Consider the following 70359-nt stretch of genomic DNA (forward strand, 5'->3'; position numbering starts at 1 on the left):
GGAGGCCGCCCATGCATGGGGCGAGGGCAGGGAGCCCCCCGCGCGGCAGGGCGCCGGGAGGCCGCCCACGCAGGGTGAGGGCGCGGAGCCCCCCGCGCGGCAGGGCGCCGGGAGGCCGCCCACGCGGGGCGAGGGCAGGGAGCCCCCCGCGCGGCAGGGCGCCGGGAGGCCGCCCACGCAGGGTGAGGGCGCTGGGAGGCTGCCCATGTGCGGGGCGAAGGCATGGAGCCCCTCGCGCGGCAGGGCGCCGTGGGGCAGCCGCGAGGCCGCCCGCGTGGCCTCCTGGCCCTTCAGCTGTTGTTATGATCCGTTGCTACCGATGCCAGTGCTCCAAGCAGGGTGAACTTCACGCCTGTTTGAAGCGGGATAGAGTACGGCGTTGAGAATAAGGCGTGTGGACTGCTCGTATCCCCCCGCTGCTGGAGCCGCGGGGCAGCGCGGAGCCACGCCGGCCTGTGCTGCCGTATCGCGAGACCCAGCACGACCGCACCAGCTCTGGCGCTTAAAGCACGTGAGGCTTTTTGCCTGGTAAGTCTGTGCCATATGCAACAACGAACTTGCATTTGATGCCCGCAAAAAGGGGATGCGGAAAAGGGGGAGAGGGGATGGAGAAAATTTCAGCAGTCACCCTGCTGGGTTTGGAAGATGGTAGTGGTGGCTGTTTGACAAAGCTTGGAGGCTCCCTGCGTGCTAGGAGAGGTGGCAGGATCAGTAGTATTCTGGTGGCCCCTTTGGGTGGTACAGGCTGGTCGTATTTGACTACTACCTTTGCCGTAGTCACTCAGGAACCATTTCCTCTTGCAGACCTTCAGGCCTTCTTCCACACTCTGGAAAGTTGTTTCTTAGCTGCATGTTCAAGTGATGGGTGGTTCATGCGTTCAAAAAGCAATAAAAGTCTTGTTGTTTGGTGCTTGAAAGGCTTTCTATGGCTAAGTGAGTAAAGGACATTAAATGCTGGGAAGGGTATTAAATGCTAGTGAGAACATGCTAGTTTGTCTTGTACCTTTTGTCTTGTTTTCAGAAAAAAACATGAAGGCCTGGTGGTGCTCTGGAAGCTGTGGGTGTTTTGCGTGGGCCAGGTCTCAGCCAGCTGGTTTTCTCTCTGTGTCAGTATGTTACAGGCCAAACCACTGTGAGGTGAATATTATGAATATAGAACAATATGTTTGGTGAGTGATACTGCCGTGTCAATACTGCAGACTTTGTGCTGGCAGCACCCTGTTAGTAGAGTGATAGGCAACTGTGGTCTCCACGCAGTGCAGTTAGACTGGTAGAAACCAGAAGAAACAACTGCTCTGCGTCTTCTGACCAAACCTGGTGGCCCAGACCTTGTGACTGGCACTCCCTCAGTTGGCTTGTATTTGAATTCCTTACAGCTGGGCTTGTGCCACTGCATTCATCTGTTAGTGATATTGGGGCTTGTTTTCCCTGATGCAACATGCCAATTTAAACTGAGCTAATGAGCTATGGGAGAGAAATCATGGTGTACCATGGCAGCTGATAGTGTGAGGGAATTAGAAGAACATCTTCTACCAGCATGATATGTAGGAACAGTGCTTGGTATGTGCACAAACACATCAGGACAGAGAGTGCTCTATCATTTATGTGAGCAGTTGCAACTGGAAGTTGGGGGTTGCATCATTTCCTCTGTTTATTTCAATTCAGTCTTCCTTCTGAACAAGGTCAGAGTCAGCATGCAGTTTTAGAGTGGAACAAGTTCTAGTACTGTCAAGATCCTAAAGAGAGTATGGGAAGAAGGATGAGGTAAGCCAGTGGGCTAAAAAGCATGGGAAGGGGAAGATGTCAAGAGGAGCAGATGATGGTAAACATCTAGAAAGTCTAGAAAGGTGAGAAAGGAGTAAAGGCCCTGAGCCCTATCCAGAGATTATTTAAGGCACTAGTAAGACTAACTTCAGCTGAGTGGAAAGGAATAATAGGAGGGCTCAGAGCTGGAGGAGAGAGTAAGTGTCTTGATTGTAGACTTAGCTCAGTGAGTTCAGAGGAAAAAAAACTATAGCAGTGATTAGGGACAGATTTTAGAGGTCAATGTGGACCCCTTTCCCCTCTGGAGGAGGGGAGACTACTTAAAGCTTGGCATTCCCTGATATTGTTGGTATTGCAAGTATTCAAAAGCTGTTTTAAGTTGCAGGAGTGCATCATAAAAAACTAATAGTGACACTCCCTGCACTCCCGACCAAGACACAGGTTTGCAAGACTTGAAATTATTTGGACCTGTCTAGCTGGGAAGCATGGGAGATCCTGTACCTAAGCAAGCTCATCAGCCTGGTGTGTTATGCAAGGAAGGAGGGAACGTGGAGAGGTGTCATGTTTTACTTCTCAGAAATTTTAGGTCTCAACTGCCTTTAGCAGTGCAATAAACTGAAGCCTTAGCTCCACAACTATCTTCTCTGTCTTATCTTCACCATGATGCCTGCTTGCAAACTTCACCAGCTCGAGTCAAGACAGACTTTTAAAGCACCTCACTTAACAGGCAGCACCACAATGAGATACTGACGTCTTCTAAGATGAACATCAAAATCTATCAACCCTGAATATAAACCATGAAGTCAAGGAAAAACAGATCTTATTTACCCGAGCACTGAAAGTATGCATCATTGCACACATTCCCCTCCACAGTTCAATCAATCAGAGTAATTTCTTGATAAAAGAGGTTTGCTGGAATGTGCAGTGCTAATGCTAGCTGTGTTTTGCAGCAGGCAGTGAAGTGTATGGGATAATAAATGCAACATTTTCACAAGTCTTGCTGAGATCCTAAACAGGCTTTCTATCTTTAGCATATAGGCCAGGTTAGCTTCATTTTTTAAATAGCCTATTCAGGAACTGCAGAACAGGGCATCTGCTTTTTTTGGTGCATCAGGAAGCTATAGGAAAGCAGTGGAACAAATGATTGAAGGTCTCCCAACAAACTTGGACTACTAGCCTTTATGAAAGTGGCTTTTGAGCTCCAGCTGTTATCCCGGAAGGGGTTGCCTAACCTCTCCTGAAGATAGTGTTACGCGTCTGGGACAGAATGAAAGTTAAGGCAGTAGGAACATCAGAATTAATGACATCTTGAAGACTGAATATGGTAGGTTATTCCCCCCCTCCCCCCCAAAAAAAAAATCTGGTCATGTGCGCTTCTGCTGTTCTAGGTGGTTGTCTTTTCTGTGCTGCTGTTGCAGTAGACAGAAACAGCTCAATAGTGGCTTTTCTTGTGGCCCCTTCCTTTCATAGTCAATCAAAACCCTATCTAGGCAGAGACCTTGTTCTTTATACTTAAAACAGTGAGTCTTCCTTATTGTGAACATGATGGACCTGTGGGAAAGTGATCTGTTTGGCTGAAGTTCAGTTATTGATAAAAAAAACAGGAACAAGAACAAAAAAACTTAAGGTGGCAGTTTGCATTTCAGCAGCACCTTTAATTCATGGCTCTCCAAATGCTCTACAGACATTGATTAACGTAGCCTCACAACACCCCTGTGAGGTAGGTGAGTATGATTATCCCCATCTCTGTGGGGACCCTGAGGCACCAAGAATAAAAGGCTGAGCAACTGTGCTTTGATGTGACCCAGCACTTGGGCAGTAGGTCCTGTTACGCCTTCAGCTTCAGATCATGCTTTTAAATGCATGAGTTTAGCTCAATCAGGAGCTGTATTGGTCAGTTGTGTGGCAAGCCTGTGACTGTCTGGCACAGACTCTAAGGGCCGTTAGTCAAGGGCAGCAGTTTATCGGCCAAGTGGTAGTTCCTTGGTGCTTCTTGCTGTTGGAATAATCTAGGAGTTTGAATGCATATCAAAAATACGGTTAGATATCAACCATTGAGGGTGGCAGGCAGTAGCTAGAGCAAGCCCTTAGACCCAAGATGGGGAAGCTATGTGGGATGATACAGTAAATGTATTGATCAGAAAGGGCAGAATAACTTATATATATTAAAAAAGAAAAGCCCACCACTGCTCCTTCCCCAAAGGAAAACAAGAACCTAGAAAGTCACTACTGGGTGTCAAATGTCAGCTTCTAGCTCTGGGTCATTATCTTCATAGCACCTACAAAATGAAAAAAAAAACATGATACTTCAGTAGCCTGTTTGGGCTGGCAAAAGAAATTAAGCGAAGTGTTCCCTCAAACAAAATCAAATTTTTAATTTAGCTTTCAAACAACAAAGTGATGTGAACTACTTTTTTGGAATGGATCTTAGAGTACTGACAAGAATGTACTGCAACATCACTAACAACTCTACAGAACACAGGGAGCTTCGACTATAAAATGAGACCCTGACTTTAGAAATCTAGCTTATTTATCTGTTAATTTAATAACAAACCACCCTAGCACTGACTAGCCCTGGATAACGGCACCTATGTACATGAGGTATGCTGGACACGTCAGAGTTTACGCAGCTTGGATAAACTTCCTGGGCAACCAAATTTTCACCAGATTCACTGGAACCAGTTTGGATCTCTATGACTTTGATGGTGTTTAGCACTTTTAACACTTTTCTGAAGGAATAAGAGAGAAAAGGGAATACCTCAAAGGCAAGCAAGAGAAGTAATCCACAGCTAACTATAAAAAGCAAGACTTAAAAGGAAAACCTTTTCTGATGGTGGATAACTTATGCTGTTGTTCATGTTGATGTTCTTCATGGAAATCAGAGTGATGCTATTATCCTTCTCGCTTGTGCCTGCGGAGCAGCTGTCAACAAGAGAAAGGTATTAAGAGACCTGCAAAATGAGAGAAGGAAGTCTCTTTGCACACAGTTGCAGACAAAGAGGGAAGGCTGAGGCACATTGGACCTGGGTAGATTGGGAGCTTCCCATCTCCAGGTGACTGGCTCAGGTGCAGCCCATGAATGGAGACGGGTCCATCCAAGGCCTGGAATTGTCTGGCATTGTCTCTAGCTCTGGATTCATGGTCCTGATGGCACCCCTTGAGACTGAAAGTGTGGATCTGCTCTTTGATCTTTTGCCATAATTCAGGCACGTTCCTAGTAGATAAATTCCCCATGCCGTGTCTGTGTCCAGAGGGCTCTGGAGAAAGAAGTGGTGCATTCAGACGAATTCTGATACACAGCTGGTTTACCTAATGGAAAACACCACTGATGGGATTCCCCTTTCTCGCTAGCCTAAGGGCTGGGATTTTCTTTTAGTGCCAATGGAGAGTGGAAGATCTTGGGGATTAGGGTGCCTCTGGGCACAGTTCTCTGGTGATATGTCGTGCCTGAGTGGTTGAAAGTCACTTGGGTCATGATCGTTGAGAGTGTTTAGGAACCATGAATGTCACTGCGAATTTAGCACCTACGGTGCTAAATTCCTTGTGTCCCTTCACCCTTTCTAAAGCTGGATTGCTACCTTAGTAGGAAATTATCAGATAGAAAAGCAGGCGCAAGAGCTTTTGGAACTCAGTTACTCTTTCTCCTCATATTAGTTTCCTTCCAGCTTCTGTTCCTTTTGCTTTCCCTCCTGCAGCCTCTCCTCCTGGATAGTGGTGATGGGCTGTGAGGTTCAGGCAGACCATCCTCCACTTGATGTTTCTTTTCCAAAGCCCTCTGGAGTGGCGTCGCCCTTCTCCCACTCTTGCTGATAACTGGAATAGGGATCTTGGAAGTTATTTTTTGGGACCTGATCTCCTCTTACTGGCAGTACTTTGAGATTTGGAAGCCCAATTTTGGACTTCAAGTCTGTATCTAGGTGATGAACCCTCACAGTTATCAGTGCAGTTCTGAAATTAGACCTCTGAATAAGTGACCAAACTTCTAACTTTGACTCCATCAGGTACAAGACAAGGCTGTTGGCACTATTTTTTTTATCCATTCTTTAAGTTCTGAAACACCTCCTTCCACCTGAAATAACCAAAGCCGCCTCCTCTTGTTAAAATTAGTTCTGGAATAAAATACATGCTTTCAATAGGATGTGTGTAAGTGAGGTCACTGGACAGTCTTACCTCTCTGATACCACGGAGCTCCCTGGCTTCTGCTTATCTGGAGGGGGAGAAAAGTAGTTGATATGTAGGTGAGAACATCGCAGCTAAGCAATAAAATAAGTCAGCTATATTCAGAATTGCATTGTAAAGGATTATAAATGACGTCCAAATGAGATTAGATACTTGAGAGTTGGTTAGAGAAACTGCTTCAGCTAACCTTGCATTTTTACAGACAGACTGAATGTTTTGCTGCTTATGTAATTGCTGAATTCCTTCGGGCTCTTGGTGGTTCTCTGTCTTGCCATAGAGCAACCTTGCCCTCTAGTGGGTAGTGCTCAATGAGAATTGGGATTCTGGAGAAAATGAGTACCAAACTCCAGAACTGTTTTGCTGAAGGCGCCAGGAATGTGCGGAAATCTGCAGTTCTTAACTGCAGCAAGCACAGCAACCTTCCTTCTGCCTCCTTATGCAGATGGGTCTGGACTGAGACACCAAAGAGCTGGTTGCACATTCCTAATTGATTACTCTGTATTCCAGTTCGGCTTTAAAYCTGTCTCCCTTCCCTCTCTCCCTCCAGCAACACGTTTCATGAGCTTTTAAAAAGGAATCCTTTCATCTTTAAATAATTGCCAAATCAACATAGAAGCTGGTAACTTGTTGACTATGAAAGAAAAGACAGGCACAGGATATACCCAAGCATGAAAAGCTCTGATTCAGGCATAATTCTGATATATAAGTTATTTTTGTAYATTTTAAGCCTAGCTTCGGCTGAAAAGAGGCGCATGAAGCAGTGAAGTCTACTACCTCCTAAACGAATGGCACAAGGAGGTACCTGAAATTCCTAAAACCCCAAATGGGCAGGCAAATACCTTCTGAGTCCTTTGAACGGTTGCACTTGAACCTCAGGCTGACCACGCTGACAAGGATGATCACAACCACTATCAGGATGACTATGAAGCTGATGACACCTGGGGATGGAGGAAAGAATCGTCTGCCATTGATATGGTGGTAGTGTGCCTGCCCTTGGCTGCTCGGGYTGTGGAGGGACTTTGCCTCAATGAAAAATTTGAGTCTGAAAGCAATGCATCATTCATCTCTAAAATGAACAGGGCATGTAACATCCAGAGAAGTAAATAATGACTGGAGTGAATGGCTTTATCTCAAGTTTTAGCATCAAAGGCCTTTTGATGAATGGGTACAGTGCCAAGAGGGCAGAAGTCAACTGGATTACACGAGGGGTTGATTTGGGTCATTATATCTCTTAGTTGAGAAATCTTATCTTAAACATTTGTAAAGTCAGATAAAAACATAATGTAAAGGGGAGAGAGAAGCTAGAGATTGTGAAAAAATTGTTACCGGTTTCATAAACCAATGGCCAAACACAGGTTTGATTCTGATATTTAGCCTCTATAAATCAAACTGTTCTTTGCACAAGGATCTTGCTTCAAGACTCCTTTTGGCTGCCCTTGGAGGATATAAACCAATGATACTTATGAATTTAACACTTTTTTGGTAAAAGCTTCTGAAATATGGTTTTCCTGTAGTGCAGTGAAAATGTGCAAATTGTTTTTGTTCTTTGGGGAGGCAGTAGAGCCCAGGGAAGAGTGGGTGCCTTAAGCCTAACCCATGCCTATCTTCAAAGCTATTGACAGATTAAGGTATGGCATCTCTTGCTCCATCCTTACACAATCTCTGAAGGATGCAGAGGACTTGATTGCTCCCTGCCAAGCGAGACATAAAATGTATGGGTGAAAGCAGTAAGGCAGGGCTGGGAATGCAACCCCAGCAGGTTAGCAGGGGAGAAAAAGAAGGTTGTCTAAGCTTCTGGGCAGGTAGCATATTTATTCTACACCCTGTTAGGGAAACCAGGGCATGGCATGGGATAATTTGTGCCTCTTGCTTTAACACAGAGCTGGAATGTAGCTGGGACAAATACGGGTGAAAACAAGATCCCAAGTTCAGGTATGCTGCGCTGGACTTTCAAAATACCTGTTTGTGGTATTTTAGGCATGAATGGGAGTAACTGTTACTTAGATTCTTTACTACCTGATGACAAATCTTTTTCTTTCTTTGTTTCTTTTTTCTTTTCTTTCTTTTTTTTTTTTTTTTTNTTTTTTTTTTTTTTTTTTTTTTGGAGGGTTTTCCCTTGCACTCAGACTTCAAAATTGGGCATACTGAAGAGGAAAACGGAGTTGTTCCCCAGGGAAGCCTAACTGCTGAAGCTAGCTCTCCAAAATTGACTGTCTTGGCAAAACAGAACTCCCCTTGTTTACCCAGATCAAAAAAGACCTTACCAAAAGCTGCCACTGTCAGTGGTGATTTACCATCTGTAGGAGTCGGCGTGGGCAGGTAGCCAGAGGACTCTGGTGTTGGAGTAACTGTTTGTAAGATGCCTGTGAGAGGGATGGAAAATTTAGCTTTATATAAAGGTTTTCTTCCAAGGTGAGAAGACAATTCCTAGCAAAGTTACAGGGCTTATCACTTCACCTTATTGAAGAGAATAACAGTGGATCCTGGACCAGCTCCATCAATATTAACAGCAAAGTGACCAAGACCTAAGCAGGCATCAGAGATTGCCTTAGTGAGGCCCCTTTTATCAGCAATCTCTGTCAGCAAGTGATATTCTCACGCTTAGTATCTTCTGCTGGGGTAGCAATGAGAAAGCTGAGCATGATAGGTAGAGGGATTGATCTGGTGGTGTGTTTGAGGATGGAGTCTGTTCTGTCTCCCTCCTTTTATGAACTCTAACTCTCATACTAGCACCTTTCCTGCCTTGACTAGCCACCAGTCTTCTCAGGTTGAGCAGATTGCCCAAAAGAAGAGCTGTTTCTGTGCAGCTTTACAGATTTTTCGAGGACTAGATGGAAGAACCAGTAGCCCTCAGGTGCTCTGGTTAGCTCTTCACCATGCTGCCTTGAAGATAGCAGTATGATGGCGTTGTTGGCTGTGAGAAGGACTGTAAAACATCCAGTGTTACTTATTTCTCTGTGCAAGGAGAAAGCACCTTGAACTGCTGAGGTTGTAGTAATCTTGCTTCTCTTGGGCTCTTGACCTGGACAGAGGAAACATAGAGCATGAGACTTGTACCTGAAGACAGTGTAACAACCAAAAGAATTAATGGAAGTGCTAGAGAAAAGAATAGATTCACAGTAACGATGGGGATGTCAAAGAAAATAGAGTATTCATTTTCAGAGTGAAACCTTCTCACCAAATATACTTTGTACTATTTGCCATATCTAAAGAAAACTCAGGGGAACTGTTCAGATTCAGTTTCTGCAATCCCAACAGTTTTCAGGCAGATACAACAATTAAATACTGGAGCAGTGGACTGAGAAGGTTACAGATTTGCCCTTGCTCACAAATTTTAGATCAGACTGTGTTTTCTCTAATCAGATTGTATTTTTAGAACGTCTGCAGAATATGGGTGTGGGTTGACCGGTTGACATACCTTGGACTTGGAATTACTGGATATGTTATCTGGAAATATGTAAGCTACGCTGAGGTGAGCTGATTTGAGTATCTTCTGCTGGGATAGCAATGAGAAAGCTGAGCATGGTAGGTAGAGGGATTGATCTGGTGGTGTATTTGAGGATGGAGTCTGTCCCGTCTCCCTCCTTTTATGAACTCTAACTCTCATACTAGCACCTTTCCTGCCTTGACTAGCCACCAGTCTTCTCGGGTTGAGCAGATTGCCCAAAAGAAGAGCTGTTTCTGTGCAGACCGTATGTAGTCTAGCTGTGGCAGTGTAGAGGCTTGTTCAGCCAAGGACTCCAGTTCTCGGTGGGATGAACTGGCTTATATGAAGCTCTTTGGTTTGTGACAGCTGCTTCCAATGCTTATGTAGGCAATTTTAAAGCCAGCCTATGTATTTCACTTGTACAGTGATACGTCCCTTGATTTTTTGATTGGTATGTTGAAAAGCCAGAACTAATTATCTGCCTTGACCTTATTAAACAGCTACAAGCATTGTCAGGATGTTAAAATTGATACTTCAGGACTTCAGAAGATCATTTGTAGGTCAAGTAGGATCTCCTTTCTTCCTTTCCCATCCTCTCCCTCCTCCCAAGAAATTGGCCACAGCTACGTGCTACCTGAAAACTGTAAAACAGCTACTGTTGTTCTGAAGAGGAGTACAGCTGTCCTATGGGCTCCCACAGAAACTGGATTCCCATCTTGCAGAAAATATCAATGTTTTAAAGTATCATTTTGTACAAAGTCAGAAGAAAGAGTGGAAATATGAAACCAAGATGTGGAAGAGAACTACTTGCAAATATAGGAATAAAGCCTTCCAGCACGTTAAAGTAAAATATGGATTCAAATTGACTTCACTTTAGATATGAAGAAGAAAAATTTTTGCGGTTAATGAAGAATCTTGGCATAGATGAAGCATGTCCTCAAACAAAACTCTTTTTTTCTGAAAGAACAAATTTAACTTGTTCAGAAACCAGTAACTGCATGGAGCAGAATAGTCCTGAAAAATGGTGTGCTTCTGTATAATTTTTTTAATGGCTATCAAACCCTTTGTTTCATTCTGAAATTATTCTTTTAGCTACAGCGAGTAGAGAGAAACTGCGGTTTGAGCCTGGCCTGGATACCCATTTCTTGGGAAATATTGGGTCCCACACAACAGGAGGCTTCTGCTGATACTTCTGGAAGTATCAGCAGCATTTCTGTAGTCAAAGATATATTGCGTTTTTCTGATAAAGCAGCATTATAACTAGTATTAATCTGCTTTAATTAAAGGATTCTTGGCTTAGCTGGGCCCAGACATGCTGGTTGGACATCTGTGCAGGCAGAGCTGACCCCAGGATTTTAACCTTACATGAGTGAAATTTGGGGAAGCTTTGGGAGGTAGGCAGAGAAGCAGTGGAGTTTCTCATTCTTGATCAGTGCAAATTCTTGGGTCTGAATCTTTAAAATGAAGAATCAATGCAGTTATTAGATTTAAGTCTTCTCACTGACTTTCCTGGATTCCTGCTGTTATTCTGAGAAAAGTCTTACTGAATTCTCTACTTTTTGCTTATAAGCAGGGTTAAACAAACTGTCAAAACAAAAGAGGGATTTTCTTTTGAGGGTGTTAAAAGGACCACCTTATTTCTAAATGTAGATTAATCTTTCAGCTGTTGAAGTTATCAGTCAGAGGATGTTAAGTGAATTTGGTCTTCTGTTTTACTGACTGGTTGTAAGGATACTAGAGATGATTTGGGGTATTACTGATGGCTCAACCCCAAGATAAAGACTAATGCTTAAATAACCTGCACCATGTAAATGAAGGAAGTTAATTGCAGTGAAACATTGTCTAAATTTATCAATCCTCTGTAATAAAAACAGAATACCTTGAGTTGATGAGGTTGCTGTTTTTCTGCTTCCATTAGACTTTTCATCTGGATAAAGAAAACATAGGAAAGGAGACTTAGCATAATTAATAACAGTTTCAAGAGTTCTGGAGAGCTGTTGGGTTCCTTGGCAAAGAACTTTGTTTCTAGGCATGAAACTTCCCCTCCAAGCATAAATAAAGCCATCCGGCTCGCAAGCCATGTCTAGCTCACGCAATCATTGGAAAGAGCGTGCCTAAGATGTGAGCTTTGGGAGAGCTGTACTAGGAAGACTGTGGGTGCCTGTAACTCCTTCTGAGAGCATCACCTGGTACAGAATGCCACCTGGCTTTCCTGGCGTGGACTTGCTCCAGATCATGGCTGAGTTCAGCCCTGTGCTTTTGGGGAGCTGGAACGAGCGACTTCCATCAGCAAGATGGTGAGACCGCTTCAAAAGAGTGCTAGCACTGAGCAATTCATGTGGTATGAAGTAGCCCAGACTTTCTGATGCCCTCAAAATCTCTTGCAAAAGGGAGGGTTCACAAACAGGAGCACTGATCCTGCACAAGCAATAATTTATTGGTTTTCCATAGTTATATGAAGGCAGTTGCAGGCACTTACCCGGCACGGATGATGTTAATGTTGTTGTAGAAGTGGTAGAGCTTTTGGTTGTATTAACCAGGCCCAAAGTGGTGATATTCAAGTGAGCTGTTGTTGCTGACTTTACTGAAGTTGAAGGCTCTGTAGAGTAAGCTCAGGGTTAATTGAAATAGCTCTATGTACTACGGGTTCTGTTCGGAAATGTTCGGTATATTTTTTTGAAGTGAAATCTCAGGCCCCTTGGAGATTATGGAAAACCTACTAGACGAAACATTGAGCAGCGCAGACAAAAAAAATCCTTAGTTCTACTCAAGCTTTGGTGCTTTGGCATTAACTTTTGCCTTTCTGGCAAGGCCAGTCGGGTATAAAGAGGTGCTGAGCTGACAACTCAAGAGGTGCATGGCAAAAGTTCAGTCTAGTTTTGCTACCACTTTTTTTTTTCACTTTTAAAATAAATATTTTCATCACATTAACTAGCTAGAGCTTCCGGGCACCAACATGCCGGCTTACTTGTTTTGACACACTAGCTTTTATGTTTCATTTCACTGGGAGTCCCTAAACAGCACAAATAGTTCAATTCTTGCAATGGACTGAAGGCTTTGGCATTTTTTTTTTCAACTTGATGTTCAAAGCAATGTAGTGAGAACATGAACCTCATGCATCTAGAACGACATGGCAGGAGGGAAAAGGCTTTCCATAAACCTCCTGCAAGGAAGAGTGGATCACCAAGTTTGATTTTATAGGCAAGTTATTTGTCTCAACTTCTCAGGGATTTACAGTAAAGATGAAAAAGGAGCAAAACCAGTTTTAAGTTTTTGACTTTTTAGGTTTTTTCCTCTTTTTTCAACAAAATGTTTCATGAGAATATTTATGTTTAGGAGTAAGTTTCTTTTTTTGCAATGCATAGGAACAGAATCTCAAACATGTTGAGTGCTGGGCACATTTTGGGGAATTTGACTTTTTCTTTTAAATTTGGGGGTTTCTTTGAAGGGTGCGTTATGTTTAGAACAGAAATTTTCAGACAGAGTAGGAATTAGATCTCCAGAGATCTCTCAGTGGAAGAACAGATAAGAGTCTGGAGCTGAAGAGATCCCATTGCATGTTATTTGGGTTTGGTGTATTTGCAGACTGAAACATGTAACGCTTTGCTAACAACTCACTGTTCCTACTTCCAGGGCTCCTATATGACCATGACACATGGGGCTGTCCTGAAGCCAGCTGCAGCAGGAAAAATGAGAATAAAGTAAGGGAACTCTGCAGAGGTTCATACTATTTAAATATCATCTGCCATTGAGAGTGATTTGATTGCTGATTCTGTGGAGATAGATAACAAAGCAAAACAGTCATCTTTAACGACTAGGTTAAACCTAAGGCAATGTTCTGACCTTGTACTGTCACAAACATCGTGCTGTTTAGGGYAAGCCTCTTTGTGCCTCCCTTTTCCTCTTAGGGGAATGGGGAGCACATTAGCCTGCTTTGTATGTGAGGTGCTGAGGGTGTGCAAAACACTGGAAATTGGTAGTTATTTAAAAAAAGTGTAGTCAGACTTATCAAGAAATCAATAACAATAAACAAGAAGTAAATGTAATATGGGGAAACTCATAACAATGGCTTTATTACTGCTACTTCCGTTACAACAGTGCTCAAGAACCAAGGCCAGACCTGATCCGTGAGGGGCTGTACATGCACATACTACACTCAGACCGAACAGTCCTTGCACTAGACGGCCTCTTAGCAAAGTGTGTGTGATGACAGGACACAGTGAYGCAGATGCAGCCCAACCTGCCGCCTTGGCTGGGTTTGGGGGCGTGCATCCCTTGCACGCACGCGAAGTAGTAGCTCCAAACCCAGGGTTTACCCCTCTCCATGAGGATCCTATCTGTGTTGTGACCCTGCTTCTCCCCACTCAGTTTGGTGATTTTCCCCATTCTTACCCTTATCCCTTGATCMTTTTGGGGTAACCTGGCTGGATCACAAGCCCTTAATGCCACAAAATCCTCTTCTTCCTTCGTATGACAAAATCTTCTTCCTCCCCACCACTATACTCYTTTAACCTGCTTCTGGACAGCCTAAAAGGACTGATGTACATACAGAGCATTTACAAGCCTCCCAGGATGCCCTCAGGGTCCCAAAGCAATGTAGCTGCACTCTCAGCTCTTCAGAAGAGCTCTGATAGTCACCATCCACTGACATGGGGTGTCCGTAACAACCCTTGGAGGGGGGAAGGGGGAGGCACAAAGTACTTCTCCTTTGGTATGCATTACCTGAGGTATGGTTCTTTAGTTCAGGGCTGTGCGTCGTTGTTTGAGACTGACCTGTAACACAAGCAGAGAGTCATGGAGGAGACATCTTCTACACAGGTGCTCCTTGTTGATGGGATCCCCTTAAGGAAGTTTAAAGGATGGAACAGAAAGAGGCTGTTATACCTGATAAAGCTGAGGAGTGGCAGGAGAAAGAAGTGCCAAGGAGAGCATTTGTYATTGATGTGGGTGTAGAAGGCATGGGCAAAGGAAGGCCTGTTACCAGAGAATAGCTAGGAAACAGCTGAGAAGAAAGGGGCAACCTTACCTTCCGTCCTTCACTCCCTCTGCTTTTGAGATGCCTCGTGAAATGGGGTACCCCTCTCATCCAGACAAGGCTGGGCAGAGAGAGCAGAAAATAGGGAGCTGCCAGGGTCACGTATCTGGGGTTAGGTGTCTTCTCTACAGGCCTTGGAGAGTGAGGGGAATTGGTTATAAATGTGGCATGCAGAACTGGGCAGTGCAGGGTCCCGTGAAAAGGCACTTTAGCAGATGGGAGGGGTTTGAATCGGGTTCCCATTTGTGATCTCTCCATCTGCATCCACACGTGGCAATGCACACACACATCCAAATGGACTTCTAAAACAAGATTAAAATCCAAGTGGTACCTGCTACAGTGTGGGCAGACGGTTCTGTGGAGGTTGCAGTACCTGAAATGAAACAGCAACAGTTTTAATGATGCTAATGTGTGACAATCTGGCACACACCAATGTATCAATGTTCTTGCTAGTTGTGTGGTTTGGGTTTTCCCCATTTTTTGTAGGGACTGATTTTCAAATACATCAATTTTCCCAAAAGCATTAGCTAGGAAGTAGGTAACAAACAGTTTGAGAAGTAAAAGTATTTGGTTAAATATGGAATATTAAGTTTATTCTGAGCAAATTACTACTGGAGTATATTCAGCCAGGATGAATACTCTTCTGTGCCCATCCCATCCCCAGAATGAAGCAGGGTGAGAAAAATCCACCTGAGAGCCAGGCTAGCTGGACATGGGRAGAGGGGCTGAGGGTGCGCAGATGAAGTCAAACCCATTAGGGAACCTTCATTTGCTCTTACGTGAAAATGCCAGGCAATATAAGCGGAGTCATTCCCCAGCCTCTAGCTCTTTCTTGGCAGAGAAAAAACGTTTGAATTGGTTTCTGAAGCTGCTTAAAGAGTTAAGACGCCCTGGAATGCTTTGTTTCATTGAGGCCTTGATGGATGAGATTTGTAAAGGTCTCTAGACTGTTTTTCTTCCTGTCTCCTACCTTCTGTCTCTGGCATTTGCCTGCTGGGGAGCTGGCTGAAGCCTTGTGGCTGTGTTAGTTCTGACCTGGTGAACTGGTGGGAGGCTGCAGCTTGTGGACTGACTCAGAGGTGCCTTCCTTAGTGGGTAGAGTTAGGATGGTTGCGGACAGAGTTAGGTTGGTGCTGGAGGAGTGTGTTGCACTGACTTCACTATCACAGCACTGTAGGTGTTGCAGAGAGTCTCTAGTTTTAGTTTCTCAGCTGAAAGGTTTTTCTTTTTGTTTTTGAATGTATGCCAAGGCATCCCTGCACCAATCCTCCATGTTGTCAACTCTTAGGATGTCTAAGACTTTTCTTTAAGCCTTAGCACCTGGAATCCTATGATAAGCTGAGATGCCATTTCAAAATGTTGCCATTTAAAAAGGGAACAGAAGTGTCCAGTTCACATAGTTGGGGACAAAAACTAGAAAATGTGAGCAAAATATACTTTAAGTGCTAAGAAATCAAAACCAACTGGTTTAATTTTGAAAATGTGACTTTGAATTTATTTTTTTAATGCAAATGCTAATCAGCATTTTAGTAATTATTGCTGGTGATACTCATGCTGCCAAAAGATTCTTCAAAGAAACTATATTAGAGCTAAAGAAATCAACTGAACTGATCCCCACCGGTGACCCATGTGAGCTGACRGGTCCTAAAGGGTTCAAACAAAAAGGGAGAGCAAGAAACACTGAATCCTTCCGGCTCGCGGCCCCCCTCGTAATGCCGCATAGTGCTGTGTGTTTGGAACAGCGGGCTGATCAGGTGTAGTGCCCTCGCGGGAGACGCGGGGGTGACAGAGGCAGAGAGCCGGCAGAGCACCACCAGCCACGGCGACCGGCGGGACTCCGCTGCCCGGAGCGGTGCTTGCCCTCCTGTTGTTTTACAGCCCAATTCTGCAGTCTCTCCATGCAAGATTCATAACAGCTACTGCTATACCTCTGTCGTGAGCAGGCCTGCAAGAGAGCTAATCTTTAGGCTGCCTTTCTCCTCAAAGAGAGGATCACACGCTTCTAAAACCCTATTGATCTGATCTATTTTGGACTTCTGCCTTACAGTGAAAGGAGCCACAGCCTGCAACATCCTGTTTCTCACCCGGGGCTRTAGAGGTAGTGTAAATAAGCATAGTGGTAGGCGCCTACATTGTATTGTGGATGTCTGAAAAAGGTCGGGCGAATCCCACCCGCCCTGACGGCGGCATAGATCTGGAATGAGAGACTGCTGCTGCTGTGAGTTGAGACTTGTTCACCAGTGCAGGCAAAAGCAGGCTGTGGCTGGAGGAGCTGTCGAACGCGGGGCTAGTTTTGCCCCTGTAGCSCATGCGAGGGAGCAGTAGAAATCTTTAGCACACAGTGTGTGCCCGTTATTGCAGCTTGGCTCGGAGCCCACCCCTCGGGGGACTGTCTGGGTCTAGTGAACTCCTGACTGATGTCATCTTTCTCATGTAACTATCTTGGAGCCCTAACTGTTTTTTCCTCTAAGCCTTTATGAAAAGGATCCCAGCCCAACCGGAATGAAAACAGTATGTAAACCACAATGAATGCATAATAAAACAATCTTTCCAGACAGGATTTGCCTGGAAAAATCATGCTTGAAAACTCTTCTGTACTTTTCTGATCTAGCTTACTGGGCAGCAAGCTAGCAAAATCTGCTTGCATAGCAGCACTCGTACTGGGAAATATCCTTTCTGTGGATCTCCAGGGCCATGCTCTAGATAGCTTTCACTCAGACACCTGCAGAGAAGAAAGTGAAAGGATGGGGCTTGCTCAGCTCATAGGTAAGACTGAGAGGAGACATGATGGCAGTCTTTAGTAATCTAGAGAGGAAGGGGCTAATCAGTTCTCAACATCCACTGTGAAAAGGCCAAGAGAAAGGTCAGCTCAACCTGCAGCAAGAGAAAGGGAGGTTGGACAGTAGGAAATTTTAACACAGGGATCGTGAGTAGCTAGGCATGACTGCAAGGAGGATTTTGGGATATTCTTTGGAGGCTTTAAGGAGCAGGTTAAATGTACATCAGTCTAAAAACATAGGGTTGCAGAGAGAGGCAAGGTCATTTAGTGAATGAGTTAGTATAACTGAAAGACAGTCCTTTGGGCACAYGATCTTCATCCTTAAAAAGGTAGAGATGCAATTTTGAGAAAGAGGAGTGCAGACTTGTCACATAAGATGCTGTGGGGCACTCTCTGCTCCCCAGAAGCCCAGCTGGCTCGGGCAAGAACGCCCAGTAACTTGGGCAGTTTGCATCAGTTTCCCAAGTTTTCTCTCTTGCTTTGTCACTGGCCTTCCTCTTCTCGAACAGCATTACAGCACAAATGTTCTGGACATAGTTTTGCAAGTGCTTTGAGAAATACTCTCTATATGTACAACACACAATAATGTACTGAAATCATCTTGGGGCAAATATCTAGCTGCAGAATTCATGTAGCGCCTCTGTCTCCAACGTTCCCTTACAGAAACTGAAGCCATTATCCTGTCGCTTCAGTGGGAGAAGTAACTGCCTCTAACAGTGTATTTTCTTCTTGAAATTATCATAGCTTTTTGTAATGCCCATGTCATGTGAAAGCATCAAGAATCACTCCAATAGCTATTGTCTTCACTCAGTAACTTCTAGACAGCTTAGCTGATGCTTAATATATTTCCTTAGAGGAAAAGGGGAGATGAAKAGACTTATCAGCTGGCAGTTTTATAATCCTTTTTTGGTGTAATTAAGGAGAAATCTGAAAGCTTGAACTGGGCCTCTGGRGAACAGGAGGAAGCTGAGATAAAGGAAGGTGACATTGACAGCTGCCCTATACTGTTAGACCTGGACGAGACTATCCCATGAGGCAGCTCAGGTACCCCAAGAACTACTACAAGAGGAAGAGGATCCCATTTGAAAGTCTTCCACTGCAGCTTAGCCCTTTGCTGAAGCCTAAATCAGAGCACTGACTTGTAAGGAGATATCATAAAATGATTTGCAAAATTAATCCTTGGAGTTACTATAAATAAAACAAGTAGGCAGGTATTCTCCAGAGCTAATTTTTTGAGGTTAACTTAGGTTTGTTCAACGGCCCCGCTGTATCCTCTCTTGTGCTAGCATAAATTTGTTTGGGCATRTGGTGCTCTGCATCATGGCAGTAATGTGGCCAAAGAACAGCTCGTTAAAGGTGTTTGTTTTTCAGCTGGACCAGCTCCCTGCACAACTAGCACAGCAGGAGGGGCCACAGTGGGGAATGGGAAGAGACTTGAGGAGGCCCTGCTGCCCTGGAGAGGGGTTGTGGAGTGGGATGCCTGGCTTCTCTGGGGTGCCTGTGCCGGGCGGGCAGGACTGGGAGGGATTTTTCCCCTTGCCGCTGACCTGAACTCATCGATCGGTCCAGCTTCTGCTGGAAGGTGCAGCTTGCTCTTCCTACAGAGAGAGGGGATATGGGAGGAACAGGAAACGGGAAACAAAGAAAGCATCAAATCTCCTGCATGTCACAGGCTCTGAACTTCATCTGGCCAAGCAGATACRGACCTGTCTGCTGCCTTTGTGCTTTGTACCTGTTGTAGAAAAGTGACCAGTCTTGCTGTGAAGAGGCGAAGGGATGGAGATCTACCTCTCTTGGGTCTTTGTTCTCCAATAAATTACTCTGACTTCTGTAAACACAACAGCCCATTATTTTTAAGTGGAGCATGTCTGGCCCTGACTCTTGGCCACTGCTTCTTGTTATGCCTTCTCTGCCAACTTAAATAATCCAGAGTCCTGTTGTGTCAGGTGTTTTCTTTTGGGGAAGGTGCTTAGCTGCCACAATTGGATTAGAGCTAAGAGGTACAGACATGCACAAAACAGGAAGAGACCCAACGCGTGTTTTGCGGGGCTGGGCAGCAGGATGGGTAAGGACAAAAGAAATGCCACGTGTCGCAGCTCCCTGCGGGCTGGCCCGGGGGACTCKTGTGCCGATAGTGCCGTGATGCTGACAGTGGCACCTGGCCATAGCACTGTTTCCTCCCTGTRTTTCTGGCAGCACAGCCCTGGTCCCTGTGTGAAGGAGTCTGGTCGTGGCTGCTGTATAAACAAGTAACAATAACGCTCAGGACACAGCCAGCACGGCTGTAATTGCAATAAACATCAAAGCCATTTAAATGACTTGCCATTGAGTGTGAGCACTGCCAAGCTATTTGTTGTTGCTTGTTTGGGTGCAAGTGATTTATAGTTAGATTGTGCAGTTTTTAGGTGGAGATTGGGAGCTTGCTGAGGGATTTACGATAGGAAACACTGCTTTATGCTCTTGCTGTAATGGGAAAGTGCTGATAACCGATCAGAGCAGTAGGGCCTAAGAGAAATGTGTCAGAACTGCAGATGTGTTTCAATTCTCTGACTCCGAACTAGAGTCTTTTTCAGTTAAATTTTTTCTGGAAGATGATGGATGAGAATTTTGGATTTATGTTATTTGTAATATTCCTTTTCTGACGTTAGATGCGAGTGTCACATTTGAAAGCATAAGGGCCCTTCCACATAGCCTGTTCCYGCTGACCCCAGCAGCTGGGAAGTTTCCAGAGCTGGCATCTCGTCCTACTATGTGCACCACCCTTCAGTGTAAAATGAAGAGAGACTAAATGAGTTTTAGATGTTTCTGYTTTGATATCTTGATTCTGGCAGTTTTAGGCATTTGAAGAGTGTTTTTTTTTCAGCTTCTGACCAAAGAAAAGCACTTATTTTAAAAGRACCTTATGGCATGGTCTCAGTACACAGCATAGCTGCACATTTTCCCTGCTGCAGGAGAGACGTGGACCAACTGTTGAAAATATTTCAGTGGATTTATGCTGTCCAGTCTGTGTGTTGATAGATTGAAGAATTCACAAGGGAGAATCTTTGGGACCAGTATGAAGGCGCAGAAACTGGGATTGATCCCATTGCACTAAGAACTAATGAGAGAAGGGGACCGTCTAACCTGCTTGCAACATTTAGCACTGGACTTACTATCCTCTTCTCCTTCTCCAACAGCCTCTGAAAGAGAGGTGATGTTCTACCTGTGGTGTATACCCTGGCAGGGAGCTCTACAGCCTATCTGGCGCTGTACTGGCTTGCTGCACCAACATCACCSTGTGCTATTAGGATGTATAAACAAATGCTTTAGAAAAGAGATGGATAAAGGAGTTTTCTTGCTGTAGTACCTTCCAGCTTAGCCTCGCAGAAGCACTTCAGCTAATGTTTTCCCAACAACCTAAAATTAGATTTTTCAATTCATATATTTCCACTTCAGTAAAATGACCCATGGCAAAAATACGCTGACCACTTAACACGAATTGCAGCTGTTTCCTGGGTGGAATGCAGCAGCTGTTGAAACAGCGATAGGAACAATACCACATGTTTGACTTTTATGTGAAGGAARACCCTGTGTTAGAAGCTCTGGAGAGCGGCGAGCCTTGCAGATGTCTGAATCCCATTTTATTAGGCACCTGACAGGCACAGAAGAAAAGATGCCTCTGCCTAGAGGGCTGACAGCAGAACAGATAAGGCAGAAGATGCAAGGGAAAGAAAAGAAAGACCACTATTCTTTGTATATAGAATTAATAATTGGCAGTCTAAATCAGATCCCAGATCGACAGAGGTATTTAAACACCTTATTGTCCAACAAGATCAAGGAGTTTGGCAGCTCAGTGCTATGGTCCTAGATTGAAATGACTTGGCGAATGTTTTATGGAAAGTTTAGAGAGAGCCAGGAATTAAACCCGGATCTCCTGAATCATTAAAAACAATCTTATCCTTCCTCGAGGGCTGAACCTGGGTCTGGGCATCCTCTGAGCATCGTGCTCTGTTCTCTCTGGTGAACTGTTCTGGAAAYGCAGCACAGCACCGTTCTATCGGAAGACAATTAAAAACTACTTGAATTTAAAAAAACAAGCCAGAAGACAAACAATGTGGGGAAACTACGTGCACAGAATGGGCCCTGCCACATCACGGTGTGCGCTGAAATCCKGTTATCTCACAAACAACGCAGTCGCCACTGGAAGAGTAAAACGGCAGAGTTTTCTCCTCAGTGCAACCCCCAAGCCTGGGCCATGCCTGTCTGGGCCACCACTGCTCCCCAGCGTATGGGGAGTAAATACAGGCTCCAGATAGGCTGCTGACCCAGGGCTGCATCGCGAGCCTCCCAGCTCTTTACTGGTTCCAGTTTCTTCCACAGCCTGGTTGTTTGAGAGCTGTATGTTTGCTATGTTCTGTAATGCTGGTGCTGGGGGCCCTGCCATTCCCTYGGCTACGCCGCTCTTGGGGTTTGACCGTCTGTCTCGGTGTTTGGTGGAGGAATTGCTCCGTGCTGAGTTCAAATGAAATAGCCTGAGGGGAGCAAGCTGTCCAGGCTGACTTCTGGGAGCCAGAGCCCRGGATGTGCTTTTTGCCTGCCTGTTGTTCTCATGCACTTAAAAAAAAAAATAGTAGTTTTCCCCAGCAGATCTCAAAGCAGCTTACAGAGAATTGGGGTACTTTTAGCTCTATTTTGTTTTTTTTTATATACATGGAGAAACTGAAGTACTGAACATGTACCATGAGTTGCAGGCTGTTTCAGGAGCACTACTTCACATCTTAGGCTACCAGMCAAGCTTCTGCCACTGTGCATGTCATGCTGCAAGTTGTCCTCATTATTTTGTAAGATTTTTGTTCCTCACCAAATGTGGTGTGCTGTAGGTGCTGTAGGAGATCTGCTGCTGAATTTGCTTGTTCAGTACACATCTGGACAAGCATCCACACAGTGCACAAATTACCATCCCCTGCAGCAGTACAACCAAAGTGATGGATTGGTGGTAGGGTGTCCCTGGCAGATACATTTATCACTTCTCCTGAAGTCGTGGATGCTTTTTGCGTTAGTTCTCATGTTTTTGGGATTCTCCGAGTTTATTTGGGTGGAGAGGATACTGCTGATAGTAGATAATTTGTGTGGTGTTTGTGATACACCCTGTAGCAATGTAGCCTGCTGGAATCTGTTCAGCTTCCACCTAGTGACTGAGGAGAAAAAGGTTTATAAAGGACCAGTGGCATGAGGTATTCTTATAAATCCCATTCTTACCATTTTTCTTAAGTCTCTTAGCTTGAACCTCAGGGTTCAAGGAAGAGGTGAAACAGTCCCTTCTGGAATATATTCGCCTCATACAGCATTGCTGGGGAGGTATTTTAAACTTGCTCCCTAAAATACTTAGTCTGAGTGAGAAGAAGCTGTTAAAGCTTCGTGATCAGATAAACTTCCTCTGGTTTCAGATTTTAGGTGAGTTAACCCACAGGTATCACTGAGGTTTTATCTACAGATTTCAAAGCACACTGCAGAGCAGGCCATTTCATTAGCCTTGTTTCACATACAAGGAAACCAAGACATGGCAGTATTACGTGACTGTCTCAGTGTTAAGTGGCAAACACAAAAGGCAGGACACTGACAGGCCAGTGGTCCTACATCCTCAYCCAGCACACCAACTATGACATGCTGCTTCCTAATGACTAATGTCAGTGTGATTCTAAGATGTTTAGCAGCTCCAGAGCCAACACCTCTAGTCAACGACTTAGAGGAAGTTATTGAATCAAATGTTTTGCTCCAGTATGTCACAGTTATCAGTGCTGGGATGAGTTGCCAATGCCAGGTTCATGGCTAGAGCTGGGATAGTTCCTCTGCATTTGGTCAAGCTGCTGGTATTTGTCAAAATAGGCCTGATGTTTTACAAGGCTCTTTACAAACCCATTTCTCAGTGCCAGACTGAAGCTGGGTCTCCTCAYGCTGTGACCCAACTCATGCTGCAGGCTGTAGGAGACATGAAGCATCTTAGCAAGCGCTACTTCTGTGTGCTGCTCATGCCTCCCCTGCATAGTCTGTCTTTCTGCTGGACAAAACAGGGCCTGAAAGAGTTCAGAGTGAAGTTCTAGCTTCCCTGAGACTGGGGAGGCGAGATCCAAGCTGTCCTGCTCAGAGAGCCTGGGAGGCTTTGGGAGAGCACAGTTGCTTTGTCAGCTCTTGGCTGAGTGCCGTAACTGAGCAGCAGTATTGGGCCAGATCAGACCCCATCCTTTGCCTCTTTCCTCCTCCTCTTATGTGGGGAGCTATTTGCCTGGAGCTGTGCTACCCTGGGGAACATGCGAAGTCTACAGTTGTCCCTGSTCTCAGTGTGGCCGGAAAAGTGAGGAAATCTGATGAGACAAAAGAATGCTTGCATCTCCTTCCTCACCCAGTGGTGGCTGGTCCCACCGTGAGAAAGGTTTGCCTAGTTTGCTCTGGTGATGGGTGGACATGTTCCACACACCTGCAGCCTCCTGTTCCACATTGCTGCAACAGACAGCTCAGCACGAGCGCTCTCTGCCTTCTCTTTGCATGGAGCAATAATCCATAGCTATTAGCTTGATTGCCCAGAGAAGGAGATCTGCAGTGTCCCAGTGGACCTGAGGGCATTTGGACTTGTTGCTAGGGGGGACCATGCCTTCCTGCCTCTGTCTGTACGTTATGTGGAAAACAGGGCTCGATGCTTGAGTTTTTCAAGGTGAGTTTAAGCTGGTATCCTCAGCTGACCCCTCAATAGCTAAAAGCATTTGGATTTGAATCTTGCTTCTCTACTATGATGTCCTGTCCCTTCACTGTGTCCGAGATAAGCACCCTTGATCTTGATGAATTKGGTCTCAAACCAGTGAGTTGCAAGTAGTCAGAAAATTATTCCTAAACTATGAAATCCAACTGTTAGTTAGGCAGTGACATTTAACCRTGTCCCTGGCTTCACCAGATTTCTAGCAAATTTTACCATCTAGAGGCATTAAGGGTCAAAGTTTCCTTGAAACTTTTACACCTCCAAACAGCACCACAGCCAGAGATACTGGAAAGGGCCTAACTCTTCATACGCCCTTATCCTATACTAGAATGATTCAGTGGAAAGGTGAAAACATGGCCCCCTGAGTCCGTAAGTCTACTAAGTAGACTAAATGAGAAGTTCCCCACTTCTCATGGCAGTGGTTGGGTCATGCTGAAGGGGCTCATCTGGGAAGCAGGCTCTTTTTCATATCTCTTGAAATTGGAGTAACTAGACCTTTTAACTGTGATRCTTGGCAGTGCTGCCCTTTGCTGCTGTTAAACAAGATGTTTTCCAGGCTTGGCTTAAGAACCAAGAATTATGTGCTTTCCAAGCAGGAGCATCCTCCATGTTGGATTACCAGCACTGTCTCCTCCAAAAGCACCTGCTGTTGACTCACCTATTGTAAGAGAACATAATTCCTGGAAACAGTGTCCAGCCAATTGTATCAGCTTTGCAGAGAATTGTCTGCAGAGTTACATTTCACTAGAAGTGAGTAGTTTGCTCTGTGAGCAAACATTTCTCCTGAACACCTCCTCCTTTGCCATTCTCCTACACTCTAGATCGGGGTCAAACTAGCCTCTCCTATTTGGTCAAGAAGGGTCAGGAAAGGATCTTGGGGTTCCCCTCAGGTATCATCTGGTATGATCAGGGACTAGCAAAGGAAACATCCATCCATACAGGCAGAGGAGACTTGTGCTGCAACTTAGTAGAGTAAGAGGCAGGATCTGAATGAGATGCCTTCTCTGGCTCTGCAGGGAGTGCTCAGGCTGTTCAGTGGCAGTGCTCCACCACTGTGGACTTTTCTGGCCATAAGCTTTGTCTGGTGAACAAGAAAGGGGTGAAGCTGCTCTGGCATTGCACCATGCTGCATCAGGAGGGATTGCTTTCTGCCTGTAGTTCCTCCTGACACCCAAGGCACTAGTGATTTTATTCCCAGCCTTTACTGAGAATACAAATCAAAATGGTCTGCAATACCATCTCTGCCACTACAGACATCTAATGTCTGTTGTCAAATGTACTTTTAAAAGCACTGTATTTTGTTGTTATTGGCCCTGGCATAATTTTTTAAATGTGATTTTTGCAACTCCCTGAGTGCCAAAAGAAAGGATGTATTCTGTCCTCATCTTCTGAGGAGCACAGGCAGAGAAGCAGCAAGAGTCGGTTTTGGGATGCACTGGTGTGTAAACACTGTGTCTGGAAGGTCTCCTGTCAGCTGGATGTCTGTCCTTTAGTGGAATCTTATGTTCTCAGTTGCGTGTACGTCATACTTCTCATGGCTTTAGCCAGTTGCTGCCTCTAGTGCAGATGAGGAAAGTGGTAGATGGACTGGCAATGGGAAAAATCTGTGGGATTCTCATTAGCTCCCCATGAGGATGTTTTCTGTGGAAATCTTTTGTCTGGAACATGCCAATCTRTTATAATGGAAACTGTTCACAGGAAAAGGTTTATTTGGACTTTTTTTTGTCAAGCACTGATAGTGGAAAAAACGTTGGAAACTTTCAAGACTTCTCATTTCAGCAATTTTGAAATGACAGGGTTTAATCATTCCCTTTGAAATACCTCTGAGCTTAGAAATTTAAAATAATGAATAACARAATGTGCAAAAAGTAGAAAAAGCCTGTGCTGAAACAGACAATTACTAGTTTTCAGCCAGCTATTGAGCCCAACTTTGGGACAACTGTCTTGTGATATTATTTGTGATTTTTAGCTTTTCATCTTGGTGCAGTTTGGAAGTTCTCAGAATCTCCTACAACAGGGAACTTTCCCCTCCCTCTTCTCATCCTTGTCTTTCCCTGCTCTTCTACTACTGTCTTTCCCTGCTTTTATACTACCCATCCAGTTTGTAATAGGTGCTCCAGCTCTGGCCTAGAAGATTGCACTACYACATCAACACCATCTTCATGGCCTTACAGGTGTTTTGACTGTAACCTGTTGTGCTCCAAAGCAAATTCTGTCACTGTGTCAAGGCTATCTCCATCCTTTTGATGCATAAGGAGACCACTGAGCTCTTATGCCATGTTTAAGAGCACCTAGCGCTCTTCTTTGGTTACTTATGTATCAGATAACCAGGAGCATCCCYGATCAGTCCTCTGTCCTTTCACTCAACCTTGTGTTTTCCCTTATGCAGAAACGTTTCCCCGAGTTGTGCATGCYGACAAAAACAGTCCCTGCCCCAGAATTTTAAGCAGAATGCAGAGGACAGAGTTGTGGACAGCAAAGTCAGACACTGAGGGCTGATGGACAGGACAGTGGCAGGCTGTCCTGACGACATCCTTGCCACCTGATCCCACAACTGCAGAGGGTAAACTGTGAGGCAAATCTCTTGGGACACGGGGCAAGCAGCCAAAAATCCCACATGTAGGCAGGAGAGGGTGGATCTCAGTATAGTGCATGTGATCCAGAAAAGGTACCTGAAAACTTGTGTGGCATGCCCATGCAAGCTATAGCAAGTATTTTTATGGGAAAAGTAGCATTCTGGCCAGGCATTAAAAAGCCTCATGGCACAGCAAAAGGGGCCTCAAAGCCCCTTCTCTGATACTGCACAAAATTTGCTCCTCTGGTGAAGCCAGCAGTATTCCCCCCAGCTAGAAGAGAAATTTTCCAATCTATATGCTCTTGTTCCTGACAATACCACTAGTAATTAAGATTCAGTAGCACTATTTTTGGTTGTATGGATGGGTTTGTTTTCTGCTTTCTGTGCCTTTTAAAAATCCTGTTACCATAAACAAAGTGACTCTAATCCTTATGCAACTTCTGTGGTTTAATGATAAGAACCTGGGATCCAAGACACAATATTATTACTTTTAGATTGCTGTCTATTAGAAATGGCAATAATATTGCTATCTATTGCTTGAAATGCTTCTAAACTCGTGGCTACTACAGCCATCACCAACACAAGACGTGCCTTACACTGAAAGAAAAAATAACTGTCATGCTTCAGAATGGGAGACCAATTCCATACAGATATGTTTACTTTATCCCACATCATAACTCGTATGTGAAAGAAAAGTTAGAATCAGAGCTATTACGACTCATTTTCAATAAGAATGATAAGTGTATTGCATGTGGAGTTTTGCACATTGCTGTATGCTCTTTATATTTACATCAACAAGAGGAAAAATTACACTCAATCAAGGAAAACATTTTCCAGGAAAACTATGTCTTGTACATTTAAAAATACTGTAATCCTACCTGTACCTATATTTGTGAAAATACCACTTACTACAAAATACCTCYGTATCTCAGTACTTCAACAGAAACAATCCTTTTGTTAACTAGGAAACTGGCTGTTTTATTGCACTGCAATCCTTCTCAAGTAAACTTTGCAAAAGCTGACATGGCCAGGTATTTCCAAAGAGCCTCCTGCCTCTGGCTCTGAATTTAAAGGCTGAGCTTTCCAATGGCAGCTACTACAAACTCAGATCTCTGGCCAGTTCTCTTTGGTGCATACACGGAAGATAAGCTCTGAAAACCTGCCTGCTCTGCACCACAGAGCCTTCCTCGGGGTACGACTGAAGCRCCTTACCTCTGAGAAGAACACAGCCAAATAGCCACAAGAGCGGATGGAGAGACACAGCCAGCATCTTCTTGGTAGCTTGTAACCGTACAGCCCTGCTAGGGCTCTGTCCATACTGAGAGTGAAAAAAGGGTGAGGAGAGATTTGCCTGCCTGGGTTGATTCTTTTAGAGCTTCCTGTAAAAGAATAGAAGGAAACAGACTGAATCCACAAGGGAACTCATGCCACGGAACTGTGTTTTTAGCCCATTATGGTTGAAAAGGATATGAGGCATAGTTTACCGAATGCGAAGGAAACCTTAGCATCATTTTGTTAGGGAATTCTGTTCTCATAGTGGGGGAGAATGGCAGTGCAATGTGCACAACGGTCCTGCCTGGCTTTGGGCCTCAGTTGCTTCTTTACGGTGCTTGTTTTATCAGAAACTGTGTATTTGTGTTGAGGGTCCACTGAGCACAAAGCCAGGACTTTGGGTTCAGCTCAGCTCCTGGCCTGGAGCAACTCACTCCTCTCCTCTGCGCAGAGTAGTGAGGGCTACAGGCTGGCCTGGTCCTYCCTGGGTGAAAAGCTGCTCCTGGGTGTCACTGGAGGAGCCAGCCTTTCCTCTTAACAGGAGAGGGGACTTTCTTAAATCTTCTGGGAAGGGTTACAAGTGTCCATTGGAAGTATCTGCTGCTGGTGGGTACCCAGGACACGTCAGTTTTTGATGCAGCAACATCATTTCCCAGCAGGACATTCCAGGCTTTGAATAACCCTATTCCCAGCCTAAATGCTGCTCCCTACCGCAAACACTCTCTGTTAGGGGGCTGTGCCTGAATTTGTGCTGCTGTTTTGCAAAGGCTTTATTGCCTTCCACGGCGCGGAAGTCTGCAGCTGAAACGAAGGCAGGCAGCCCATGCGGCTGGGCGGCTGACACCCCGTGGCAGCTTCAAGCACATAGAAAATGAGAGCGGTTTTACTGAATTAAATCTGTCGGGGAATATTGTAATTAGAGGAAGAACTCGGCTGGCCTTTGTGTGGATATTAACTTCAGCCTAACTAGGGGGGATTAGAGGGAACCCATAGGGGGTTGATTATTTTCTGTCTGCTAGGAGAGGCGGGGGCTCCTTCGCTTTCCTCCGAGCAGCTGGTCTGGCTGCTGTTGGGAGCTGAGCTGGGTCATGCCCAGGGCACCTCGGATCACAGAGGTTTCCTTCCCAGCTGAAAATGCTGATTTAGACATGAAAAAGAAAGAGAAACTCCAGGGTCTAGTTCTTCAGTGAGGGGAGGAATTGAAAAATCAGTGCAGTGGTCGGCTGTGCTAGCAAAGGCTTTTGGAGCATTTGGCTTCTTGACTCTGACTTTGTGACTGAGCAGTGGCAGGAGCAGAGCCTTTGGCTGTTAGCATGCTTTCTGCTGAGATGAGACGCAGGCTGTCAGGTTTTCTGTGTCTGTTCATGTTCTGGTCTGTCTGTGTGTCCCCTGCTGGTATCAAAGGGAAGGAGCTACCATATGCTTGATGGAAATAGGTGGCTGCAGGGGAGGAAGGAGGCTATCTTAGTGCTCCCGTGATGGAAAGCTACAGTATTGGCCCATCTCAGAAGAACCATGCCAGAGTTTCAGGTACAAATCTGCAGGAACCCCAATGCCAGTGGCTTTAGGGCTGACACCACTGCTTGTTAATGTGGCTGAGTCTGAGCTTCCAGCCGAGACGTTGTGAGTGTACCTCGAATTTCAAGATATTTCCACATTATTTGCTGCTCTGTCTAGCACTCTGAAGCAGGAGGCCACTGCATGGTGGCAAGATGGTTCCAACTGGGGCTGACTGGTTAGACTGCCCAGCTCTCCTGCCCCATGCCTGTCTCACGGAGGTGGCTGTTGACAAGGACTTCTTCCACCCTTGGGCTCTTTGATGACTGCCTGGACCCTCTCCACACTCAGTGTAGTATCTCTTTGGTCAAGGAACAGGGCCTTTAGTTTCCTAACAAGGTACCCTGTTTCAGGAGAAATGAGTTGATTTCCCTTCAGCAGCATTGAGGTGGGAGAGGAGGTTGTATCACAGAGGGGCAAGTGTTCGGGGAGAATCTGGGATTTGTACCTGCCTGCTCTGGGCTGTCCCATGCTCCACAGTCGAAGGCTTACAGGTCCAGGGCTCTGCTCTGCACTGAGGTGACAGCTGTGAGTAACACAGCCCTCTCATGCGGCATTGCCATCTCTCTCCCTCCAGATCACCCCTCTCACCTGCTTCAGCAAACTAGCATGATCCACAGCCTGTTTGCCAGTTGTATATGGCACATTAGAGATGTGGAGGACATCACAGAGCAAGGGACACCATCACACTGTGCTGTGGTTGATGTGCACCTCCAGGAGATCACAAGAACCCCATTGGAAAGCACATGGCCAAGCCCAGCCCCATGCCACAGCCTCTTCCCTGACTTCTGGACTCCAGAGGCTACGTCCAGCCCTCTTCTGCAGCCCCCTGGGCAGGGGGAGCCCAGGAAAGCAGGCAGAGCCCAGACCAGGGGCAGTGGAGCTGCTCCTTTCACGTTATTGTCACTGCATGGATCACATCAAGGGGATGGTCTTGTGCCGCTTGCAAGGTCCTTGCTATCCATGGCTAGGAGAAGGCTGCAGGAACAGAGGGAGAGATCTCTAATGCACTGTACAGCTTGTTGTATTTCAGCGGGTCTGTTCAAGGACCTCGCAAACCTAAGCAAACCATCTGGCCAAAAGGAGCCAGCTTCTCACAGCAGCTTTTGCTTTTACAAACCTTCTTTTAACATCACCTCCCCCCCCCTTTTTTTGTCTTTTGCACAGATGTGATGCCCAGAGATTATGCTGTAGATTAAGGTTTTAATGAATCCTGAAATGAGTGCAGATTCCCAGTCGCAGCAGCCCTATCGTGCAGCCAAATCTCTTCCGTCAGCTTGTTTGGCGAAAGGGAGAAAGAGGCATTTCCAGTTCTGTCCTCCCTATGTACGTGAAAGAGGGATCACAAATATTTRCCTAAGCTTGTCTGCTGAGGGGCAGCCACAAGGTAAGAACAGTTCTGTTCTGGGAAGGGAAGATGGAAAGAGATGGGAGAAGCTGGGGTGGTTTCATAAATAGCTTTCCAGAGATAGAGAAAGCTGCAGATGATCCATCTTTACTGTAGCTGTGACGTGCTCAGGGTCGCACTGGTTTGCAGAGGCTGCCTTGTTCTGAAAGGGAATTGTATTAATCCAAACTTTTCATCTCTCTATCCCTGGTCCTGATCCTGCTCCAACTGTGCACCCTTCCACAGGCCCTGTGGAACCATGACTGATGTGTGATCGGTGTGGGGGGTTCAGGCCAGCCAGACGTGGGCAGCAGCAGTTGCAGGGTGGATGGGAGGGAAGACRGCAGCGTGCCTGTGCTTTCAGAGCTGGGTTACACCAAATGTGTCAGTGGCTGCTTGAGAGAGACACTTTGCCTTCTGCTGTGGTGGGAACTGCTGTCGTGCTGGATCTCTCTGTCCTCAAGGCATCAAGAAGGGTTCAAAATAGCTGCAATGTGGAGTGACACTGCTGCTGGTGGCAGCAGGGCTCCCAAACGACCCCCTCGCAAGAGCCAGAGCCACTCGTCCTCCTTTGATATGTAGTTCTCTAACTCCTACATAGTAAGAGCGTGTGTKTGAAGCGTACGCTCACCCTCACAGCATGTGCCCTTCTGGTACCATGTGGRCACTACTGGAAATTATTATTAGCAGCCAGGTACTTAGCTGTCTCCTAAACAGCCTGCTGTGGCCATGGGCYGAAGGGCCTGAGCAGCAGGATCCCTGGCAGAAAAAGAGATCAGCCTACAGCTCTTGTGGCTGCAGCGTTTCACCGGGCAAGGGTACTTGCAGCTCACAGCATTGCACGTATACGGGTTACTGGACTTTGCAAGGAGCTCACACACACAGCGATATTTTTACACTATTTTTTTTAAGCTCAATACATTTTAAAGACAAGTCAATAAAAGAAGGGGAAGGAGGTGGAAAGGTTTCTTCTGGGTAGGAAAGCTGGTGGCTTGTGTGTGTGCGCGCGCGTGTGCGCGCTAAGGGGCAGCTAGGTGTTTTCTCCCCGAACAAAGGGCCCTTGTGCTGCAGCAGGCGTGAGTGCGGAGCGTTTCCTCTGCGTGCAAGCGTGTGTGTGCGCGACAGCGAGGCGGGGGAGGCGCGGATGATGTGGCACTCTGCTAGGTAAGGGAGCACCTCTGCGGAGCATGTGTGGGATGAGCAGCAGGCGTTTCCTCTTTCTCTGCCCCGGGGGAATCCCTGGGGGTGTGGGTSTAAGGCATGACGTGGCAGTTTCCGAGGTGAGTCAAATTGCGCTACAGCCTCTCCGGCCCCCAAATAACCTTCCAGGAGTCTTTTCTACTGGGTCTGCCCTGAGCTTTCCAACGTCTCCCTTGGAAATAATGATACCCATGGAGTTGGGATACTGAGGTACTGCCTGTGCCCCTCTGGGGCAGAGGAAGGCTCTTTCTCTTTTCTTTCCCTCTTTTCCTCCTGCTGCCCCTCTGCCTCCCAGCYGTCCTCCCACTCGTGGCTCACGCTGGATTTTTGCTGCTGTGTCCAGCGCGGGCCTGAAACATAAAAACCTCCTGGTGTATTTTAGCAGGGTTGGACTTTCCAGGAAGTTGCCTGTGAGGTTTGGTGTTGGATTAGCACTGCAGTACTGAGAGGAGGAAGGGAAAGTTGAGGTCTCCCCTTCAGGAACTCTTAGTTCATGTAATGCAGTAGTGGATGAGCATGGTGTGGTGGAAGGAAACCCCGTGACTCCGAAGGTGTCCAGGACAAGGGAACACAGGGAACAGCCTTCCCAGCTGTGCTCTGGTTGCCACCTGGTTTGACTCAGTGCATCTGGGGCATCATCCCTACAACCCCAGATRTAATCCTTAAATTCTACCAGTGGCTCAGCCCTGCTCCAGCCATGCTAGYGGAGACAGACAGGTTGGCATAGGTGGCTTCTGCACTACTTCGCTCTCCTCTTCTATTTTTAACTCTGTGTGGAGTAAATCAGACTAAAGCGGGATTATCATGATGGGGTCCTTATTGGATGCTCCTGCAGATTGCTGTGCCTGGATTCAGTGCAAACAGGCTGCTCTGCTGCCAGCTGCTGATGCTGAGGAGTATGAATTCAACCAAAATTAAACCAGGCTCCATCAGTGTTTGCAGCTGTCATGTGTTTGTCCTGCTCTGTCTGGAGAGCCCCACRGGGTGACTGTGTACAGGACAATCTTGTTTGCCCAGGACCTGCAGGCATGTGCTTTTACCTGCTGAAAGCACTTGCTCAGCCTCCCCTCTAGCCCCAAAGCCATCGTACCAGGCACTTAAGATTGGTCTGGTTTAACCTGTGTGAGCACCTGTGCTGCCCATGCTGGGGGTCTTTAGAGTGCCTTCCCTGCTGCAGGGAGATTCCTACCCTTGTGCAGGGCGCTCGGGAGGGATGAAGTGCTCGTTGTGCCCATTCCCAGCCCAGAGATCTGCAAGTCATTGAGGAGGGTTTGCCTGATGCCCAGCGACYTTTTCCCTAGCTCACACATAGAAGAAACTGCATCCAGTGTCTCTCCCTGAGTCTCTGCAACTGGGGAGATGCCAGTGRTGAGAGGCAGGAGCTGTGTAATCAAGGACAGAAGATGAGGGCACACGTGAGACAGCCTCTGCTTGCTGATAACCCATTTCCAACTGATGTTTCTCTGTCACAGGTTAGCCTACCGAGCCATGAACATCTCTGCCCCCAGCAGCCAGCTGAGACAGCCCGAGCCCCAGGACTCAGGTGGATTCACTCCCATCTCTGTTGTTAAGAGTGTGACAAAGAAGTCCGATGCCCTGCCCATGATCTCTGTAATTGTTGTCATCTTTGTCCTCTTGGCTGTCTTCATTATCATTGTGGTGCACTACGGCCCTCATCTCCGCACCATCCAAATCACCCTTTACCATGAGCCCATGCCGCAGGACTTGGACGGTGGTGTGCACCTCACGGACTGGAAGAAGCTGGGCTCTCAGAGAAAGCAGTCAGCTCAGTACTGCCAGCGAGAGCTGGACAACAAGGACATGGCTGGGGTAAGCTACCAGTGCTCATGTAAGCATCACCTTCCCTGCAGGAATGCTGAGCCTAACGTCATAGAGATCACGTACTTGTGACCAGACCATAGGCYGTCCAGTCCAGGTGGGACTCAAGGGACCATAGGCCTGATGGAAAAATGGTGACTGGAAAGTTGGCTTGGATGGAGACTCACCAGTACCTGCACACGGAGGTTTTAGCATCCCAGAATTTGTCTCTCTCTCCAGGTAGACTTACTGAAGAAGTTGTGAACGTCGGCAGAATGACCCATCCTCTATAGATTAAAGGTACCTTCAGAATAAAGAGGCTTGGGTGCTGCTGAAGTGTGTGTCTGTGACCGAATCGAAAGGGTCTGCTGTGTGGGGGATTGCTGCAACCCTGGAGGGAGACTGGGGCAAACGTTCAGCATTTACCCAGGCAAACTGAGCCTCCTCCTCTCCCCTCTCCACCGCCAGAGCAGAGCCTGAACCCAGGGGGCAGCTGGCTAGATCCTCTGTCAACTCCTGGAAAATGGGGAAACAGGCATGGAGCAGCAAGCAGACCGGCATGGCTGATGGCAGAGCTGGATGTGCATCCTCTGCCAGGTGGCCACCTCAAGGCATGTCTCTGGCAAGCCACAGACGTCTGGCCATGGGGCTGCCATCCTCTGCACAGTGCGCAGCTCCAACCAGGCAGCGGCACTAAGGAGCAATTGGAACCCCAGCCTAGGCTTTGTGGCCAGGTTACTCTCTGTAACCTTCTTTAGGGTTTATTCTGTTTTTTTCTAGCCCTGTTCACCTCTGGGCCATCCCAGAAGGTGCCTGGGGATGCTCGGGAGCTGTCTCCAGCCCTTGCTGCCTGTGGCTGGAGAGTGCTGAGCATAGGATCAGCCGCTTGGCAGGAGCTGAAGGTTGCATTGTCTGGAATCACTTTCCACATTACAGATGTTTCCACACACACTGTCCTTGTTATTCTGTTTATATACCACAGAAAAGCTTCCTGGGGTCTCCAGCCCTTTTTTCCTCCATGTTACAGTCCCTTACACTGTTCTCCCTCCGGACAGGCCCTGGCCAGCCGAGATGGTGGGGCACAACCCAGACACTGGCAAACAGCTTAAAGAAATGAGGCAGAACTTGAAACTCTTGGTGTTTCAGCAGTGCAGCCAGTGGTAGAGGACAGTGTCCGACCCTATCCCAAAATACAGCGTTTATGGGTGACAGCGTGGAGCTCGCTGTTGGAGCAGGGCCGCAGCTGGACTTGGAGCCAAGACGCAGCGCATCGCTCCCTCTGCCCGTCGTCCAGCAAAGCCGGCCTGATGCCGCGGCTTCGAGCTTTCCTGCAGCTGCCCTTGCCTCGAGGCTGGTGGCGCTGGTTCGAGGCAGGCGCTGCGCTCTGACGTACGCGGAGGCCTCACCAGAAATAACAAATCTGCAGCTCGCCGAGCCTTTCCTGCCTGTGGGAAAACAGGAAAGGAGCACTGACTCTAGGATAAAGTGCAGACCATCCCGCAACGCGGGGCCGGTCCTCTGCTGAGCAGAGGCATGAACTGAGGGGGAAGAGCTGGATGAGAAAGGGCACGGGGAGRCCTGAGGGCACCTGTGTTGTCCCCCATCCTTGTCCGCTGTTCCTAGGGGCTCGTGGACTCTTAGCACCGAAGGAGCAGGGTGCAGCCCAGGCGAGAAGGGAGCAGCAACGGGAGCAGGGTAGCCAGAGAAGTCATGGTGGACGTTCATGAGTTGCCCTGGGGCAAAAGCTTGTCAAGGAAGCACACAGGCAGCAGGTTGTAGAGCTGAAACGTCCTTATCTCAGCAAGGCTTCTTGTGACAACAGCCCCTGGCGACAGTGTTTGCTGGGAGTCCCTCTGCCACCGGAGGTGCTGGGGAATCTCTTTGGACAAGAAATGGATCTGAATTTCTCCAGGCTATGTGAAAGATGGAAATCAAAATCCATCTTCAGTGCATGGGCCCKGAGGAAAGTCCTGCAGGGAAGCAGTGTCTCTGGGATAGGCCCCAAGGGTTTATACTGCAGAATAGCCTGGAAAATCAAAATACAGTTCTTGCCTCTCCTTTTCCAGGTGAGAACCAAAATGGGGAACGTAGGAGGAACGGCGAGGTGCAGGCACCATTTGCTGGGTCCCTTCCAACGCTGCTTGTGATGAAAAATACCATGTTAGGTGGAAATTCTTCCCTTTAGYAGGGGAGAACATGGAACTTTTTTGAAAAACAAAGAGCTTAATTTCAGTGAAAAGGCAGAATACTGTTTTTAATTCCTTCTGGATGGCACTAGCCCCTGCCCCAGCCCCCATCCAGCCTGAGCTGCRTCCTGAGCACAGTTCCCTGCAAACTCTGTGCTTTTCCATGAAACAAAATGGGTTCTTTTGCAAATGAAACGGGTTCTTTTACAAATCCCTCCCGTTGTCCAAAGGTATTTTTGACACTGCTGATTATCCAGCTTCCTTCCTTCATCTCACTTATTTCCAGCTTGTTTGCTCAATTACTGTAAAGCTAGGTAGCAGTTGGCCTTGCAGGAAAGTTTTGGTCTTGCAATAAATATAATTTATATTACTTTTTTTTTCTTACTTTCTATTTTCATTTTTTCTCTATCCCCCCCCCCAGGGTTATGGTGCACTCCCAGCTTTCCCACTCTTATGTTAGGGGGGGGTGAAGTGTACCACTGTTATTGAAAATCACTGAATTCTCATCTCTGTTTCTACACTAACACATGCTTTTGAAAAATGCTAACATTAATTTTTAATTCTTAAGTTTTGATGTTATATATCTGTAATTTGCAAACAACATCTGAAGAGGTAATAACTTGACAGGGACCCTCTCTTTAAATGATGGCTTTAGGTTGTGATAACCCCACCAGTCACCTTCACCCTTTCATAGGTGAGAAGTCAAAGAGTTAGAGCTGAAGAAAAAAATGTAAGATGATTACAAGATTTGGATTAAAATTATGGGAATGGAGAAATAGTGCCCTGCCTGCCTATGCTGTGTTTGGAGGCACGTGTGCTTGGCCAAGGAGGTGGTGTCACCTAGCCTGGGTAAATCAGCTAAGCCAGTAGTCAGCTCGCATGATCTTACTGTTTCAAGAAAGTAACAGCTTTGTTAAAGACTCAGTGCTGAATCTTTAATCAAAGAAACCAGAAGCTTTCATTTTAGCTTTCTCTAAAGGACAACAGCAATAGGGAAACATCATGTTTGCAAAGAAAAGATTAGACACGTCTAAATATTAATAAGAAGGAAGATAAAACAGGTAATTATTACTAAAACTCATCGATTTTCAGCCGCTCAGGACTTTCRGAGGTCTAATTTATGTTACAGCGTGCTCTGGCCTAGATATATCAATTATATAGTTCAGGAGCTGGGGAAACGCCACTTTTTCAAAACACATTTTTCAAAATGTTTTGCCGTTCTGCAGATATTTCGTATTGTCAAAGTAAAAGCAGACAAAAGTGTTGGGGAGGTGCAGCGCTACTGAGGTTCTCTCTGCTCTCTCTGGTCCCTGCAGGACAGCAGAGGGGCTCTCGGTGGTCCCCTCTTTGGGGGACCTCCTTCCACCGGCCTCACTGTTCCCAGCGCCGTCTCACCACCCCAGCAGGCCGGGCAGTCACAACCTGTCACCGTCATATGGACGTCACTGGCAAGTTATTCGCTCTTTGGGTGTTTGCAGATTGCAGATGTAGAATGTGAAAATAAGCCGGGTGTTGCCATTTTACAAGTAGGGCGGCCTGAATGTGTGCGTCCCAGCTCAGCTAGGATGGGGAGGAAGTGAGTAATAGCGACCTATTCTGGAAAGATCTAGTATTGGCCCCTATTTCTTTTGTGAACACATATTTACATATAGCTATTAGAAATACAGGAAAAAAATAATTTCAATAAGACTCATAATAACAAACTAACCTATATAAATATATAAACAAATGGCAATCTTTTGCCAACTTGCTTCTTCAGAAGGGCACCAAATGGTAATTTTCACTCAGCTTCTCATTGATTTCTCCTATACCATAAAATGGCATTTAAGCAGATTTTTCTCTTTTATATTTGGCCAGCTTTACTGTTACCTGCTTTAAAGGTTTGCTCTTTGCACCTCAAGACTTTAAAAAGTGCATTAAGATTCTTGGGTGGCAGAGGCTCTACAGACAAGTTATCACAACATTATTACTCCTATTCAAACACAGAGCTCATTCCAATTTAGTCCACTTTTCTTTTCTACCCCTAACAATAATCTTTTTATGAATGCAGAGCTGCAGTAACTCTGCTCCTCGTGCTGCATATGATGGGGAGCTCTGGGAGCCAAGCAAACAGGAGCAGCTGGCAGAGCCCTTGCATTAACGTTGTAGGTGGTGTTTTTTCTCAGAGGTGGATTTCTGCTTTAGGTAGCCTTTAAACACTACCACATCTCCAGTCTCCTGGTAGGTGTGTCCAGATTAGGGATTGCCCACACCTGTTTCCTCCTTCTGCCTCCAGGTGAGGAGGCACTTGCCTGCTGCGGGAGGACAACCTATGTAGCTCCCTGGCAGGAACAGAGGTCCCAGCAGCAGCAAGTGGGGACTTCATAGTTAGTGTTGTAGAGGGGGCTGGGAAGCCTGGTCAGAACTTAAAATGGTGCAACCATAGTGGAGATGTGCTGTGAGGAAGGCATGAGTGCTGGCTGGCTGGAGCATCTCCTGCAGGTGTATTAGAGGCTGAGCCCCAGAGGGAGGGTGCTGCTGCTGCCTGGTCTGTGGCTTCTGGCTTGCCCTGTGCCTCTCTCTGGGGTGATGGTGGCCCCCATGGGGTAGCAGAAGGCAAGGCTGAGACATGGGGTCATCAGGAGCTGTGGAGTAGGCTGCTAGTGATCAGGAGGATGAACAGGAGGGGGCTGGGAAGAAGGGACAGTGAGGTGCTGGGCTCTACAAGCTGCCTATGGGCCTCCAGGCTGAGAGAAGCTGGAAGCTGGTGACTTCTGGCTGTGGGCAGGGCTCTTGCTGTGCCTGCAGTTACAGATCCATGTAACCTAAAGAAATAAGCCCTGTGAAAGGAAGCGTTGGAGCCAGCCAAGCCTGAGAGTCCATGTTGGGGGGGGAAATGGGGGCAAGATGATGTTGGCAAGAGATGTTCCTGCAAGGGATGGTGGCCCTGTGTGCTCACCTGCCCTGGGAGGTTGGTAGCGTGTGGAGGGTTTGCTCTGGGGTGTTGCAGAGCACTTGCTGAGGCTTGTCAGGTTTTTTGTGTGGTGCAGATGAGCTTCAGGAGGCGATGAGCGGCAGTGATGGTGCACAGACACCGAGCGGGTCGGCAGTGCCTRCAGCAGTCGGCTGAACGTGAATCAGCAGTGTGCTCTGGTGGCCAAGGAGGCCAACTGCACACTGGGTGTGCAGGAGGGCAGCCGGCAGCTCAGGGAAGTGATTTCCCCCTCCCGTTCAGCATCAGTGAGACTGTGTCTGGAGTAAACTTGCTCAGTTTTGGGCTCCCCGTTACGAGGAAGACATCGGTAGACTGGAGCGAGTCCAAAGGGTGCAGCTGAAGAGGTCAGGAGCTGGAGCCCAGGACGTGCAGGCAGAGGTGGAGAGGTCAGGGTTTGGCCAGCCKGATGGGTCCCTCCTACCTCAACAGAGTCTGCAGAAGCGATTGAGCCAGGCTCYTCTTGGAGGCACCTGGAGAAGGATAACAAACAACAGGCACAAAATGCAGCAAGGGATATTCCAGTTAAATAATAAGAGGGGAGGAAAAAAAATCATTCTTGAGGGGAGTGAAGTGGTGGGGAAGGCTGCCAGGAGAGGTGACAAAGTTTCCAATGTCAGAGATAGTCAACACTTGGAAGGGCAAAATCTCAAGCAACCCCATCTAAAAAGGACCTGATTGGAGTGGGAGACTGGACCAGGTAGCATGTGAAGGTCCCTTTCAATCAGTATCATTTATTTATTATTACTGTTTTATTTAATGACCACAGAGAAAGGCAGTGGTCTACCATGAGAGGGCCCCTGACAGAAGGACCAAGCCACCTTCAGCAGCTTTTTGTGCTTGTCCACTCATGGTTTGGGGCAGGTCAATGGATCCTCTCCTTTTCCTCCTGAAGCAGCCGTCCACATGTGCTCTCCTGCAGGAGCCTCCCTGGTCTCCATGGCCAGCTGAGGGCAGGTCCTAGGCCTTCTTGCACCCCTGCATAGGGCTCTACATCTCCCCGTGCGAATGACAAAATTCATGGACAGAGATGGATTTCAGAAACAGATTTCTCGCTGAGAAGGGAGTGCTACCTCTAGCAAAGCACAACGCAGCTGGGCTGCCTCCGCAGCTCTTCCAAAGGCAGGTCAGATATTGTGCCTGTTAGAGCAGCCAGGAAACAGCTGTGCTTCCATCAGCTTCTTTGTTAGTCTGGCACCGTGCTTCTCAGTTCTAATGCGAACTGAACATAAGCGGAACCTGATGCAATTTCAGTATATTGACAGATCTTGAAATTAGGACAGACTGGAGAAGAAGCAAGAGTGGCGATGCAAGGAAACTAGCTAGCAAGAGGCAGTCATGCTTTTCGTTGCCCTGTATAAAACCTGCCTGTGTTCAGCTCTGAGACAGGTGAGAAAAAGCAAAATGCAGCGCAGTGCTCCTCAGAGACCTGTGCTCCCAGCTGTCCGCCCAGAGWGGGTGCTCGGGGGCACAGAGGCAGGGTGCATCCCACCTTTGGGTGTGCGTCGCTGCCCGCCTCCTCTCCTGGGGTTGTCCCAATGCCCTGGAGAAAACAGAAGCCACCACTGGCATCCTCGCTCAGCACGGGGTGATGGTGCCACCCGTGTCCTGGGTCATCGCTAGGCTCTGCATCTGACCACCACCTCGGCCATCTGGCACTGTCCTCTCCCTGCAGAGTGTGGACAAGAACAAGTCTCTCTTTGCTGCCCAGTCCGTGGAACAAGGTAAGCCCTGAATGTGCTACTGAGGCCAAATATTGGCACAGCCTCATAGGTCATGCTCATTTTGAACTCTTCTCCTTTTGATGTGATTTTTTGTTATTAAATTTTAAAATATTGCTTTTCCCATCCCATGTCTTTTATTCCTTTATTAGTAACTGTAACAAGAATTAGTTATGAGACTGATGCCAGCTTTTCTTTACCTGTTTTCTGCCCCAGAGCAGTACAAATCCTGTCTGCAATCTGAACTAGTGCTGTGCACGGCAACAAATGCGTCCCACCGAGGAGTGGGGCCAAAGCAGTTTTCAAGCTCTTCCCCATTTTCCCAGCGAAGCTGGACTTGCTGTGTCATTGCTCTACGTTATAAATCTGCAAAGCTGGCAACTGCCCAGAAACAGCTTCCTCTTCCCAGGGGAGGAGTTAATGTGGTYGGGCTGGGAAAGGGGCCAATATTTCCAGCTCGTGATAGTCCCTCACTGCCCTRTGCCACCAGCAGTGGTGTACAACGTGGTTGAGTGGTTCATGGCTCGGCAACCCCCGCCCCGGATGCTATCGGAAAGCCTGTGGCTGTGCAGCGGAGGCTGAGATGACCTGATGGGGCTGGACAGTGGGGTGCTGGCGTGGTCCTCACCCATGGCCRTGCCCGCGTGCAACTCGACGTGCAGCTTGCAGAGCTCAGTAGATGGGCTTTGGAGAAGCTGGATTTTCCCAACATCGAACCACCTTTGCCTCTGCTTTTAAGGATGAGCAGCATAATGTGATGGGCACAAAAAGAATACTGCAATAACTCAATATAATGGATGCTTTTTCTAAGACATAGATGAAAGGGCAGAAATCTTGTGTTATGGCAGACAATGTTTTCTGTGAAGGTCTCGGAGCACCCACAAGTTGAGAAGCTGCAAGCAGGTGAAAAGGAAGTGAAAGCTGCAGGAAACCCGCTTTGTTATTAGCGTCCAAGCTTATTTTACTGTCGGTGCTTCATGCAGATCTCAGCTTCTCTCCCACGTTTTCTTCTCTGTCTTTCTGTTTCTATTTGCATGTCTTAGCAGGATGTGGCCTATATGGCTTRCAGCTTGGGAATACTTGCTCTATCCCGCAGCCGCGAACTGCTGGCCGAGAGGGATTTCTTCCTGCAGCGCTGCAATTTTTTATTTATTAGCTCCCCCAGCTCCTCCTCCCTTGGGCAGTCCAGGTCTGCCAGCAGCGGCTGTAGCCGTGCAGGCGCTTGGGGACCGGGGACAGCCCTCTGTGGAGGCCACGGAGCTCGCCCCAGGGACGGGCCCCGTTCTCCTCCCGGCACGGGGCTGCCACATCCGCGTCTTCCTGCGGAGGCCGAGCCAGCTGGCGCTCCACAGCCTTCACCTCTTCGCCTCCAGGGAGGAAAAGGAACCTTCTGGGGCCATGGCAGCCTAAACAGGAGGTGATGGGGAGGAAAAGGATGTGCCTTTTAGGGCTTTTGCAGGGGAAAACGTCCAACCTCCTCAAGGGATTGCATTTCTTTCTTTCTTTTCATGAGATTCCCATGCGGTTCTTCTCCCTCACCATCCCTGGAAAAGGGGAGATGTGACTTAGGAGGTGGGAGGATGGATCCYCCCAGAAGAAAGCAGCCTCCTGTCCCGCCCACCCCCAAGCAAAGTCTGTGCTGTGAAACCCCCGTGTTCGCAGCCGCGGGTCCTCAGCCAGCCCGCGCACGAGAGCGCGCCCACCAGGAGAGCCCACGGGCTTTGTTTAGCCAAGGAGGAAGYGGTAGCACAAAGAAGGGAAACGGCTTGGCAAAGGTCCCCCGGAGCGGGTGCCGAATCCAGGAATAGCGCCGTGGCTCCCGCCGCCTCGCCGGTGCTGCCTCCGGCGGCCGAGCGGGCAGGMGGGACGGGAGCCGCCGTGCCAGGCGGTGGCACTGACCCAGCCAGGGCGACGCGGCTGGTCAGCGCCGGGCTGCTCTTCCCCCCCGGAGTCCTTCTGTCACGTSTGTTGTGACGTTAAGATGTGCTGCTAAAGATGATCCGCTTGGGGCGGRTGCCCTACTCGGAAAGGGATGAGAAGACTTCCACGATAACGTTCCCCCAGTCCGAACACTGTGCGTGGCCTCAAGGCCCAAAAGACAGCCCCGTGCGGAGCATTCGACCCTGCGGCCCGCTGCTGCCCTGCCTGTCTGCACAGGTGGGGATAGCCTAGGAGGAACACGCGAAACAACTTTAAATTGCGCGTGGTGCAATGCATGCCTGTGCACAACCGGCCGGCACGTGGGCAGTGTGGCTGTACAGCCCCGTGGGTGACTGTAAACAGGTAGCACACAGGCGGGAGCTCGGGAGTAAGAGGCTGAAACAAAGCAGAGCGGGGATTTGGGCAAAGCTGGTGCAAAATCCACGCTGGGTGAGAAGCAGCACTTGGGAAATCAAGGCAGAGCCGAAMGCAAGGCGGCGTGCGCGGAGCCAGCGCAGCTGGGCAGGATAAATGGCTGCAGGGCGCTTGCATCTGCCCTTGTGGACTTGCTTTCCTRGTGCCCTGAGTCCACCTGCCCTTGTTTTAAGTGGCAACTTTTCCCAGTGATTCATTAAGGCACTAAAAGTCGCTTTGGTTTGTCCAGGTGAAAGTGTGACATAATCGGAAGCTGTGAACTGAAAAAGACAACGCATGAGCGTTGCCTTCCAAACCACCAGTAATGGCAGACCAAGAACCAGGATCCACAGGCTGGATTTAGGCTCCATTAAAATAAAGAATAAAGAATTTAACAGTGCAGGGAACAAGCCTTTAGGATAAATGCAATAAGAGCAGTTCATCACCATTTCTAGTCTTTATGGACATCTTTGAGACGTGCATTGAGTTTGAAAGTGAATTAGGGACTTCCTGCAAGAGCTGCAGGTTCTGTAAAAATGCATTTTGCAGATCAGGTCAAATAGTTGTGCGGGGTCCTTTAGGCTTGAAATCAAGGGCATTTCCATACCATTCTTGGAGCTGGGAAGCATGCCGCTCCCCAAGCCCCCACCCCCGGGACAGCATTGTACCAAGGCCCCGGTCCTCCCTTTTCCTGTAGGTGGGGTTTCCATAGGAAACACCAGCTCGTCCACCTCCCAGCCCTGGCCAGCGGCCGGCCGGACGCGGTGCTCCCCGACTGAAGCTGCGCTGGTGGCTGTCCTCTTCTCTGGTGCCGAGGCATTTCAGCCCAACAATCACCGGCGTCTTCTGCCTGTCCTCTGGCGATGGTAGGGAAAGGGAGAACTGCTACGCAACACAGCTGGACTTGCAATTTTTGTTCCTTTCTAGTTGGTAACGTGTGCCTATGGGATTTGGAAATGAGAGAGGATGCAAAGGATTTGCAAATACTGTGAGCTTTGTCTGGGCATGCAGAGGTACATGGACAAACCCTCTGTACTGGGACGGAGCGGCAGTGCGGTTGGCTTTCTCAGAAGCATGCTTTTGCTGTGCCACTTGACTCTTCAGATCCCAGCCTTGTGGTGGTACCTGTTCCTCTCTGTGGATGCCCAGGAGGTGGCCACGTTCACAGTGCAATACAAAGTGTTTGAAGAAGTACCAAATGGAACGGTAATAGGAAAATTATCGGAGCATTTTGGTTGGGGTGAGGGAAGTAAAACAACGGAAACTTTCCAACTGATGCAGTTCCCGAGGAGGTTCCCGCTCCAGGTGGGAAGTGGGGATGGCTTGCTCAGCACTGCCGGGCGGGTGGACAGGGAACAGCTCTGCAGGCATAATGATCCGTGCTTGGTGTCTTTTGATGTACTGACTGCCCCAAATTTGGCTCTAATCCATGTGGAGATTCAAGTATTAGATATCAATGATAATGGGCCTCAATTTCCAACACCTGAACTGGAGCTGGAGATTTCAGAGAGCGCGTCCTTACAGACGCGGATCCCGCTGGACCGAGCCTTGGATCTGGACGCTGGCCACAATGCACTCTGCTCCTACTCGCTGTCTCCCAGCGAACACTTTGCTCTGGAGGTTGTCTCGGGCTCTGATGGAACAAAACATGCGGAGCTTGTTGTTGTTAAAGAAGTAGACCGAGAGCTGCACTCTTCTTTTGATCTAATATTGACAGCTGTTGATCATGGGGAACCGCCAAAATCAGGTACCACTCTAATTAAAGTCATAGTTCTCGATTCCAATGATAACAGCCCTGTCTTTGCAGAGAGCTCTTTGACAGTGGAGATCCGGGAAGATGCTCTGCCTGGGGCTCTCCTCATAACAGTCACAGCCACCGACCCTGACCAGGGTCGCAATGGAGAAATAGAGTACTGCCTCAGCAAGCATGCTCCCCTGGAGGTGCTGAGCACCTTCAGCATCGATGCCCGGACTGGCAGGGTTGTCCTGAAGCACCCCCTGGACTACGAGGAAATCCACACCTACGAACTGGAYATACAGGCCAGAGATCTGGGCGCCAATCCCATCCCTGCACACTGCAAGATCCTCATCAAAGTGCTGGATGTCAACGACAACGCCCCTGATGTTCACATCACTTGGGCTGCCCGCGTGCCTGTGCTCTCCGAGGCCCTTCCCAAAGACAGCTTTGTGGCTCTGGTGACTGCTAGTGACCCCGATTCAGGAAACAACGGACAAGTGCATTGCTCTCTTAGTCAAGGATACGAACACTTCAGGCTGAAAAGGACCACCAGCCACAGTTACATGCTGATGACCAATGCCACCCTGGACAGGGAGCTCTGTGCTGAATACAACCTGACCTTGCTGGTGCAAGACCAGGGCAATCTCTCCTTAGCCGTGCTCAAGTACCTCACTATTTGTATCAGTGATGTTAATGACAATGCCCCCAAATTTGAAAAGGGTACCTATGACACTGCCATTGCTGAGAACAGGCCATCACCTTCTTACTTGATTACTGTCAGTGCCAATGATCCTGACTTAGATTTCAATGGAAAAATCACCTACAGCATCCAAGATTCCTTTGTTTCAGGTCTGGTCTCTATTGACCCCAGCACTGGGGATATTTTTGCCCTCCAAGCTTTTGATCGCGAACAAATGAGCAGCCTTGAGTTCCTGGTGACAGCAGAAGACGGTGGTCAACCCAGACTCATGTCAAATGTCTCTGTGAGGTTGGCCGTGCTTGACGAGAACGACAATGCTCCCGTCATCACCGAGCCGGCACTGGTGGGAGGCACAGCGACGATTTCTGTTCTCATCAGCCCGGAGACAGGGTGCTTCTGCACAGCCCCTGGGAACTGGAGTACCCCTGGGGCAGCACCTGTCAACGTGACATGCATGTCCTGCTCGGTCGCTCCCTTGCTTTTTACCATTGCAGCCAGGGACCTGGACTCTGGCCTCAACGGGGCTCTCCAGTATGCCATTGTGGGTGGGAATGATGCTGGGCTTTTTGTCCTCCATCCGCTCTCAGGGCAGGTGTTCCTCAACTCCAGCAATGCCAGTAGCCTGGCTGGGAGTGAGAGGGAGCTGGCGATACGGGTGAGTGATGGAGGTGACGTGCCCCTGCACACTCAGGCCTGCGTGCAGTTAGTTTTCAGAAATTATGGTGCTTTCTCCAAAACTTCAGCTCAGGAGTCTCAGAGACTGAGCTCATCAGTGGTCACTGTAATCTGCCTGGCTGCTCTCTTGGGCATGTTCCTTCTTATTTTGATTTTAATTGTGTCTTTGTGCAAAAAAGAGAAGAAGGACAGCATGGCCTACAACTGCAGGGAGGCAGAGGATGCCTACAGGCAGCAGCAGCTCAAGAAGCCGCACAGGCAGATTCAGAAGACAGACATACACTTAGTCCCGGTGCTCAGGAGCAGATCGGATGGGCCCAGAGAGGCCGAGCTCCTGCGTCCCTGCGAGGAGGCTCTGCTAAGTGAGGGTGCCAYGGACTCCGAGCGTGGGGGCTCCCTGCAGGCTCCCTTCCACCTGACCCCCACCCTCTATCGGACCCTGAGAAACCAGAGGAACCAAAGGGACTCGGATGAGCAGCAGGATGCTTTTAATCTCACTCTGATGCAACGCCGGCCCTGCCAGCCTCACAGACTGAGAAATTCAGCCAAAGAGCCGGTGGGCCCTCCAGATGCACTGCCTCATTGCAAGAGCTTGGTGAAGCCACAACTGAGGCCAGTKGGAGACCCCTTGCTGCCACCTAACCAGCCTGTGGGCACTGCTTTGAAGGGACGGAGCAATGCTGAGGCAGACGGGGTGCCTGGTGAGGCCCAGCCCCACCAACACATCCTCAGGAGCCTGGTCCGGCTCTCGCTGGTGGCGCTCGCAGAGCAGAGCCCCACAGGAGAATTTGCCATGGAGTCACCCCCAGTCCAGGTAGGAACTGCCCCATGGGTTGTTGGAGATGGGAAAAAAATCCCCAAATCCTGAACAGGTTGCTCAGAGAGGTTGTGGAGTCTCCATCCTTGGAGATATTCAAAAGCCATCTGGATAGGGTCCTTGGCAACATGCTTTAGGTGACCTTGCTTTAAAAGGGGGGTTGGACTGATGATCTCCAGAGATCTCCCTTCCAMCCTCAACCATTCTGTGATTCTGTGACTGCGATTCTTGTGCTCCCTGGGTTTGTGGGAATGCACCTTGAATGMAAAAATCAGCCTGGTGGTGTGCGATGTGGTCTCTTTCCCAGGCCCTGGACAGATACAATTTGGGTTGAACGAATGGCATCCCTGCCATGGGAATGGTCTCCAGACACCCACCAGGACATCTGGGCAGTGGGTGTGGAGAACGGCTATCACACAGAGATGGGGATGGTCTTGGGTTAGCTTCTCCCAACCAAGGGGAAAGGGTGCGTGCTGGGAGGGCATGACCTGCAGAAACAGCACCATGGATGGAGGGGAAGTGCTGGGGCCAGGTGGGCTGCTTGATCTCTTGTTTTTCCACTGCAGAACCTCCAAGTGGGGATGCCTAACCATCTGCAGAAGGAGGAAATGCTATAAAAAGGCAGCACAGTTTAGAGGGGACATCCTGGCAGGAAGCATCTTGAGTGGTGATTGCATGGGCTCAATAGGCTTTTCCTGTCTTACAGCAAATCTCTCAGCTGCTGTCGCTGCTGCACCAGGGCCAGTTCCAGCCCAAAACAAATCACAGGGGAAACAAATACACGGCCAAGAATGGCAGCAGGTAAGGTTCGCTCTCAGCCCATGCCTCCCCTTAGTGTCTCTGCCTGCTGCTGCTTCAACTTCACCAGCCCCAAAGGCCTCCAGAGCAGGAGAGACCTGCTTGTCCCCAGTTTCTCTGACCTGAGCCTTGGACCGGTCGGGGAGGTACGCAGTCATGTACCTGGCACAGAAGCCACTGCTGGCAGGTCCTCCCTGTGGAGGATGGTGGCTCCTCTGGTCCCACGTCCATGCTGACACAGCTATGCGGCTTCCTGCTCAGGCTGCACTTTGTCTCCTCCCTGAAGCACCTTCATCTCCCAGCTACTTCCGTATCTGCCTCTGTAGCTTCCTCCGCTGCCAGGATTCATCTGCTTGCCTTTGCTGGGGAAAGAAACAATGTGTTCAGATGCAATGAAACAGTGCACTGATGAGCACGCTGAGCTACCGCTCTGGAGGCTGCAGGCACAAGGACAAGATTTCTCACTGCTCTGACTTGCTCTGGGTACTTTCTTGGAGATGTCATTGCCTGTTGACATGAATTCAGTACACCTGTCCCTGTGCCAGGAGGTCACAGAAGAGGACTTGAGATATTCCAGCTGTGTGTTGAAGACAACCCTAGGCAGAGAGGAACTTTAAAATGGTCCCATTAAATTATGGTGCTTACATCTCTGGGTGAATGGCCCTGGTGAGGGAGGGAGGCATTTTCCTSTGCACCCCACTGCCTCCAGCTTATTGATGGTGAAGGCGTGTGTGGCAGCACTCAAGGTAGCTGTGGGGCCAATGAAGCCACCAGCAGGAATGTCTGGACACTGATGCCTTCAGGTTTGCAAAGAGTCTCTGCTTGAAGGCATGTGTGTTAGAGAACGAGTGAGACCCAGTGCTGGAGATGCTGGTGCAAGACTGGGCTGGGCTGTTCCATGTACAAGTATCTCCTCTGGATTCACCAGAAAGAGCCAACAGTTCCTTGTTGGTTCAGGGCAATGCCTCACTGCAAAAGGAAAAATGCTCCCTAGCAAGAAATGTGGAGAAGCCTGGCACCCAGCCTGAGCCCGGTTTTCAGAGRATTCATGTCAATGCAGAGCCCAGTGCTTTGGTTTACATGAATATTAAAAAGTAACAGATTAATGATTTGGTGGGAACTAAAATGATGGCAAAAGTAGTGATTCAGAAAATCTCTGCAAGCTTCCCCACCTCCTAAGGGCTCCTCTAAGCTGACTCATCTGGGGGCCGTTTGCAGATGGTTGGGGTGCAAGGAGCCCACAGGTTGCTGCATTGGAGGGCTGGAGCTGAGCCTGGCCCTGCCCCGAGAATCAAAGGAGCAGTGCGTGGGGGGGATGGTGAGGCTGAGATCTTGAACCTACTTTTGGTACAGCAGAAGATCATGTCCTATTAGCAAGCTATGTATGCAAAATTAGGGAAAATCCCCTGATTGAATATAACAAAATTTGACTAGTTGGCTTCTAAAAGCCTCTGAGATGTGTGTCATTTTACGGAGGATAAAGACAGCCACCTTCATAATAATAGACCAGGTAGGGATGAAGCAGACCAGTGCTGACAGTTTGGGTATGATTTCAGTTTTTTTGCCCTTGGCCTCCCTGCAGGGCTGCGGGGCTGGATGCCGACTGCCTGAGTACGAAGGACAGTGGCCATGGAGAGAGCGAGGCAGAAGACCGCGATTCAGAGAACGGGTTTGAACTTTCCATGCAGCAGCTGGTGGGGGAAGAACTTGAGACCCTTCTGGACCCGCAGGCAGGTGAGGCTATCTTGCTGCATATGCTACGTGCTGGGGCCCTTCTGGTGGGCATGCTGGGACTGGCAGTGGGCTCAGGCAGTGGGATCTCCTCACGTAACACCTATGTAGAAGATGAGGCTGGCCAGCCCAAGGACGTCTAGCCTTGTTGGGAGGGTCTGACAGCAGCAGACCCTTGGCACAGCATGTGAGAATGCACCAGCCTACGATATCGGCCCCAAGCAAGCTACAGCGAAGGGGCTTGCTGAGCTTTACAGTGGCTTGGTCATGTGTTTAGTCACCCGCGGTAGAAACTCCACGCGTTTGTCTCCTCTGTTACTGAGCTTATTTGTAAAATCGCCCTCCGTGTCACCGCGAATCACAGCTTACGTACCAGCTCCACTGCCCATGCCGGTGTGAGCCCATTCCTTTGGTGACTCCTAGGCCTCTGCATGCTGTTTAAGATACACTTACATCAGTGGTATCAGGAAGTTTTCTGGTTTGTTTTTCGTTCCTTTGCTGCTCAAGCCCTGCGCTGAGCTCCGTCGTTAGACGGTTCGTGGTAACTTCAAAAATCCCTCCTCTGCATGGTGGGAGAGCCATCAATACGGGAAGCGTCCTCTGTGTCAATCGTTCAACAGCTATCGACACAGAACGCCGCCAGCAATTTCCTTTTCCTTCCCCCCCGCCCCCCCCTTAAGCCACTCAGTATCGTCAGGTCTTTCAGCAACTCCCTGCAGTCAGTTTGGCTTTTACCTCTTTTGAGTATTTTAGTAGCATCAACACTAAAGCCACCCACTTTTCTACATTGTTTACTGCTATATTGAATAGCAGAGGTCTCCTATTCAGGTGAGATTCTACTAATGATGAGCTCTGGTTTAGGGGAAGATTATTTATTCCTACCCTTCTTTCCTAGCTTTTAACATGTATTAGTCCCTGCTAGAGACGTGCTGTTAATTCTAGGGCTGCTTAGGGCCTTTGCGAGTCTCTCTTGGTGCTCTTCTGGAAGCCTRAGTGCACCAGGACTCTGTCTGCCTCCTTCAAAGACTCCAGAAAGCTGCAAAATAGAATTCCTCAGCCTGCAAACGTCCTGTCAGTTCTTGTCCATATAGCAGGTATTCATCTATCTACTGAGGCTCATCTATCTACTGAGTCTCAGATATAATGATTTCTGTGAATTTGTCCAGACTGCATCCACCTTTATGCACTTAAAAACTTGTCACAATTTCTGCCTTCCATCCCTCTGATACCATATTCATTTCAAGCAGGAGCTAACGAACAACAGTTAATAAATGAAGCAATTTCATATTTGAGTTCCTTTAGCACTCTTGGGTGAATACCATCTGGGCCTGACATTTCCTACATGTTCATTTTATTGATTTGTTCTAAAAAAAAAAAAACTCTTCTGCTGGCATTTCAATTCGAAGGAGTTAGGCTGACTCACGTCCTGTAGCAAAGACTGCATCGCAGAGCCTGTGCCCTCCTATAGAGCAAGCAGAAGCACGAAAAATTCATCTAGGGTTTCTGCTGTGGCCGTAACTTCTTTGAACGATCCTTTTACACCCCAGCCAGTACTTGCTCCTACTGCGCAACCTACTCTCCACATCCATTAGGTTGGAAAAAAGGTCTTAGCAGCCTTTGGTGCGATGGTCRGCAGAAACGTTTTTGGCCTGCCTTACTACGGTTTTAGGCTCAGCTTGCRAGTCTGCGTTTTGAATAGTCTCCGTGCCACTTGGAAGTGAGTTGTTAGCACCCAGCAAAGTAAATTTGAGAGTGACTGCAGTAAATTCCACTTTAACTCCGGACTCGAGGGTTTTCTGTGCCCTTGTTCAGCAGGGCGAGAACGACGCTGGTTTAATCTCTTTTTGCCCTCCTGCCCTTCTAATAATGAACAAGTCAAAAAAGGGCTGTTAACAGCAAAGTTACTGTGGGGAAGGTGAACTGAGAAAGACAGTAGAAAAGCTGCCTGGAAAGGCCCTCAAGCCTGCTTAGCTCTCTGTACCAGGCTATTGCATGTGGTCGTGTAGTCAGGCTACTTTCTACTTATGAAGACAAATTAGGATCTGACCGGTGTCCAGGCAGTGCTTTCTGTCCACATCTGGCTGCCAGCGGGGGACAGCATCAGTGTCTTCCTCCTGCCCCATGCAGCCAAGAGCTTCACCAGCTCCACGTGCTCACCCAAGGCCCTAGACCGCTGACCCCACAGGGACTCTCACGTGCCAGGCCACCATCGCCAAGCACTGGAATGCTCCCTGGTTTGCAGGTTCCTTGCACTGCTTATTGCTGATGATGGTGCAGAGGAGCTGTGCCACAGTGTCAGTGGAGAGCACCAGGAGAGGCTTTAGGTGGCCGCCTCCTCAGATTTAAAGTCTTCAGAAAGGAGCAGGCTGCCCAACTCCAGCCTAGGGCTGCACTGAGGTGCTGACACTTGCCAGTTCATAGAATCATAGAATCAGTAAGGTTGGAAGGGACCTCYGRAGATCATCTAGTCCAACCTTCCCGCTCAGTAGGGTCACCTAGAGCATGGTAGACAGGGTTGCAGCCAGGCGGGCCTTGAAGATCTCCAGAGAAGGAGACTCCACCACCTCTCTGGGCAACCTGCTCCAGTGCTCCGTCACTCTCACAGGGAAGAAATTCCCCCTGACATTCAGGCGSAACTTCCTGTGGTTCAATTTCTGCCCGTTGCCTCTCGACCTTGTTCCAGTAAGGTCCTAGTGGACCTACTCAACAAAGCTGGCCAGATCCAGTTCTGCCCAGTCAGGCAGCATCTGATACGACTCCAGCTAGCAAATCTCTGCTACAGACAGACATATCCATGTTGCATTGACACAATGGGAAAAACTCTGTACTAAATTATTTAGATTTTTGCAGTAAGCAAACTTAAGTTTGCTTGAGACTATGTCAGTGTGGTTTCCTGCCCCTGCAGTAGTGCTGGACWTGACAAATAAGGCAAAGTTGGCTTTCTGTGATGAAAAATAATTTTATCCATGAGCCCAAATCTTCCCACAAAGACAGCAGACTGCAGAGCTGCTGGACTCCTTCCTCCTCTCCCAAACACAAACAGAGAAGTGGACTTGCATCCTGAGTTACGGAGGAAGGAAGCATTGCTCGTGCTCAAAAGTATCATAACAGCTGGTTGAGGCTGTCTGGGCCTTTGTGTTATTCACRGTGAGGGGAAAACTGAGTGAATAATCTGCCCTAGCCAGCAATTTGTTTGTTTATACTATAAGGCTGAACCCTGAGGACTATGTATTAACACCTATCCCATACCAGGGAAATGCAGAGCAGTCACAGCAGCAGAGAGAAAATGCAGCTTTATTGATTTTATATATATAACTCCCCCCACCCCCCAAACCCAAATGCTCATTAAAATGACACAGTAAAGAGCTATGGGTCAAATTAAACATACCTAATTGTGAGATTTCATGGTCACAGTGGCCAGGAAGATCAGCAAACCAAGTGCCAGCTCTCCGCCAAAACCAGACCCCTATACTACCCCGTTTCAGAGCTGAAGTATCAAAATATTCAGAGAAGGTGCACAGTAATTCTCTTGCCATTCCTGATACGCTCCTGGGCAGTTTCTCTGGAGTACTCTGTTAGCATTTAGCGAACACTGGGTGCTGTTCCTTACACTTGGGCCATCTCTTAAGGGACAACCACTAAAAATGAATGGCAGAAAATACTGCAATTGCAAGAAAAAAAAAGGAAAAAAAGAAACCCTCCAAAACAAACCCTGAAAATTAAGCAACATGAAAAAAAAAAAAAGGGGCTTTAACTGAAACAAAACCTATGTAACATATACCGTCTCTACTCACCATGCTTTCAACAGGTTTGAATACCAAACTTTCCACACTTTGGGACACAATTTTGTTTCAGAGGAAAAGGACTGATCACTTAGTAGGCTGAGGAAGGAGACCTGTCTTGGGAATTGGCCAGCCACTGACTGAAGACCACATGTCCCAGGCTGTGGCAGGTTATTGATTAGTCTGTCTTCTGGAAGCAGCATGATTAAGTGTATGAGAATAGGGATCATCCTTTCAGAGATCACTTTAATAAAGTTAGTCAGTAATTATAATAATGGCACAAACTTGTGCCATCTGATTGGGCCTGTCATGGTATTTGATGTTTTATTATCAGATGCGAGTTACTTGTTTTGCTGCTAACTCAAGAAGCATTTCACTGACTTGGCTGTCACCTCAAACCTTCCAGCTTTTGTGGTTCTGGAGCATGCTTTGGAAATGAAGAAATGCAGGGCTAGAAGGGAGCTTCTGTGCACCATATCAGAGTCTCTTCATCAACTGCTAAGCTCTACCTTAAAAACAAGAATTCCTGTTTCCTTTCCTGCTGTCTGTTGAGGAAGCTATTCTAGGCCCATGCTGCTATGGGGTCCTTCCTTTAATTTCCAGTATGTATTTATTCACGGACAATTTATAATCTCTTCTTCTCGTGCCAATACTATTTTGAGCGTAAATACTTCCTTTGTCGGTGCTTACCTCATCAAAATAACAACAGGTTGCAATCCAATCTCCTATAAGCATTTACTTTCTTAGGATAAACAACCCTATATCTTGGGGTCTCTATCTTGTAAGCTTAGACTCATTCCTGTTTTCATCTCAGTCTTCTCTGCAGTTCTGTCATTTCAAATCCTCTTTCCTAGCGATGGATGATCAAATTTGTATGTAATACTCTTAACAGGGTCTTGTTGGACCTAATAATAATACCATGGATGTGTATCTTTTTTATGCCAACAGGGAATACCTTGACCAACATATTTTATGATTTCATTTGCCCATTTCAGGGCAGAATCACATTATTGATGCATTAATGAGCCTGCAATCAACACCCACTCCAGGCTCCCACTGTTCCTCATCTGTTTCCAAATGATGAACAACTACTTTATAGCTCAATTTTTTGTTACTAGTCCTCAGCCATCCAGCTGTGCAGTTTATAATCTAGAATTTCATTCCACTTCTGTTATTACTTTTTTCACAATGATCTATTTCTTTTTGGTCTCAGTCTGCCTGTTTATCAGCAAATTCCCACTTCTAAAGTGACTCCTGAGGAAGTCTACTAGTGACCTTTTTTCTGCCTGATACTTCCCCCCTTTGAAAGCTTTCCATTGTTGTCTCCCCTTTAGCCAGTCCCAAACCCCCACTTTCTCTGGCTTTGCTAACAATTTATTGAAGTGCCACTTGAAATTGCAATAAATGAGAAAGCAAAGTGATCCTAACAGTTATTATATATATATAAAAAAATCACTGGAGTTTTAAATCAATTCTGTTTTTTTTTAAGCTGCTGGTGTGAGTAACACCACTGGTAGCTTATCCTTAGACTTGCTTTCAATTACTTCCTCTCACAGTTGATCTCAATAAGYCTCCTCATTTCTCATTTTTTCCTCGTCTGGTCTCCCCCGCTACACATCTCACCAACAGTTCTTGTTCTCACTCCCTCCAGAGCTGGCCCTCAAGAGGCTGACGGCTGCAGACCCAGAATGGGTAGCTCGGCTCTCCTTGCCGCTCACCGGTAGTTACAAGGACAATGTTTTCTCCCCTGATTCTCTGCATTCACCTCAGGACCAGGAAGCTGCAAGGCAGGAGAAACCAAGGACCTTTGAGACATTTGGCAAAGTTACTGAGTCTGACTCGAGTGCTGCTGGGACAAAACTGGCCAGCACTTTCCTTTCAGAAATGAGCACCCTCTTTGAAATGATTTTATCCCAGAAGGTCCAAGTCCACAACGAAACAGGCTCAGGGCTTCTGCGGCAGCTGTCAGCACGTGGGAAGAGCCTTGGACTGGATGACAGTGCTCCTGTTCTGTAGGCAGCTTGGCAGCTGTGAGAAGAAGAGGAGAGTCAAACAGAGCTTTCTGTATTTAGGGTGCACAAGTATGTGTCATAACAGGTTCAACAGAATCATAGCAACATCCACATCTAGACTGATCATGACAGGCATGTTTCTTCCTTTGCCAAGCCACATCAAATTTCTCCATGACTGATTTCACCTTCTTTAGCTCTCCTCCAGCTGTCCGTTCTTGCCTCCCTCTCTTTCCTATTCTTCCATCCCCATCTTTCAATCACACTCAAGTCATAAAACAGAAGAGCCACAGCAGGTAGATTAAGAAAGGAGATTTTTTAGATTATCCACAAGTACAACACAATCAGATATAGCCACGTGATCATGGACTGTGTACCACGGACATTGTACTACCAGTCATGGACTTTGCAACATGCTGCAAAATTGGCCCAAAGGATCTCAGTTCTTATTTAAAATAAAAATGTTTTTTTCTAACACTAACATCTCTGGGATAAAGTCCAATACAACTGACATAATGGTGTATCTGCAGAAAGCCTGAAATAGCAACTTAGAAAGGGAGATCTGCGTATTTTCTTACGGTGAGCATTCTGGCTTTGTGATTCTACTGCTGTGAACTCTGCTTTTTGTCAAATACCCCAAATTCAGCACTTCTGCTCTGGAATCTGTCCTATGGCTGCACTAAGTACCCACAATTTCTTTCTCCATTCTCTCTTTTGAGGCCCCTGAATTACAGATCATATCCCTTGCCTAACAACAGGCAGCAGATGGATGAAGCCTACCAAGGTAATCTGGGAAAAGGGAAGCATGAAAATACTGTCTTTAAATATTCACGCACAAGCTCCACCCATGTTACCGTTTTCTGCTTTGATCTGAATGTATGTGAGCAGTAAGACTGTTTTGGGATAACAGCACATGTGGAAAAACTAATTTACAGACATTAGTAATAGAAGGGGGAGTAACAGGTGTTGCTAACCCTGGAGGTTTGTACTCACAGAGAATGGAAAGACAACAGTGGCAACAGAGTCCGGAGTAGAACCGTAGGCTCACACAGCAGTTTGTGGATGAGACTTGTATATGGGGTGAGTAGCAGAGGAGTTGTGGGAGAATGGAGACCACAGGTAAGTCTTTTTGGATCATACAAGTAAGGGGCTTTGCTTTCCATACCATAGTTTTTGCCATCCAGTTATGACACGAAGCCTCAGAACAAACTTGGAGCGCTCTGCCAAAGTGGCTGGTGGCTATATAGGTGAGAGTCATGCTATGGGAATGAGGGTAACCCATCACCTCCACTTCCAGCAATGCACAGCACCATTGCTTGCTAACTGACCACAAAAACCAAGTTGAAAAGAGTTTGAAAGACTGTCACAGTGCAGGGTCAGAAGTACTTTATATACACTGTTTTCTTTGCTTTGCCATCTTTGTTACCAACACTGCACTGACTTCTCCACAAATACCGCAGTTCACACCACAGGTCTCTCCAGAGCTAATTTGCTGATGCTGGGGACATTGTGTCAGATTGCTGGATCATATTTGTGGCTCTCATCTGTACCGCAGCACCACCCCACAGACCTGGTCCTGAGCGTCTTCAGTGTCCACCCACCTTCCTTTCCCACACGCTTAGAGGTAACAGTGCCCTGCTTTTAGTGTGTACCCACACAAGCCAGAGCAGCAGGGCATCATACACATAATTTAAAGCAGAGAAAATGAAAAAGCTGCATGTCTATACTCTTGGGACTAAATGGCAAAAGCAACAGAGTATGATTCTCCCAGATGGGCTCTTTAATATCCAAAACACCCACTGTTACAGCTGGAACCTCCCAAAGTGCTTTACACATGACCCCATCTCTAGCTATAAACTATAGTGACAGGTTTACCCTGGTCTTATACTGCCACGCTGCTAACAGAAATGTCTTGGTGCTTTGTTTCACAAACAGAACAGGCTTTTGCACAAAAACAATGACAGTGAGCCAAATTTTAACTGAGATGCAGCTGTGCAAATTGTGAGGGAGGCATATCTGTGACTATGAGGAAATATAGCCCTATATGATTCTCCYGCATCTTGGGAATACACATGGAAGAGAAACACACGGTACAACCTCACATCTTCCTCTGGAGCTTTACTTTGATGTCCCTGTCAAAGGACAATCTTGATGCAAAAATACACCACAATAAACAGATTTAAAAGAAGACAAAGTCCTCTCTCTTGGTTTAGTTTCCTGATTCTGCAAACTGCCTTCAGCCCCCCCCCCATCCTCTACCTCTGTCCTGTCCTAACCAACACGTAAGCATGCCATGGATTATCATAGAATAGGAAATCCACCCGAGGAATTTCCTGCTAATTGCATCCTGCTTGATAAAGGAAATGGCCTAAGAAAGTCCGGTCTGAACAGTAGGAGAGACCAGACTGTAAGAACAAGTCAGAGCTTTCAGCTGTGTTGAGCCATGGCCGTGCCCCTCCCTTGCTGAATGGAGACCACAGCAAGTTCAGAAGGCCAATGCCCTTGTTTTTCAGAGCCTCATCTGCACAAAGCACCAGAGCAACATGGCTACAGGAAGTTGGACAGTTTGCACAAATGCCCTTGAACCAGTTTAAACTTGTGTGGACAAATGGCCTTTTCTGGATTCAGCTTCACTAGGGACAAATAACATTATYGCACCAGCTGCTTGCCTGACAGTGGCTACTACCCACTGGGAGCACCCCCTGCCCACTTCAGTGAAAATAAGCTGGCTTGCTTAGCGAAGTTGTACAATATAAATTTTGAAGCTAACCTGGCTCATTGTGACTGAAAAGGGCTGCAGTGTGCCCATGGCAGCAGCTCACTGTCAGATCTGAAGGAAAAATAACTGCTGGCTGAAGGCCACTGACAAAGATGCAGGATGGCTGATGACATCCATTACTTTCACCATTGCAGGTGGACCCATAAACCATATCCCACAAAACCTGTGCCTAATAATCAGAATCCACCCTTTTGCTTGCACTTCTTGGAAAAGGTTATAAAGTAGATTAAATTGCTGCAACATCAATGTATAGAGAAATGCCGATCGTGCTGACRGCAAAATCACTGTGGGAACAGCAAGCCCTAAAGTGGGATCAAACTGCCTGAGAAGGTGCAAGCCAGGCCCATCACAGAGCTAGCTGCCAACACCAAGGCTTGTAAACCTCAGCAGGGGACTCACTTGCAAGATGTGGTACACCACTACTGGAATTATAGCCCCAAATCATACCACTAGGGCATAGTATGGGTCAGAGTAATTCTGGACTGAAGTGTAGCAGCATACAGAGAATCCTTGTGTTTGTAGGCAGAGGGTCAGACTATGTGSATGGACGGGAGATACTGCAAGATCTATTTAGAAAAACCACTGTACTTCAAAATTGCTCCTGTTCTATTAACAAAAAGCTTTCTCTTTCCATTCACTACTGGCCTGCTTCCAGTCCCACATGGACTGAGAAGGTACGTCTTCCCTTTTGCCTCTTTGTTTCACCCATCAACTGCTCTAATAACAGCAGTGGCTGGGACTCCGAACTCTGCAATTCCAGTGGACTTGCCTTGTTTTCTGGGATGTGGCTCCATCCTGAACTTCTGAGCGTGATTGTGTGGAGTCTGTCTGCGCTCCAAGAGTGGGGCAGGGTAAGGACAGATTGTCTTGTCTGGGAGGCTTGGAGACCTGCAGGCATGTGCTCAATAGCCCAGAAACAGGGACTAGAGGAAGATGCTCTTCTTAATCCAGAAGAGGTTGGACTCCTCCTTTCCACATCTGAAAGTATATTAAAAACAAGGTATCAATGGAGCACCATACTGTGGGAATGGCTTTGCCTCTTCAGTTTGACTAGAAAGAGTTGGTAAAAAATGAAAAGAACTGAGAAAAAAAAAGAAAAAAAAAAGCACTTCCAGCCACACTGCCCTTTCCTTCAGTAAAAAAAAAAGCTCCTTTTTGCCATGGTCCTGTGCTTTCCTTCCTCCGGCAATATGGGCCCCACTCTTATGGGGGCGCAACATGACGCAGTCCTGCACGCCCCTCCTTCCCTGTTGTCTGTGATACCTTCCATCTCCTCCTCTATTGCTTGTATTCTCTGCTGAGCGTTCCTGTTCCCTGCAGCAGCTGACTGTCGATAGTGTCTCATTGCTTCTGCCAGGTCCTGCTGTACTCCAAGGCCCTTCTCATAGCAAATGCCCACGTGATACGTGCTTTGGGAATCCTAGCCACAGAAAACAATGCAGCAATCAGACCCACAGCATGGAGAAGTGACCACAGTATGTGAAAGAAGAACAGACAGTCTTTAACACCTACTCCTCTATCTTTGGTCCCTCAAACTGTATCTTCAGTCATTTAGCTCCTTCACTGAAGGCATTCTCAAGCAGAATTTCTCACCAGGTATTTCCAACTCCATTCCTTACCACCCCTTTCCAGTTAAATTCACTGATTTCTCCTCAACATCCAGGCCTGTGTCACAGGAACTAATAAGTAGCTGTCCCCATAGAGCATCCAGATTGTGTCAGGGGTCACAGCTAAGGGGACTCAGGCAGCCTTGACTGCACCCATATCCTGATCACACCCAAACTGYGAGCACACCCTGTGGCTTGCCCTATTATAGTTCACACAGAAGTCTTAAAAACATAACAAATATCACAGAGGTGCTTGCTGCCAAGGTTGGAAGATTCCCCTTGGCAACCTCTGCGATGTATCAGGATTACAACAGAACATCCCACCAGTATCCTGCTCAGCCCCACCCAATGCTACTTCAAAAGAAAACTCAAGCAGCGGAAATGAAGTCAAGCAAATAAGCACTACAGAGAAAAAATGAACACTACTCATACACAGCTGCTGAGAATGAACTAGAAAATAGCAGATGTCACTGCAAATGGCTCAGTAAAGCCAAATCCAAACAATAATGTTTGTGGGTCAGTTGGGCACTTTATCTTTGAGACCTACTGGGAGTGAAAGGATCCCACCAGTAGCGAAAAAGCATGACGACAGTCTTGTGAAGACACTAAAAAGACTATATGGGCTAGTGGTCACACAGAACTTAGGTTCCTAATATTGGAAYAAGGGGATACTAAGACCCTACTCCAAAAATCTGACTAATGGGAGAAACAAAGTAAATTAATTTTCCCTTGAAATACCTGGTATACAACATAACTTGAATTGTATCACTGCCAGAAATGTGATCTAAACAAGGCTTTGCAAAAAGTGTGAGCGGTAAATTTTAATAAAGCCATGAGAAAGGAACATATTGCAGGTGTTGCTGTCTGGGATGTAGGTGGTGGAGGAAAAGAAAGAACTCAATGAGTGAGTGCTTTGCAGAATGTTGCAATTCTCAGTTTATGACAGCACAGAACTTCTTGAGAGATGAGATAAACACGTTGAAGGACTGGCACTTTWGATGCGACAAAATACAGGGTTAAATAAACATAAATTATTCCCCTAGCTGTTTCTTACATGATGAACACCTCAAAGTCAAGACTGCTAGGAGAAGATATCCCCAAACTAGTATGGCATAAATGGTTGTGAGATACTTTGAAATCTAAAGTCAGCCACAGTTCTCCAAGAACACTGTTTATATTGTATGGTTGCTCACCAAAACTAAGGAAGAACAACACAGAAAACAGCAACCGAAGTTAAACACAGTTCTCTGAAGTGCCATTGTGCTTGGAACAACGTTTGTTGTTGCTGCTCTCGGCTTTAGCACAGAGCAACAACCTGAGAAAGAAACCCTGAACCAATGGCCTTTTGTGTTTTTCCCTTTCTAGAGTTTTAGCTAAATACTGCAATCTTTGCTTCACCTATAGCCAACAGTCTTTTAACCAAGCTAAGTGACACACTTCGGAGTGCTCTGTTGCCGTGGGTAATGGGAGAAGGACATACTTGTGGATACTTCTCCCAGGAGAACATGCTATGGGGTCTGTACACATGCCTACCACCAATGATGAGGTAAAGGGCTGATGGTACATCTGTAGCCAGCACCCACCAGGGAATAGAGAGCTGAGGAAACAAGGCTGAGTTCTGGGAACTGTCAAGGGTTGTGACTAAAAGACCTGCAAAAAACTGACTACTAGGAAGTACTGCTGGGTGCAGCAATTATCCTGCCAGATTTTCTGTTGTTAAGGGCTTACTATGGTTTCAGTAAAGGAAAACTTCCAGCAGAYTGTGGAATTAAATACTGTATCAACCACCAAGAACATGATCTCTGAGYATTTGGAGTTAATCTAATCTGGTCTCACCACCGATCTGATAGAGTCTGCATACTTAAATTGGGTGAAAACTGAAGTGGCAAAATCTGCAAGTGACAAAGTCATTCAGAGTGATCAAACTTATTGTAAAGAATTAATTTCAGAAGATGTGAAAACACACTAAGCATGGGCAACACAATGGCAGATGAAAAATATTGAAAAATGTGTTGACAAATGTAAAGGAGTGCATATAAAAAGAAATTTGTGAGTCCCTGTGATAATTTCCTGTAACCAACAAGTCAGAAGCAGTCAAAAGGGCAAACAATGCTAGGAAACAGCAGAATTCAGGAATACAGAACAACGCAGAGGATCTCATGTCAAATCCCTAGCATGGCTCCATCCTGAGTCCTGTTTTGATTCAGGCATCTTTAAATGGACAAAGGAGAATGTGAGGAATATAGAACACACTGACAAGAGAAATGGAACAGCTTAGCTACACACAGAGAGAAAATAAACTAGCACTGTGCAGCTTGGAAAAGMAATGTCTCAGAGGGCATAAAGAGGGCAACAGAAACAGCAATATCAGCCAGAAGAGTGAATAGTTACTCACTTTTTCCCATTACACAAAAACTGTGGGAACTCAAGTTAAAACGAGCAAGTTCTTCAGAAAAGAAAATAGCCTTTAAAACAGAGCGCAAGCTGAAAAGTGAACAATGTCACACTGCTCTGAAGARGCAGAGCTTTGGATGCAGAAACCAGGCTGCACAACTTGCAAGGTTATGCTTTCACTCCACTGAGTGCTGGCAAGGCCTTAGCAACAGTACTATGCCCAGACTGTGGCACTGCCCTTCAACAAAASTGTGGGTCACTTGGAGAAAGTTCAACAGAGAGCAAGAAAATTGCCTGCAAGCTAGACAACGTGACATGCAAAGAGAAACTGAAACAACTGGGTAAGGCTGAATACGGATTCAAGTATTCAAGTTGTTAAAGTCCCTGCAATGAAACAGAAATAATCTGCTCATTGTCTCTATGGAAGATAAGAAATAACAGGTCTCTTTCAAAGAGCAGATTCAAGACAGACACAACAAAGTCCTGTTAATGATGCAGTAGAGAACAAGGTTGCCTGGGCAGAGTATATAGACTCCATCACTGGAAATTGTTAAAATGATGTTAGATGAATATTTGTCAGAAATGGCATAAGCACTGGTCCTGTAAGACTTGGTCTGACCCAGTAAGSCTGGTTTGACATTCACATTTTGCAGGGTCCGTGTGCTATAGCCTGTTTCCTCCCCAAGGCTTCATSCTGTCCTTTCAGACAGTGCAGCGAAGTCTTGACCCTCACTCCTACTGCCAAGAAGCCCTGAAACCTGCCACATACAACCTGCAGCGATCCCAAATGCAGAACAGTCATAGCTTACAAAGGGACTACTTACGCCATTCTTGGCTGCCAGCAACAAGTACTTCAGACCTCTCTTTTCCTTAGGTTGTAGCCCTCTCAGGTAGAACACTCCAAGATAAGCCTGTGCCTGCAGCAAAACCACACAATACAAATTAGCCACGATTCTCCATCTTAGTTACTCCAGTTCTTTAACTTATTTTACAAGTTATCTAAATGCTTAGGCATCTGCTCCTGCTTGGGCAATCCACAATCTCTGGCAACTCAGCAAGGACACTTGCAAGACTGGAACRCAACGTATCTTGCTTGCTGCAGAATCTGCTAGAAAAAGCACTGCCTAAGAAAATTAGTCTGATATGGCAAACACGAAAACCCACATTTAGTCTATAAAATTCCATTACATGTGTTGTAACTCTATCGTATTAACACTGTAAGACCCAGAATATCCTTTCAACTTGCACTGCAAAAATCAGAAACAGAGAATAGCTTGAGAATAGCCCAAGTTGTTTGCACTAACCAATATCTACAGAAGCTACAGTTTGTAGAGCAGTGTGCTACATGAGATACAGTCACTGCCAGAATGGCTGGCATTTACAACACATGCCTAAATACATCTCCTGAAGAGTGGAAAAAGGATTGCAGGGTGCACAGGTCCATATGGATGAATTATCTTGAAAAGCCATAGCTACAATTTGAGAATCTGTTCTTACTTCAAACATCTCACAGAATTTCCTTCACCAAAGTGACCTGTATATTTGGAATTGAAAGGAGATGAGATACAAAGCTACAATTTCRACTGCTGGTCAGTTTTCCTAAAATGATAGTCTAATCCAGAGGTTCAGTCTGGAGAGAACAATTACGGGCATGTTTGACTCCAGCTTCAGAGCTGAGGTAATTCAAAAAGACACAAAYAGCACATACCCTAATACTTTCTACCAGATGCATGCTTGCTGAGYAGGGTGAACGATTAGTCTGACTGGGCAAAAGTGCAGTCCTAAATGATAGGAACAGAAGATACTTTGGAAAGCCACTTCCACTTAAGAGAGCAGGAATTTCTGGTGGAAKTCTCCTGTTCTCTGCTGAACCTTGGCTAGTGACTGCAAGCATGACAGAGATCTGGAGTTTCCTTCCTGCTGATGTCATCTGAACAGCTCTTTACCCTGAGAAGACAGAGAGGTGTGAATTGTGTTTAGTGACACAATGTCAAAACATGTTTGACCCAAACACAGATGTTGTGGTAACCTGTGGTAACAAAGCATACACTTTGCTTTCTGGGAGTGTTAAATCTGCTTTGCTCCAGACCCCTATCTGTTGGATATGACTGCTTCTCTTCACTTAAAGCTGATGCCTCCATCTGCAGATTCTCTGGGCATGAAACATGAAAGGCTGTCCCTGCTGTATTAAACAGAGCAGACCTCAGGAACACCTGGCACCGGAGAAGAGATGATTTAACAGGTTTCATAAGAACTGGTGCTTCTGAACTCTCTCTTTATTTGTGAGGTAAGAAAGCCTTATGTGGAAGGTATTGGTTATAGCTGCATCCCTTCCTTAAACAGGAAGGCTAAGGGGGGAGTGTCTTTATCACAACACCAYGATGGGACCTGGAGCTTGCACTTACTAATATGCAAAGAATCCTGTAAGCATTTTGGGTTCGGCCAAAAAGAGCCACATTAAATAGCCCTACAACAAAACAGAAAACCAATACTGTTGACATAGTGGGTATCTAGTTGCCTCCCACATACGGGTGGCAGGTGGGGCTGTATCCCATTCACTGGCAGAGGTATCAGTATGTAGGAAGATTTTTGCTTCCAGTCCCATAGAGGCTGCTTTCTAGGACGTCTTGTGGTTCAGATCCTAAAGAAGGGGATCTCTGCTGGCTCTCTCCTAACAGGATGTTCMGCTTTTATGTGGACACTAACCTCTGTAATCCCGGCCATTGCTGCCTGCTCCAGAAAAGYCACTGCCTTCTGAAGACTGTCCCATTCATTTTCAGGTCTGTGGCTTAAAACGCATCTAGCATAGCGATACTGTGCCATGGGGTGACAGTTGCTGGCTGCATAGTAGTAATAAAAAGCTGCCTGGAAGCACAGAAACACACGTGTGATTCAGGTGATACATTCCCTCAAATGTGACATGCCTCTCCTCTCCCAAGAACACTACAATTCAGTCCTCAGGCTTAAACTCTCATTCTAGTTCTATTATAAGTTGCACACACCCACCTCTGCAGCCCTCMCACACTTCCCTGCTGAAGTACATGAAATTACCCAAGTGAGACAGTTGACTACCACTGTATGAGAGCCTTTTAACCAGTCCTGCTACCTCTAGTCAGAACTCCTGTTTCGAAGGTGGGCGAACAACACTAAAGCTTACTCTGTGCCAACAGAGATCTGCACAATTACTCAAAGCAAGCAGCCTTCACAGATCTGCATGAGCACACTYGCTAGGAACAGCTACAGAAAGATGCTGACTACAGCCAGTATGCACTAGGTGGCAGGCTGTACTTAAGGTACTCAAACTGGACAGCTCCAGATACAAAGCAGTATTTGGATGTACAGTGGTGTTTTAAATACAGTAACATGACAGGTTTCTCCTTTGGTACCGCCCGGCTGGTAGCGGCACAGCACGCATACCTGGGATGGGACCTCAGTAGGCCTATGCGGAAGGGGATTTCAGGAGCGTATCTCCAAGGGTTTCTGTGGCATTGAAGCCAGTACAGCAAACCTGCTGTTGGCTTTAAAACGTCCATTTTTTTTCTAAACAAGACTTCAGAGATTGTCACATACATCCAAAAGTAAAGGGCTTGTGCATCCAACAAAGACCACTCTCTCCTGGTCCATGCAGCAAATGTACAACCTACAAGCTGCGGATACCTTTTCCAGGTCTTTTTCTGTGCCTCTGCCGTGCTCATAACACAGACCCACGTTGAACTGGGCTTTGCTGTAGCCTCGATCTGCTGCCAGTTTGAAGCAGGTATAGGCTGCCTTGTAGTGGCCTGCTCTCATACTTTCAATCCCTGAGAAGAAAGCAATGTAAAAAGAGAGGAAAATAAAACAGACCAAAAGAATCGGAGCCTCAAACCAGCAACCTCCCCCACAGYTATTGGGGCCTTTTTTGTCCCATGCCAAGCGGTCTGGTTCACTTTCACCGGGCTCACCAACCCTCACCTCAGATTAAAAAGTTTCCATAGGACCAATGGGAAGGCTACTCTTTAGGGATTTTTCTAGTCTCATTGCAAAGAAGGAATAAGGGCTTGCACAATGTAYGGTTCACAGAGAAGCGGCTCCCTTTTCTAGTGCTGCAACTAGGGGTATATGAGAAAAAAAAATAGAAATCCCTGGCCTATAGATTGGCATCTTATTTCAACTCTTTTTAGAACTGCAGTTCCGCATCTGCTTTTTCAGCATGCCAGAAAAACTGAGACCTCAGACACTGAAAAAGGAGCTGCAAAGATATGACAGCTCATGTTACAAAAAGATAGAGATGACTTAATTTCCAACTACAGATGTCAGGACAACAGTATAGACTTCAACCATGACCGGATTTAAATATACTGATATAAATCAGGTGGCAGAATGGGATAAAAGGCAATAAATCTCTCAAAGCACAGTTGAAATTGCTGAAAGGAGGCTTCAGCTTTGGGCATATGCCATCTGCAACAATTTGGAGGTCCTCCAAAAAGAGAAAAATACGGTTCAAGGCGCAACAAACCCAAGTCCACGTTACCAAGGATGTTGAATGCAATGGAAATATCAATCCGGAAAATCTGCTGCAACTGGAAAGCAGCTTCCTCTAAATGCCCTTGCCGTGCTAGGTCACCCTTAGGAGCCAAAAAAGAAAGTTATTAGACAGCAAAAACATACCTACACTATAGGAGATCCTTTCTAGGAAACAGAACAGTCTGACACATTTGTACTGTCTTGCGGTAATCAAGACTGTAAGTTTATCTGGTGTCATGTGTCCACAAATGTCTCCCTGTCCTATAGAGACATCTGGTTAGGGAAGCTGTGTGGACATTGCTCACCTCCCCTCTGGTCAGGAAGGTGGTGTAACCTCTCAGATATAATCAGACAGCCTGGCGCTATGCATAGCTCCCCTCCTCAAAACAAACATCTGCCCTTGCTCAACCTCCTATATCATGTACAATGGCACAAACAGCATTTCTCTCTGCCAAACATGCACTGACATATTTCTATATGCTTTACATGATTCAAACAGAGCCTAAACTGTCAGCTTACTGAACACTGCACATTCCTAATCCACTGTCTCTGCTGTGCAGGATTTTCTTTTCTTCCTTAGTAATGAACAGTATTTTTTGCTTTGCCATAGCTCTGGGAGGTAGGAGGATTAGCCAGGCCTGCAGCTTTAGTTTCCACGCTTGCATACAAATTTAGTGCCATCGAGTGGCAACAGTGCATACTGCATACAATCTGAGATACCTCCATGCTTGAGAAGTCACATTACAAAAACGCCCCTCGTCACCCAACAGTTTTACTGCCCAGTCAGCACTCAGAGCTGCTCACAAGAGGATAAAACATGAGTTGACTCATGTCCTCTCTCCTGAGAGCCTTTTAAGACTAGACACACTACYCAAGATTGAATTAGAGGCTATTTCTATGGGACCTGCAGAAGTAGCCCTTCCTAGGATGGAGAGCTGAGCTTACCCTCTAGGGGCACACAACAGGCAACATCTTACTCGCAGGGGATCAGAAGTCACTTCCATGTCGAAGAGAGGATCCCATTCTGCTAAATACTGGAATCCTAGCCTCATGCTGTTCAGTGTCCATGAGCAGCTGCTCAGCTGACTTATTTGTAAAATAGGGAACTATCTGCACCTAAGACTGTGAATTGCAAGCAATTAACAGGCTTAATTGTAACAAGAAGAAGAATCCGACTGATGGTCTTATGGCTCTCAACCTGATGTATCCTCCTCAAGCCCAAAGGCTTTCTATTCCTTTCTCTAACAGACAAGACTCAGTCCCAATTTGCAGCCTTGGGAGTACTGACACCACCTTGGTGTCAAGCTGAACCACGTCATGGTGTCATGGGTTGTCTGCTGAAAACCAAAATAGAAACAGCATATAGTGACCTAGTGAAAGATGGCATTGAAATGCCAGTAGGCAAGAACATATTGGTGCTACTGGATTGCTGGGTTTGTTTTTTTTTTTCTTTTTTCTCCAGGTTTCCTCTAGTGCCTCTTTATTGGCATTCCTGTTGCACAAGTATCTTAAAGGATGGGGATGCCACTTTGGACTTCCTGGAATTTTGCTCTGGTTAAAGTGGAGGAAAATTTATCATATATCTCAGTCTCCTGGACTCTATGTGCAGGGCAGGAAAGGGTCTTGCCTGGGAGTGGATTGCTCAGGCTGTGCTTGGGGTTGCACTGAGATGCCTTCCTGTAGTCAAGGGATCTCAGGGGCAGACTAGGGGAGGGAAATGGGAGAGCATACCTGTGTACTGCGGGGGGCCGGTCCCAGGCTGCAGCGCTCAGGAATTTGGAACTCTCCTGCATTAAAAATAAATAAATAAATAAATAAATAAAAGGCAGGGTTAAGCAATATCGTATCTTCACCCCTTCCTCTTATTCCCAACCTGTCTACTCCACAGCTCTTTCCTAGAGGACTGATAAACTGTCCATTCAGAGATATTAAGAACAGAAGGAATTCTCAGCAATCCAACCTCCGTAGCACAAGCAACACAGCATCATGTGAATATGTCCTGTTGAGGCCTGTAACCTGCATCTGGCTAATGCATCTCTTCCAGAAAGGCCCCAAGTCTAGATCTGAAGACACCAAAAGGTAGTGAATCTTTCACTTCTTTGTTCCAGTATCTAGCAATCACCTCTAAAAACGTGTGCTTCATTTCAAATTAAAATACATCTGGTTTCTGCTCCCAGGCACTGGCTCTTGCTCGGCTTTTTCTCTCTTTACTAAGAAGCCCATTCTCCTTTTGAAAGTCCTGATATAACTAATCAATCCCTCTTAATTCTTTTTTGTGATTCTAAACAAAACTGAACTGTCCATGCCTTTCAACTGAAGTACTTTTCTCCTTGAGTTGATTAATTTTATGACTTTTTGCTGCTATTTCTGAATTTTCAACATTGTTATGAAAGTGCRGACACTATATTAGTCTCACTAGTGTCACAGGAAGGATAAAATTGCCTCCTCATTAGTATTTTTAACTGCCTAGTTTGCATGTATCAGAACTGGATTCCTATTCCTACTGGCTAAAGCATCACGCTGAGATGTTATGTTTAGGAGCTTGTCTACTCTAACTCCTAAATCCTTTTCCGGGTAACTCCTTACCAGGGTACAGCTCTACATCTGTAAGGCGATCATCAGACATGCTCTTCTGCTTGCATCAGATCCAGGTCCAGGTGACCACCCCAGAGTGTCCCAGTTGCTCACCACTGCCCTCTAGGATATGCTGGCACAGGCACACATTTAAACACTGCCTAACCAGGTCCAGTCAAAGTTATTCAACTAAGATGTCTACAGCAAAAGCTAAGCCAGTTCACTCAGGCAGTATTGTGTTGGAAGTGATTACACAGGCATTTACACCAGCCCGTCCAAGAGGACGGTAAMCTCCTGCAAAGAGGACCAACAGCTTGGGCAGGCTGAGACCCAATTATTTTGTAAYCTGAGTCATAAGCAGCTAGATCCCATCAGGCACCGAACGCTATCGTTCCAGGATCAGTTTAAGCCAATGCTGCTAACAGAAGTAGCTTTGTCCTCCCCATGTCTTCCYGTCTCCCTTGCAAGCTTTTTGGCTGCTGAGCAGGGAATTAATCTGAGTGAAAAATCAGTCCTTTTGGGGGTCCAATTTCTTGATTCCCTTCACCGTATGGCTCCACAAATGCTTGTGCTGGCACAGAGACAGAAATGAGTGTTCGACAGGCAAGATTGCTTCTACTTGTAGCTGCACCATCTTACAATGCACATAAAGCTGTGGCCTATGTTCCAAGTGTGGCCTCGTTACTCCTAGATAAACAATTTGCCTTCTGGCAATTTTATCTGAATAAACCCCACTCACCAGACAAGCAAGATCACTACAGCAAACACAATTTCTCTTTATCATTCCACCAAAAGTAATATAATCTCCAAATTTATTTGTTGCACTTCACATTTATTTTCAGTTCATACATAAAATTATTTGATCTTTGTCACTGAAAATCTTCGTCTCTGGTTCAGATATCTCACAATGCAATTTGTTTTTTAACATACATAAAACAGCAAATTAAAGTCTGCATTAAAAATTCTTCCAAGTGTTTGTTAAGAAGCATTATTACTTTCATGCCCTCAAGGCTCTTTATATTTGGTAGAGACATCTACTCCTAAATCAGAGATTTGTCTTTTACTGTCACTGGGAAAACATGATGTAATTTGGGCAAATTATTACTCCATGAAAAACCAACAGAAACTAATTCTGAATTCTGTCAGCCCTCAGGTCCCTCTCTCACAGGAAATCCCTGCTCCCTCAACTCCCAGTAATCTCCCCAGATTAGAGTTACTAATCCTAGAGAGCAGAAGATCCTTTGCAAGATGRCATAGGGATCAAACAATTCTGACACCCAGTCCCATTCCTATTTCCTGAAGGACTAGATTAAAGAA

At 46.8% G+C, this 70359-nt stretch overlaps 4 protein-coding genes across 5 annotated transcripts in view; 2 read left to right on the forward strand and 2 right to left on the reverse strand.

Moving 5' to 3' along the window:
* Positions 1-3386: 3386 nt before the first annotated feature.
* ECSCR (endothelial cell surface expressed chemotaxis and apoptosis regulator) lies at positions 3387-27838 on the reverse strand. The gene is made up of 11 exons (XM_085307780.1): positions 27702-27838; positions 14737-14778; positions 14093-14143; positions 11850-11969; positions 11250-11297; positions 8918-8965; positions 8208-8306; positions 6783-6881; positions 5935-5971; positions 4587-4686; positions 3387-4043 (listed from the first exon to the last, which is right to left on the reverse strand). The coding sequence occupies exons 1-11, from the start codon at positions 27757-27759 to the stop codon at positions 4035-4037; spliced, it is 711 nt and encodes a 236-aa protein (XP_085163906.1). The 5' UTR covers positions 27760-27838; the 3' UTR covers positions 3387-4034.
* Positions 27839-30692: 2854 nt separating this feature from the next.
* Positions 30693-34555, forward strand: SMIM33 (small integral membrane protein 33). 2 transcript variants are annotated; one of them, XM_085307814.1, is made up of 2 exons: positions 30693-30705; positions 33378-34555. In XM_085307814.1, exon 2 carries the CDS (start codon positions 33394-33396, stop codon positions 33814-33816), a length of 423 nt encoding a protein of 140 aa, XP_085163940.1. In that variant the 5' UTR covers positions 30693-30705; positions 33378-33393; the 3' UTR covers positions 33817-34555. The 2 variants fall into 2 exon arrangements, with proteins under 2 accessions (XP_085163940.1, XP_085163939.1); XM_085307813.1 differs by lacking the exon at positions 30693-30705 and adding an exon at positions 31853-31869.
* Positions 34556-43674: 9119 nt separating this feature from the next.
* PCDH12 (protocadherin 12) lies at positions 43675-55666 on the forward strand. Its single transcript, XM_085307781.1, has 4 exons — positions 43675-46862; positions 47572-47666; positions 49246-49397; positions 54828-55666. Exons 1-4 carry the CDS (start codon positions 43902-43904, stop codon positions 55190-55192), a joined length of 3573 nt encoding a protein of 1190 aa, XP_085163907.1. The 5' UTR covers positions 43675-43901; the 3' UTR covers positions 55193-55666.
* A 10006-nt stretch (positions 55667-65672) lies between these two features.
* DELE1 (DAP3 binding cell death enhancer 1) overlaps positions 65673-70359 on the reverse strand; it is a 9926-nt gene continuing 5239 nt past the window's right edge. Inside the window, exons 5-6 of the mRNA XM_085307820.1 lie at positions 68200-68255; positions 65673-66569 (exon numbers count right to left, since the gene is read on the reverse strand). Coding sequence (XP_085163946.1) covers positions 66294-66569; positions 68200-68255 — 332 coding nt within the window. The 3' untranslated portion in view covers positions 65673-66293. The remainder of the gene's footprint in view (positions 66570-68199; positions 68256-70359) is intronic.

This window comes from Rhea americana, unplaced genomic scaffold, assembly GCF_003343005.1.
Source record: "Rhea americana isolate MKP2758 unplaced genomic scaffold, rheAme1 scaffold_264, whole genome shotgun sequence".
In the NCBI taxonomy this organism is placed as follows: Eukaryota; Metazoa; Chordata; class Aves; order Rheiformes; family Rheidae; genus Rhea; species Rhea americana.

Bases quoted from the DNA above. Each gene is read 5' to 3' on its own strand.
- ECSCR (XM_085307780.1), bottom strand. From the start codon at position 27,759: ATGCTGGCTGTGTCTCTCCATCCGCTCTTGTGGCTATTTGGCTGTGTT. The intron at 8,307-8,917 runs GTGCTTTCTCCT...TCCCTCTCACAG, and splicing joins TACAACCTCAGCAGTTCAAG to GCATCTTACAAACAGTTACT. The intron at 4,687-5,934 runs GTAAGACTGTCC...TCTTGTTGACAG, and splicing joins AGCTCCGTGGTATCAGAGAG to CTGCTCCGCAGGCACAAGCG.